At 40.7% G+C, this 59,440-nt stretch overlaps 2 protein-coding genes across 6 annotated transcripts; both read left to right on the top strand.

Moving 5' to 3' along the window:
* Positions 1–3,742: 3,742 nt before the first annotated feature.
* LOC117530915 (zinc finger protein 319) lies at positions 3,743–8,245 on the top strand. The gene is made up of 2 exons (XM_034193879.1): positions 3,743–3,919; positions 5,482–8,245. Exon 2 carries the CDS (start codon positions 5,645–5,647, stop codon positions 7,409–7,411), a length of 1,767 nt encoding a protein of 588 aa, XP_034049770.1. The 5' UTR covers positions 3,743–3,919; positions 5,482–5,644; the 3' UTR covers positions 7,412–8,245.
* A 7,213-nt stretch (positions 8,246–15,458) lies between these two features.
* LOC117530897 (casein kinase II subunit alpha'-like) lies at positions 15,459–58,958 on the top strand. 5 transcript variants are annotated; one of them, XR_004566478.1, is made up of 14 exons: positions 15,461–15,687; positions 21,325–21,701; positions 23,616–23,727; positions 32,522–32,623; positions 32,767–32,817; positions 32,965–33,024; positions 38,747–38,830; positions 51,432–51,542; positions 52,052–52,153; positions 52,357–52,457; positions 53,877–54,025; positions 56,221–56,311; positions 57,476–57,517; positions 58,230–58,958. XR_004566478.1 is itself a non-coding variant. In XM_034193866.1 (13 exons), exons 2-12 carry the CDS (start codon positions 21,595–21,597, stop codon positions 56,292–56,294), a joined length of 1,053 nt encoding a protein of 350 aa, XP_034049757.1. In that variant the 5' UTR covers positions 15,461–15,687; positions 21,325–21,594; the 3' UTR covers positions 56,295–56,311; positions 58,230–58,958. The 5 variants fall into 5 exon arrangements, 2 of the variants coding, with proteins under 2 accessions (XP_034049757.1, XP_034049747.1); XR_004566470.1 differs by having other exon boundaries at positions 57,473–57,517; XR_004566479.1 differs by lacking the exon at positions 32,767–32,817 and having other exon boundaries at positions 15,459–15,687; positions 57,473–57,517.
* Positions 58,959–59,440: the final 482 nt, after the last annotated feature.

The following is a 59,440-nucleotide window of genomic DNA, read 5'->3' as shown; positions in this document are numbered from 1 at the left end:
TGGGAGTGATCTGGGGTCTTTTGGGGTGCTGGGGGAGGTAACAGGGTTTGTCGGTTGTTTTATTTGCCCCCGGGGTAGTTTAATGAAGTCCGCCGGGGGTTGGATTTTTGTGTTTCTTATGTTTCCTTCCAGGTTCCACCTCCAGGGTTGATGGGACGGTCTTCTGGGGGGGAATTGGCTTGTGGGGCCGGCTAGCCAAGTGTGGCCGGGTCTGGGGTTCCTGGGTTGTGGGGAGGGTGCCTCCTGGGGTTGATTGTACGGTCCTCTGGGGGGCGCTGTTGCTCCATGTGTACCTGTGGACCTCTGTGGGATTCCGGCTTTGGCTGTTTCTCCTGGAACTGGCGGTAAAGGTCTTCTGGGGGGATGTTGGGCTCTGCAAGTCGTTCTGGGGGGGTTGTTTGTTATTTTTCTTTGTGAATTTGTGTTTGTATTGTGTTGTTGGGGCTGCATTTGGGAGTTTTTCTTTTCTTCCCGGGGTTGGATGGGACGGTCCCCTGGGGAGGTTTTGGGTGGGTTTTGTGTTTTTCTTGTATGTTGGGTTGTATATGGGACTTTTTGGGGGTTTTGCTGATGCCAGCCGGCCTTCCAGCCGCGGTGCCCTGTCCTGCTGTCTGCTGTGGACCTTGGGAGCGTTACACCGTCTGCTTGCTGTTATGGACCCCGGAGGGAGGTGCTGTTCTCGGGCCTGGTTTGTTCGGTCGCCGGGAGGCTTCCCGTTGATGGGGGGGTACTGTTGTGTGTTGGGGGGTTTGGCTGGATGTTTTTGTGTTGTTTTCTTTTCTTTGCTCTCCAGGTGGTATGCAAACTGGTTTTTGTCTGTGGAGAAGGTGCTGGCAGAAGAGTCCTTCACCCTCATCAGTATGATTTGCAGCACCTGTGGATGATGCTCACGTGCAAACTTAAAGACTTTCAGCTGAAGCAGATAATGAGATGGCGTTCTGCATTTAAGCCATGAGTGATTCAAGCAGAATTGCCGGGAACTCGACCTTGTGACGTTCGTTTGTGAGACGCTGAGGACCGCGCCTGGGTTTGACACATCGTGCCTGTGAAGGAGGACGGGTGAGGGACACATGCTGTCAGCACACATCAGAGGTGATTGAAGTCTGAATAAGTGTTAATAGTAATTTGGTATTTTGTTACGCAGTATATGTGAATATTGATGAGAGTTGTGCAGCTCGCTTCTCACTGCCGTGGCGTGCGGACTGATGATCCTCCACCTGTTGTGAGAAGCTGCTCATTTACATAAAGCTTAAATTCAGACCTGAATGTGTTGCTGATAGTGTGTGCCTTTGAAGGATATTAGTTGTAGCTGTTGACTTACCTCACCTCTTCTGTCCTTCACAGAGTCAGTTTGTCGTGTCCACCTGGGGGGTGTTTGGCGGTGAATGTGAGTCCAGAAGCGCCAGGCTTCGATCCCTTTGGGCGCTGGAGAGCGCGCCGTCCTTCACTCCGCCAGACAAACGCACTTTATGTTGTACACCGAGTTTTGCACAAGAGGGGGATAATAAAATTGTTTTGTTTTTTGGAACCGCTTTCTGGTTATTTAGCGCTGGGTTCAGTCAGACGTAGGTCCGCTCCTCAACCCGCATCGGCACATAACAGGACCAATAATGTCCCGGCCATCTTTAATTCTCATGTCACTTCTGAATCCCTTATGAAAAGTGCTTGGATCCGGCAAAATCTGAAATCAGCACACTTCAAAAATTCTGTATGCAAATTTATATACTTTCTGCCGGATGTGAACATCTCAGGCAATTTTTGTTACATATCTGCGACACTAAAGGTCCCTGAAGTGTTTATAAAAATCTTGTGAGTACAATAAGTTATTTTTTAATTTCAATTTATTTCATTTATATAGCATCAAATCACAACAAAGTTGCCTCAAGGCGCTTCACACCAGTAAGGTCTAACCTTACCAACCCCCAGAGCAAGCACACTGGTGACAGTGGTAATGCTGCGTTTACACATAACGACGACAAGTCACAAATGCCACAAAGGATACATTCTTGGTTGTTGTTCATGAATGTGATGATTTGAGGCAGAGGCATCAGGTGTCCTCAGGAAATGCTGCAACCTGTTACCACGCGTTACGATTAATGGCATGTGTTGCTGGTGAATTATCAGGAACCATTCTGCACGGTCAAGAATAATGTTCCGCGCTGTTGCGCACTGTTCTTCCCTATTGCACGTAACACCGCATCGTTACGTTCTGTCATGTTATGAATGAGGTGAATTGTTTCCACACACATACACACCCATATTCATCCTACCGTCAGTTGCTGAACAATTCAGATCGCTCCAGGTTGCTCCTCAAAATCTAGATTAATACAAAGCAGAAGAACTTTGTGACTGCATGCTTAGTTGGGCTCTGTGCCATGGAGTGGCGCAGAGAGGAGGAGGAGATGGAGAAAGCCAGATGTGTGGCTCCACACGGCTCTCGTCTCACTCGTTTTCCCAAACATCAGGCACAGCAGCAGCAGGTGGAACACCTGCAGCAGTGCGCTGATGAACACTGGAACGAGACTTTTAGCTGACTTAGCGTCACTGTCCTTCTTCAGTATACTGCAGCAATGAAACTGAATGCAGTGCAGCAGGGTTTAATTGTGTACATGTCAGAGAAGAATGCTGTCACGCTCTATTAAGGATCACCGTTAATCAAAACGGATCAACACACTCAGTTGCGACCTCCACGACATGAGGCAAAATGAGTGTGAAAGATTTTTTTGACAGCCAAAACCATGCTCCACAAAAATCATGAATATCACGCACCAACATGCACTATTAAGAAACCTATTCATATGCATTCAGTCACATTGAGAATGTCAGGAATGTGCCAAGAATGATGCAAATATGACATTTGTAACGCATCCTGCCTATGTGTAAACGCAGCATAAGGAAAAATTCCCTCTGATGATTTGAGGAAGAAACCTCAAGCAGACCAGAGTCAAAGACCAGACCAGACTTCTTAACTGCCTGATTAACACCAAACTTAGTATGTGCGTTTGATATTTTGCCTCCAAGAAACCTATTGTCTTTGGGGTGAAAAGGTCAAAGTTCAAGGTCACTGGAATGCATTTTGTAAAAATATTCTGCCACATTTCTCCATGTAATGTGGAGTTGCGTCAGCAAGGGCATCCGGCGTAAAACCTGTGCCAATTCAACATGCAGATCCATCTTGGATTTGCTGTGGCGACCCCAAAGGAGCAGGGGAGCAGCCGAAGGGACTTACTATTTTGAGAGCATTAACTTATTTCCTAATTGTCTAACTGCTACTAAACCTGTAATGTGTATTAGACATGGTGACCCCCAAGATGCCTGTTGAAAGGTAAAACGGTAAAAAACTAAATCACCTTTTTTGGAAAAACCTTCAACTGAAAAGCGTCACTTGTTAATGGTAAACGTATCAACAGTGGGTTAGTGAAGACTTTATTCCCCCCCTCTAAGGATCCCAGTCTTTTGCTCCCAGATTGAAACATATGGAAACAATAATTAAGATCTGCCGTCCTCTTTGCCCTTTATGATTAAACGTTTTACTTTTAACGCAAAATTAATTTACGGTACAAGTATCTTACAATCTACTACTACTTAAAAACAGAACAGATCCAGGTTTGCTTTTTTTAATCAGGTAGTAGCAGTGATGTGAAATACTCCCCCTGCTGTCACACATAAAAAGTATGTACTGCGCCTTCCTAAATGTTACCTCTGGTGAAGGTTTTTTTTTTTTTTTCCTGTGTGTTCTTGCTGGTTTGTGCTGCTGCACTGTGCTGCAGACTGCGTGGCGGTTTCCGGTGTCCGTCCGTCTGCAGGAGGATGGCGTCCGGCTTTTTCCTTCAGCTTCTCCGCCGTCGCTCCTCCGACTCCCAAATATCTCCGATGTTCTGGATCCGAGACTAAAGACGGCACCAAAAACCCTGTTTTTGTAAGTAGTTAGTTTTAAAGTCGGCGGCTTTTCAGACTCTACCCTAGGTTGCAGGATGCGGATTCTTCCCCGCGGCTCCACAGAGGCCTACTCTGATTTGGGTTCGGCTTGTCACAAAACGGCTCATTACACTCTAGTTTACCGGCTGCCTCGATTTTTACCTTATTAGAATTTTATAATTGCGATCTGGAGAGTCGGATGCTTGTTTTCTTTTATTTAAATAGCTACAGATACGTGCGAACGCTGTCGTATGGGCTAGCTGGTTGTGTTAGCTGCGGCTAGCTGTTAGCGAGTTGCTGCGTTTAACCGACAAATGTTAATTATGTTTGGAAACATCTCCATCAAATAGGTCGCTCGTGTCGCCGAGTCAGAATAACATTGGGTGATAAGCGGAGTGAACAACGCCATTATTAACATAGTTTAACTTCTGACAGTTGTTTAAACATCCATCCTTGATACTAACCAGTTGTGAATATTCGGCTAATGCGCGAGGTGCCAGGAAATAGACCGAACCCAAATCTCTTACCCCTTTGAGCTTAATGCTACCGTGATTGTTGCGTTCTTTTTTTGTTAACATGCACACTTTTTTTTTATTCACGTCAGGTAATTAAGTAGGTTTTCGGTCTCCCACGACTTGTTTTGATTGTCGCCATGTTCTGTAAATCAACAGTAGTTTAACATTAATTAGGACGACACATATAATCTGGTCCATAATATTTTTACTGACACATTATTAATTTTTTTTTTAATTATTAATTTTTTTTTCCTTTGTACATCCTCACACTTAAGCTAGAATGAAACAATCAATATGTGATGGAAGTGGAGAATTTCATACTGCATTAAACATTTAGGAATTACAGCCATTTTTACACACAGTCCCTCCATTTTCAGAGGCCATAAATAAAGGAAATATAAGGATTATTTCTACTAGAAATCGCTACTCTTCTAGGCATTTAGGGGAAGATACATTAACATTGAAGATTCTTGGTGGTTTCCCTCACCAGCTTCTTTCATCCACAGTCACTCAGTTTTGGAGAACTTTGCACTCCAGACAGATTTACCGTACACTGCCATATGGTTTGGCTTTCTTAATGATGGAAATGAAGTTGGAGGCATATTCATAGACTTGGAAGAGATAACGCAAACATCATGTGACTTGTCTTTTCTTTAGGCTGTGAAAATGTTGATTTTTGGCAATGTAAGAATGAAACAGTCTGCTAAACAGTTCATGTGATATTTTTGTTAAACCCACTTGAATTAAAGCTGAAGTCTGTGCACTGTGACCACATCTTGATTGTTTCATTCCAACTATGTTGTGTTGGTGTGCAGAGTCAAAATAACAACAAAAACTGTAAAATAGTCCAACTACTTATGGGCCTGACAAAATCGTGCAAGACTGATGCACAGGTAGGGAGTGTACGTTGTAATAATTTGTTTGTACTGATTAACATTAGAAACTCAGTCACTGTTTATTGCTGCACTTTCATTTAAACTTCAGAGCAATATTATATTTACACTTTGGAGTTAAGACGTTGACTGAAAAATTGTTTTTGCTCCTTCAGGTTTTTTTTGCATCACGTCTAGAGGAAGTTTTTATTCCAGATACATAGCACTGGTTCCCATTCACCAAACCACATCTGCCCCCTTTTTAAAAAAAAAAAAAAAGTGGCACTGAAATTTCTATTTTTTTACTCTGCACTGAATTGCTGTATGTGAAGTGGAAGGATGACTGAAGCATGGCAGCAGCAGCAACAACAACATGCAGTGGCACCTCCCTCTGTTGTGCATACACTACCTCAGGGCACTGATAACACCCTTGGCTGTGCTGTGTATGGAGTCGTGTTGCAGCCAGACTCTTCCCTGCAGCAGCCCCAGCATGGTCAGCAGCACTCTGTGCCAGGCCAGCAGCCCTCCTTGCAGGTAGGGGGCGAAAGAGGGCATAAGTGTGGAGCCTGTGGCCATGATATATCTCATCTGGCTAACCCTCATGAGCACCAGTGCATGGTCAGCCAAGATCGTTCCTTCCAGTGCACTCAGTGCATGAAGATTTTTAGCCAGGCTACAGACCTCCTGGAGCATCAATGTGTGCAGGTGGAGCAGAAGCCATTTGTGTGTGGTGTCTGCAAGATGGGCTTTTCACTGCTCACCTCATTGGCCCAGCATCACAATTCACATGGAAATGGGAACAACCCAATGAAGTGCTCCATCTGTGAGAAAACCTACCGACCCGATTCTGGAAATGTTACCCCGACCTCGTCGGCTGCCAACCCTCAGCAGCCCTCCACCGGTGAGACGTCCGGTGGTGGTGCGACAATCAGTGCCTCGTCTCCCCCCACGTTTGAAGCCTCTGCACCTGACAGGCCATATAAGTGCTCAGTGTGCCACAAGGCCTTCCGACATTTGTCAGAGCTGACCCGCCACGAAAGGGTGCATACTGGTGAAAAGCCATACAAATGTGACACCTGCGACAAAAGCTTCAGCCAGTCTTCACACCTGGCGCACCATCAGCGCACGCACAGCTCTGAGCGGCCGTACAAGTGCGCCGTGTGCGAGAAGAGCTTTAAGCACCGCTCTCACCTCGTGCGTCACATGTATGCCCATTCGGGCGAGCACCTGTTCAAGTGCAATTTGTGCGAGATGCACTTTAAGGAGTCGTCCGAACTCCTGCACCACCAATGCCAGCCAGAAGGTGAGAGGCCCTTCCGCTGCGGCTCTTGCGGAAAGAGCTTCAAGCGTCCGTCTGACCTGCGGCAGCACGAGCGCACTCACTCAGAAGAGCGGCCCTTCCAGTGCGAGGAATGCCAGATGAGCTTCAAACAGCAGTATGCTCTTGTGCGCCACCGGCGCACTCACAAAAATCCCGCTGACCGACCCTTCAAGTGTAACCTCTGTGATAAGGGTTTTCTTCAGCCGTCCCACCTGCTGTACCACCAGCAGGTCCATGGCATGGAGAGTCTGTTTAAGTGCGCATCCTGCCAGAAGTCTTTCAGCCAATCCGGGGAACTGCTAAGGCACAAATGTGGCGGCGAAGTGGAGAAGCCCTACAAATGCGACGTGTGCGGCAAAGGGTACAAAAAAAATTCAACACTGCAGCGTCACCAAAATTCTCACTGTACAGAGAAGCCACTGAAGTGCTCCCTCTGTGACAGGCGCTTTGTGTCCTCCTCAGAGTTTGTGCAGCATCGCTGTGACCCAACACGTGAGAAGCCCCTGAAATGTCCCGACTGTGAAAAGCGCTTCCGGTACTCGTCTGAGCTGCAGCGCCATCGCCGCGTTCACACTGGCGAGAAGCCTTTCAAGTGTGCCAACTGTGAAAAAAGCTTCAAGCAGCGTGAGCACTTGGCTAAGCACCAGAGTGTGCACTCGCGGGAAACGCAGTTCAAGTGCGTGTGGTGTGGTGAGCGTTTCGTTGACCTCACGGCCCTGCAGGAGCACACTGTTCAGCACACCGCTGAAGGCGAGAACTTCCCTGCAACGTCTTGCATCCCGTGAACAGCAACTCTTCGGCCACAGTCAGCAAACACAACGGTTACCCACAAAGCAATGTGTGCCAGCCTCCGCTATTTTATCTGTAAGCTGTAACATATTTACATTTCATAAAGATTTTATTGACAGTGATATAAAGTCTGAGCGCATCCTAAGCTTTTAGCAAACAGAAAAATGGATGAAACCAGCTGGGAGGATTGGTGACATCACGGCCATATTCTTCTTTATTTGGAGCTCTTGGAAGAAACTTGGAAGAGAATAAGGTCAACTTAAAAAGTTGTAATTTGCTCTTTGATTTTATTTTCATCCCCACCCTTGCATCGTGTCTGCATTTTTCTGTTTCTTCTGTTCAAGACTTTCCAATTGTCAAATTACGTCTCCTCTTAAAATCCATGTGCCTTTTACCAATCGCTCATTTGGTGTGTTGTCAATTTTATATTGCGTATGTAAACTGAAATCCTTCCACTCCTATCCAGCGGTTGGCTTGTGCAGCAGTAACTTCTTGCTTTCTAGATCTAGGTAGTTTCATCTGTTTGTGCATGAGTATTTATCACAGTTTAATATCACTGTTGTATAATAGGTTTATTTAGTAAAATGCATTAAGAAGACAAAAAAAAGTGGATTTGTGAAAATTGTATAGCCTGTGTCCTATGAAAATGTGTTGTTGCATCTTTGTAAACAGATGACATCGAGGTAGCCATCCCCTACCCGCCGTGTCACACAAACACTTGACATGTGCAATAGAACGTGCACAGTGTAATATTTGACTACTGAATCATGGCATAGTCTACTCTGTCATAATATAGATTGTGTGTATACGTGTAAGTATGTAAACATAAACAACATATAGTGCTTATGTTACCTGCTTTTTTTTTTTTTTTTTTTTTTTTTTTTTTTTTGTATTCACTTAAAGGGCTTGCTGTGTATTGCAAGCACTGTTGGATCCAATTCCAACTGAGTTATCCACAAAATTAACAAGTCTTCAAAGCTTATTAATGCTCACTTGGCCACAAATACTAGCTGCATTAGTTGCTGTGTGATTAAATCTTTTTTTTTTATTATTACTTTGATCAATTGGCCTTGCATTATCCTCAGGATGATAAACTGTTCTGCAGGATATTGAAATTGCTTCATAGCGGCAACGTGTTGCATTATACTAGGGAAGAAGTAAAAATCTGTACTTCACTTTACTGTGTGGATATGTATATACTGTACAATCTTGGCAGTATATTTATTTTTATTTTTTTTTTAAGTCAAGAAAAAGGGAATAGCTGAAGTTCTCAGTTGTCCGCTTTCGATCCAGGTGGTTGTTTAAAGCCCCCCAGTGGGAGAAGTGAATAAAGCAAGTTTATGGAAGCATTAATTATCAATACAGACTACATCATGTTCATACTGTATACTATTGAAATAAACCACCCATTTAAAAAGAAAAAAGTGTACTTTTTCCTGTTATAAACAACTTAATGCCACAGTGTTGCCAAAACATCTGTGCCATTGACCTTTTACACTTGAATTTTGTAATGACATAAAAATAAAACTTCTAAAACGATGCTCTTCAAACCCTTAGTGAAGATGAATCTACAACATGACAATAATATTAGAAAAGTCAAAATGCTATGCAGAGTTTTACACACCCATCACATCCACCCAATCACAGAATGCGTCTTGGACTTAGAAATACAACAGTGTGGTTCTGTCAATCTGTGTCAGGTAGGCAGTTCTTAAGAACTACAGGCTTCTGTGGCTGCGATTGGCAAAATTGTCTACCGTGAAACTTTGTGGTATCACCACTCAGAGCTATAGTGGAGTGGAACAGAGATGGATTTTCATACAATTAAATGCATCATATCTCAGATTGAGCCTCTTAGGTGTGCCTTCTGGCAAACTTGCTCAAATTTTGCATCTCCTTATATAATTTTTGGGCCAAGCAGTTTTCCAGTCCCCATTAAAGGGGGCTAAACAACTCTTACAATCCAGTGTCGGTGTACCATACCCTACACAAAAATGGACATCCCAGTTTGAGTGTGCGAGGGGACAATCGCTAAAAGTTTTGGTTGAAAGAAAGTGAAGCCATGATATGAGGCTGGATTGTAAATTGATCATTCTCCTGACGTGGTGTCTACTATGAGGATGTCTATTTGTTCTGCGCCATTACAAGGCTTGGGTGGTGCAGCAAGTTGAACTTTGCACAATTCCTCCAGTCCACAGAAGCAAATAACTCCTTCAGAGTTGTTATGGGTGTCTTGGTGGTTTTCCTCACGTCTCCTTGTATAGTGGAGCAGATAAATATGACTTTTGGCCAGAATAATTCACTTGGTCATACAAGCATCAGATTTGACATGAATGTTCTTCATAAATCAGTGTTTGAGAAAAAAGTGCGGGCCACTTGGAAATCCAATATGGTGGCCAGGTAGGGGTCAGTGAAGAATTACACAGGGGTCAAAATTTAAAAATGCTCCAATCATTGAAAAGTATAACATTATTTGTCTGATCATAAATATTACAAAAAGGTATAGTTTGGACTATCTATGATTGAATGTTATGGAGTTAAGAGATAACAGCAAGAATGGTGACAAAGATCAGTTTCAGTTTGTACAGGAGTCAAAAGTTAAAGTTGCTCCAATTTTTGTAAAATGTGATTGCAAATTATTGGTTAATAGGAGTTTAAAAAGGAATAGTTCGCACCATGTGTCATGCTTAGTTGTCACGTTACAGGGTAACATACGTCATATGCCATAGAATGCAATGGACATCAACATTGTTTGACATTTACGAGTACTTTGCAAACCAAGCATTCAACACAGTCAAAACTATTCCATTTATTAATCCTATTAGTTCAACCAATATTTTGCGCCACTTTCTACCAAAATTGGAGCAACTTTAACTTTTGACTCCTGTGCAAACTGGAACTGACCTTAACATTCTTGCTGTTTTTACCCCATAACTCCATAACATTCAGTCATAGATAGTCCAAACTATACTTTTTTGGAATCTTTGTGATCAGACACATAATTTGGTATAGCTTTCAATATGATTGGAGCATTTTTAAATTTTGACCCTGTGTCATTCTTCATTGACCCCTACCTGGCTGTCATAATGGATTTTCACGTGGCCAGCACTTTTTTCTGAAACACTGATTTATGAAGAACGTTCATGCCAAATCTGGTGCTTGTATCGTCATGTGAAGGATTGTTTTAGTTATCTGCTGCACTATATAGTCACTCAATTTCTCTGAACTCTGCTTCACACAGATGTACCACACAGTACCTTTATTGTATTACTTAAAGATTGATATAAATGAAGTCCAAAACACATTCAGAGTTTTCACATGTCCATCCCCTGACTTGTCCACAGAAAACTGGCTGTAAAAGTGATAATTTAGCCCTTATAATTAAAGGTGGCCATATTTGTGTTTTTGTTTGTGTCCTGTTGTGAGTTTAAAGGGCATCATTTTAGGAATTTTAATATAGAGAAACCAAAATTATTTAAAATTTTTATGTCATTACAAAATTCAAAAGTGTAAAAAGCTCAAAGGTGTGCAAACTTTTTTGGCCGCACTATATATGGGTTAATAAAGATAAATATTTGCTGGTTACATAATATACACTGTATTTATACAACACTTTTCCATTTGATGCAGACGCCCTTTATTTGCTGAGCAAACTGAACGTGTCTGATGGGAAATTAAAACGGATCCTGCTTGTTTAATGCAGTGTATTTATTGACAGCCTCACATTACGTCAGTGTAATCCTCCCAACAAGCTCACTGCCACAAACTGAGTGCTTGGATTTTATTGCATCCTTAAAATGGTAATGTTCAGGTTACAATAAGATTGGGCTTGTCTTGTTTTTAAAGTTGAAATTGCTTGTTTGTCTCACAGCACCTGGCAACACGACTAAACAGTTGTAAAGGGTTCTGTGAGGGGGGCATTTATTATTTCCATCATTTTCAAGGTTGTACAAAAAGCTACTTTCAAGACCCCCTCCAATATTGTTTATTTCAACAGGGATGAGTCAGCGCTTTCACTAAACAATGTTTTTATTCAGTAAATATCTAGTCGGTTGAGTCTTAATGACTTTTATTCTGCTGGTCTTATTCAAAAAATATCTGGACAATAAACCTCTGTGGGAGAAGCCACTTTTTTTTTTTTTTTTTTTTTTTACAATACAATTGAGTCAGTATCTATCTTCAACTGAGTATGTTGCACTATGGTGAACATAACTGGAATATGAGGCATATAGACTTTAAACATTTGAAAAATTAATATTGCAACATGAACATTTAGCTTGACAAGTAATACTTTAAAACAATGGTGAATGTTCTGTTGCAAAGGTTAAAATGTAAAGGTTGGACATAAAAAGTAGTAGTAGAGAATTAATGAGCAAATCTTCATTTTTTTTTTACACTTTTTAAAAGTGTGTACATTGTGACTGACCCCCTCCCTTTTGTTTTGTAGTATATTAATGTATAGAAATGTACTAGTAAATTCTCATCTGATCAGTATTGTTCAGCATGTTGAGTTGGCGCAGGTTTTACAGCGGAGCTCCTTTCAGACACAACTCCCCATTACAAGGAGAACAGTGAGGCTTTGTCTGAACCAAGAATTACCTGTGCTAGAAACAAGCGCACCATGCTGCCAATGCATAGAAACATACTACATCACATAAGTAGTTATTTTCTGATTGTTTAACAGCAAACATACTTTAAAACTCAACACAAAACCACAATCCTGCAGGAAAGCTTTTTTAGACTTTAAATGCAAATTTTCTATGATATATATATATATATATATATATATATATATATATATATATATATATAAATTATTAAACCACTGACTGGGTTTTAAACCTATGGTACATGCCCAACCAAGTCTCACGGCAATTCGTGTTGGCATTACGAAAAGTACATTAATCTATAGGTTTGTGACAGGTGCACGAAAATGGTCTGCTTTTCCAGATGGGATGATTTAATTTCAAGACGGGGGGGGGGGGGGGGTACACATGCTATGGTTATGGTTAAAGTTAGGAGAAGGGGAAGATCATGAATAGCAAAATGAAAAACACGTTTCACCAAAATCGTGTTCTTTATGTGGCGGGGACACGAAAAAAAAATGTGAGACCGGGATCACATGCCTTATTCTCAGCCACCAGAACACCCATAGTACATGCATTTAGTTGTGACGCAGTAATTCACACTGCATCTACTACTACAACTACAACTACTACCACATTTAAAGTTGTATGCAAAAGTTTGGGCACCCCTGATGATTTCCATGATTTTCCTTTATAAATCATTGGTTGTTTGGATCAGCAACTTCAGTTAAATATATCATATAGCACAAACACAGATATTTCAGAAGTGAAATGAAGTTTATAGGATTTACAGAAAGTGTGCAATAATTCTTTAAACAAAATTAGGCAGGTGCATAAATTTGGGCACCCCAACATTAAAAAATACATCAATAGTAGATCCTTCTTTTGCACAACAGCCTCTAAACGCTTCCTATAGCTTCTCGTTGAAAGATCCAGCCCCGGCGCAACTTCAACTTTGTCACTCATTCATGAACATTGCTCTCAAGAATCTGCTGATATTGACTGGAGTCCATGTGACCCTCAACTTTAACAGCTATACGATACAGCTGTATGCAAAAGTTTGGGCACCCCTGATAATTTTCATGATTTTCCTTTATAAATCATTGGTTGTCATGTGGTCAGATGAGAGTGAAATAGAATTTTTTTGGTATCAACTGCACTCGCCATGTTTGGAGGATGAGAACAACTCCAAGAACACCGTCCCAACCATGAAGGATGGGAGTGGAAACATCATTTTTGGGGGGGTGCTTTTCTGCAAAGGGGACAGGACGACGGCACCGTATTGAAGGGACGATGGATTGGGTCATGCATCACAAGATTTTAGCAAACAACCTCCTTCCCTCAGTAAGAGCATTGAAGATGGGCCGTGGCTGGGTCTTTTTTCAAGGTCCTGGAATGACCTAGCCAGTCTCCAGATCTGAACTCAATTAAAAATCTGTGGAGGGAGCTGAAACTTCAAACCTGAAAGATCTGGAGAAGATCTGTATGGAGGAGTGGACCACTGTAACTGCAAACAAAGGTTTCTGTACCAAATATTAAAGTCTGTTTTTGTATTGTATCAAATACTTATTTAATGCAATAAAATGCAATTTAATTATTTAAAAATCATACAATAAGAGACAGAATCTAACAGTTGAAGTGTACCTACGATAGAAAGGACAGACCTCTACATTCTTTGTAGGGGGAAAACTTTCAAAATTGACAGTGGATCACATACTTTACCTCACTATATATATATATGATTTCTTAGATTTTTATTTTTAATAAATTTGCAAAAATCTAAAAGAAATCTTTTTCACATTGTCATTATAAGATACGGTGTGTAGAGTTTTGATGGAAAAAATGAGTTTTATCCATTTTTGAATAAGACTATAACATTCATGCATTCATCTTCTACCGCTTAGTCCAATTAAGGGTCACGGGGGGCTGGAGCCTATCCCAGCAGTCATAGAGCGCAAGGCGGGGTACACCCAGGACAGGATGCCAGTCTGTCGCAGGGCCACAAACAGACAAACAAGCACAGACACACCCACACACACACACCTAAGGACAATTTAAAGAGTCTAATCCACCTAACCGGCATGTCTTTGGATGTGGGAGGAAACCGGAGCACCCGGAGGAAATCCACGCACACACGGAGAACATGCAAACTCCACACAGAAAGGCAATGGGTACTGAACCCATGGCCTTCTCGCTGTGAGGCAACAGTGCTAACCACTAAGTCACCGTGCTGCCCTAAGACTACAACATAACGTCTGGAAACCATAAAACGCTGTGAATACTTTCCAGATGCACTGTATATAACTTATTAAGACTATACTTGTATGGACATTGTACACACTGAGTATTGCTTGTGTTACTTTAAAAAGAGTATATGCTGACATATTTTCATGTTGGGTTTTGTTTTATTGTTTTGACAATAATTGGCTATTTCACTGTATTCATCTTAAATTTTTCTTCCATTGCAAGTGAGCGTTCAAGACAAACCACTTATTTATTCGATCATTTATTGAAGGGATCATATTGTGCATGTCCCTGACATACATACGTCCATACCTGAATGACTGGTAACCGGACAATTCATAGACAAAAAAGAAAAAAAAAAGCCACTCAGAGACACAATGTGCAAAATTCATAGACAAAAAAGAAAAAAAAGGCCACTCAGAGACACAATGTGCAAAATTCATAGACACCAAAACTATAAAATTAAAATTATTTACTGAACAAATGTGTCAAAGGAAGTGTGAAGATGTCAACTCATACTTCTGAAAGATCACACCTGTGTTAAAGAAGTGTCATATATAAAATAGCTGCACCAGTCATAAAAAAATCAGTATGGAACTGGAACTAACACCATGGAATATCCCATAAGCCAGTCCGCAGTCATCACCAGTTATACATACCACAGAACAAATATGTACAATATGTACCTCCTCATCCACATCCTGCACCAAGAAGTCGCTGATGTCATCTTTGCCTCCAGATTCTTATGAGAGGGACATCTTGGCAGAGTGCAACACAAGGCCTACAGGCATCTTCATGAAAAGATCATTTTACTGATGTCATGCTGTTGGACCAGAACATCAGTAAAATGAGTAATAAAGGGCTGTGTTTTGGTTTTGGTTATCTGTTACATATTAAATAATTAATGGTTCTTCATATGCCTGTGAATGGTCTCTTTTTTGTGTCTATGAATGCTTTTTTGTGTGTCTATTAATGGTCCATGTCTATGAATGGTCTGTAAACCGGATGTGCAAGGCTACTTACACAATCACAGACATGTTCTAATTAGTTAATTAGTCATGGTCAGTCGGCCTTATTAGGAAAAAAAATGGTTAATTTACAGACATGGATATTTGTTTTTTTCCTCCATTGAACTTCTATACCACACCCAAGTCAATAGGTGGCGATAGCGTACCAATGCGTTTGTTTGCTCACAGCCATTAAATCCAATGAGGAACACACAGGTAGTAGCTCTCGAACTAGACGCAACATCACAAGTGTTAACTAGCGTCGTTAGAACAGATATACCGCCACCTACTTGAGAATATCAATTTATAGATGTTACCAAAATTAACAATAATTCAGCCAGTACCTGGCCAAATCATATTTCTGTAAGAAAAGCCGCGTTCTCCTGTCGTTCATGTTGGATGGACTTCCTCTGAGCTCAACATTTCCACGACGAGGTTAGTGTTAGCAAACAGGCTAGCACAAAACTGTCAGCACGGAGAAATTGAACAGTCTACAAACCTTTTGTATGCCAGTATTTCGCTTTTAATTTATGACGCACATTCTGTGGGGTTTGTGTGTCTTTAAGGAAGCTGTTAGCCATGGGAAAGGAAAACTAGCTGTAGCTCAGCAAACTAATCGTAAATTAGCCACAGTAGAACCAGGAGGAGCTGCAACTGCAGTTATTTTTCATCAGTGTTAAAACTAAATTTTGTTCTTAAATGTGTCGGTCAACAAAAAATTATGTGTTTCCTGGATATGGTGATGAATTGGTGAACCAGCTGTTTTGATTGTTCTCCCACCGGATCTGCTCCTTCCTACAGAGTTATTTAATAGAAGTACAGACCGTTGCCCAGTTCCGGATCACCTTTTTTAAAGTCCCGTTATACGGAGCCATAATGCAACTGAATATCCTTTATTGGGTATTGTTGTATTGGGCATTTGGATGTTATAAGTCTGGATGGTGTCGCCCTTCTACTTAAAGTGTGAAGCCACATTATGTATGGTCCAAATATTTGCCGGAAATGGATCATTTTGCCCGGTTCTGGATCACGACACTCTGTGTCACTTTGGGGACATTCCTGGCATCTGGCCGGAGCCCTTCTAATGCAGAATGATACACACTGTGACAGAGAATGTGTTTTGAACACAAAATGATATAAATTATACTTACTAAATGATGAGAATTTACTTAGTTTTGAAAGGCACTGTTATACGTTTTTACGAGCAAAAAATGAAGTGTGGAGGTGAGATTTCTCCCGAATTAAAAAGTAAAAGCCCCCACATTCATGTCCATTAGTGATGTTGATGACCCCCAAAGTCCACATGGCTCACAAGTACAGACACGAGGCTGCTGCTTCAGTGAGTCACAACCGGCAAATTTTCGCGTCAGAGATAAATGCGTGCAGCAATTAAACAGCAAGACATAACACAGTGACATTTTCTACCCAGGTAAGTAAGTATTTTCCCACTCTAGAACCAAAAACACCGAATGGCTAACACACCTTTGCTACGTTTTAGAGATCGTTACTTTCAAACTTGCAAGAATGAGTCAGTGAGAAAAACCGTGCACACCACAGATACCAGGGATGTTTTGATTCCTCTGTTGATCACAAGGATGGCTGGATCCAGTTGAGCTTGTGGTTGTTTGTAGACAAAACATCAATCTTTCCATTGGTACCAAGTATCAGCGTATTCACGGTGATTACGAGAAACGGCTGCGCAAATACTACAGCAGTGATCCGGAACTGGCAATGATCCGGAACTGGGCAAGTGACTGTATCTGGGTGTGTCGACAGTTATTCACTTTGTTGACAGTGTGCCATAAAATGATGAAAAATGCCCACTTTTAAACGATTTTTTGGAAAACAAAGTGCTCACAAACTCACTCATCTTCAACTGCTTACTGCAATTAAGGGTCACGGGCGTGGGGGGGGAGCCTATCCCAGCAGTCATAGGGCATGATGTGGGGTACACCCTGGGCAGGATGTCAGTCTTGCAGGGCCACATATAGACAAACACATTCACACCCGCATGCACACCCAGGGGCGTAGCACCAAATTCTGGGCCCTAGGTACTAGCCATATTGAAGGACCCCCCCCAACTGTTATGTTCTTTTTTTTTATTAACGCAAACACCAAATTTCTAATGCGTAGTCATACCAGGTCTAAATCATGTATACCTTAGATCACACCTGGGAGTCAGAACCCTTTTTAAAGTTGGGGGAGCAATATTGAGTTGGGGGGTCTGGGGGACCAAATTGCACCATTTTCTAGAAAAATTTGGTGCATTCCTGTGCATTTTAACAGATGGGAATGCACCAAATTGCACCATTCCCATCTGTTAAAATGCACAGGAATGCACCAAATTGCACCATTTTTCTAGGAAATGGTGCAATTTGGTCCCCCAGACCCCCCCCCCCCCCCAACTCAATATTGCTAGCTTTCAAGCTCACCTGTCTTTTCAAAGAATTTGGTTAGCAGCTGCTTTCCCTCATTTAATTTTCTTTCCCTGTCCTTTTTTCTCTTCGTGTTTTGTTTTATTTTGCAAATACATACATCACCGACACACCACAAAGAGATTTCCATCAGGTTTAGATGCTTACAGCAAATATCTCAACCACTGACAACATATTACAGCAAGAGTCCACAAAAGTATTTTAAAGGCCTGACGAAAGTGTAATATGTTATATTTAATAAGATATTTTCATGAAAAAAGACACAAATGTGCAGTTTACTGCATTTTATTTTTTTCTTGTGTAAAAACGCAACTTAGATGTGGTTTGACCGAAAGAAATTGTCATTAAACTTAATAAAACAGGGATGAAGTGGAGGTTTAAGAGTCACTCGGTGTTCACAGGAAACAGTTATTTCTATATTTATTTATGTTCATTGTTAGTTGGTTTAATCTTTTCTGTTTTGTTTTATCAGATTCTTTTTGCCTGTTTCTCTAAAACTGTGATGTGGCATTATTAGTATTATTATTAATTATTAGTTATTATTACTATTATTGTTGTTTATTGATATATGAATAAAATATTACAATTTGTAATACATTTGACTCTTTTACGACAACAAGCGCTGAGGCATGAATTATTATACAGAAAACAAATGTGCTGACAGCTGCAACAGCTTAATCCCTTAACGCCCATCATCGCATATATACTACAATCTCTGACTCAAATATGCAACTTACCAAATTGACCTGTATGCCCGTTGTCGCAAATTTGCAACATACCATCATTATTATTATAACATTATAACATAAAGTCATTGCCAGAATACCCAATATTACTATCTAGTTTTTGTGCAAAAGTGAAATTAATAATCTCAACATTATTTACCATCTACTTAAAGGCAAAAACACACACAAAACATTTTTTATATACAGCTATATAAATTCGGGGGTTAAGGCTAACTTTAACATTGAAAACGCCATAGACAACTTAAATCAATAAATAAATAAATACAAAGAAGCAGCTTGGATTGACAGTTTTTTCCTTAATCCATGGGAGAGCTCTTTTAGTGACAAGCTTTTACAATGGATTGATTTTAATGTGCTTGTATTCTGCTCTGTGCAAGTGTAATATCAAGTATCTGATCGGTACTCTGTATCTTCAAATACTGATTGGGACACCCCTAGTGTCTCCCTCCCTACGCACCGCGGCGAGTGGTGTGTGTGTTCCTCAAGCTAGGGTCCCCTACCAGAGGTCTGTTAATTTGAGTGTTCTGTGCAGTAGTTGAGCTGTTGTTAGGATCGCTCGTTCGCTCTCTCTCTCTCTGTGTGTGTGTGTGTGTGAGATAAATATGAATGAAAACTTTTCATTTGTGCTGTGCAACACTTTTGTCTCTCTGTATCCCTTTTTTATTATTATTTACATGTTATGATCCTATTTTGGTGACAAAGTATTTTTGGTAAAAGAAGTGAAATTTTCTTTCTTTTTTTTTTTTTTTGAGGCATTAAAGGATTAAAAAATAATTTCACGCCCATATTTCAAGTGGATACTGCTCATGTGTAAAAACATTTTCCTGGCGTACTGATGGTGAGGGGCTGACTGAGTGAGGAATCACACGTAGTACAGAGCTTTGAAAATTTGAGGTAAAAATGGTGTGTTTTAAAATTACCCAAGGCAAAATTAGTTTCTTGTATTTTTCCTGAAGGGTGAAAGAGTAAGTTGAAATTGGAAAGAAAACACATTTCCAAGGTATTGATTGATTGATTTGATTTTTATTAAAGTGTCATGCACCACTGGTGCTCAGTCCGCATGGACTTATAAGACACTCCATCTAAAAAACAAGATAACCATATACATGTCACAAGTTCCACAATTTCAAGATAGTGGGGAAAATAAGTATTTGACTCCCTGTCAGTTTTGCAGGTTTCCCCACCTACAAAGAATGTAGAGGTCTGTAATTTTTATCGTAGGTACACTTCAACTGTGAGAGACAGAAATTCCAGAAAATCACATTGTATGATTTTTAAATAATTAATTTGCATTTTGTTGCATAAAATAAGTATTTGATTCCCTAGAAAAAAACAGAGCTTAACAATTGGTACAGAAACATTTGTCTGCCGTTACAGAGGTCAGACATTTCCAGTCAGACTTTGACCAAGTTTTCACACACTGCAACAAGGATTTTGGTCCACTCCTCCATACAGATCTTCTCCAGATCTTTCAGGTTTGGAGTTTCAGCTCCCTCCAAAGATTTTCTATTGAGTTCAGGTCTGGAGACTGGCCAGGCCACTCCAGGACCTTGAAATGCTTCTTACGGAGCCCCTCCTTAGTTGCCCTGGCTGTGTGTTTGGGGTCATTGTCATGCTGGAAGACCCAGCCATGACCCATCTTCAATGCTCTTACTGAGGGAAGGAGGTTGTTTGCCAAAATCTCACAGTACATGGCCCCATCCATCCTCCCTTCAATACGGTGCAGTCGTTCTGTCCCCTTTGCAGAAGAGCACCCCTAGAGCATGATGATTCCACCCCATGCTTTACGGTTGGGATGGTTTTCTTGGGGTTGTTCTCATCCTCTAAACATGGTAAGTGTAGTTGATTCCAGAAAGCTCTATTTTGGTCTCATCTGGCCACATGACCTTCTCCCATGCATCCTCTGGATCATCCAGATGGTTACTGGTGAACTTCAAACATGCCTGGACATGTGCTGGTTTGAGCAGGGGGACCTTGCTGCCATGCAGGATTTTAAACCATGACAGCATCATGTGTTACTAATGTAATCTTTGACTGTGGTCCCAGCTCTCTTCAGGTCATTGACCAGGTCTTCCTGTGTAGTTCTGAGCTTTCTCAGAATCATCCTTACCCCACAAAGTGAGATCTTGCATGGAATCCAAGACCGAGGGAGATTGACAGTTATCTTGTGTTTCTTACACTTTCTAATAAATAATCATAACTGTTGTCTTCTACCAAGCTGCTTGCCTGTTGTCCTGTGGTCCATCCCAGCCTTGTGCAGGTCTACAGTTTTGTCCCTGGTGTCCTTAGACAGCTCTTTGGTCTTGGCAATGATGGACAGGTTGGAGTGTGATTGATTGAGTGTGTGAACAGGTGTCTTTTATACAGGTAACAAGTTCAAACAGGTGCAATTAATACAGGTAAAGAGTGCAGAATAAGAGGGCTTCTTATAGAAAAATTAACAGGTCTGTGTGAGCCAGAATTCTTGCTGGTTGGTAGGGGATGAAATACTTATTTTATGCAATAAAATGCAAATTAATTATTTAAAAATCATACAATGTGATTTTTCAGAATTTTTTATTTATTTATTTATTTTTTTAGATTCTGTCTCTCACAGTTGAAGTGTACCTATGATAAAAATTACAGACCTCTCCATTCTTTGTAGGTGGGAAAACCTGCAAAACTGACAGGCGGTCAGACACTTATTTTCCCCACTGTACAACAGGGTACAACACATGTTGCCTCCTTTCCCAGGCTTTACAGACAAAAACAGCAAAAGCAAATGTTTCTTTTTCAAAAATCCAACTCAAGGTTTTCTCCTCTGCTATAGGTATATTTAACCTTCTTTAAATATAACAATACTTTTTGGAGTTGTATGCTAATCTTCTTCTCTCTCTTTGCTCTTTCTGAAGCTGGCAGGCCTTCATCCCATCCTGTGTAACATCCTACTCAGGGGGTTCCCACACACTGTCATTGTAGCGCTGTCCGTCTGCACAGCAGCTGCGGCAGTCCAGCCTGACCCTTTTCAACTGAAGGCACAAGCAGCTAAAACCAATGGTAAGCACAGCACAGGGCTTCTAGAGTCACATTTTGTGGACAGTCGGTGTTCTGCCTTCCAATACCAGGCCAAGAATTACTTGGCGGAATTTGCTGCTCCTCGACACGGAGCTGCAAAGCTGGTGATGCCTGGATCCACTCCGGCCAGCAGCAAGGCTCGGGTGTACACCGATGTCAACACGCAGAAGAACAGAGAGTATTGGGACTATGATGCACATGTGCCAAACTGGAGGTACAGTCCACTGAGGCATGTTACATCTCAGACATTTTAAATGTGGTACCAGCTTCAGATTCAGGCAGATTGAGGCGCATGTTATAACTTTGCCCTTGCAGATCATGCTATCATACAACATAACAAATGCATGTAAGAACGGAAGGAAACACTAGCTCTATGATTCGATACACATCACTGTACATTATTCTATCCATCTCCAGACTGATTATAATAAATAATAATAATTTTTTTGATACAGCATTTTAGCAACAACAAAATGCATCACATACCAAACCCCACTATCACAAGTTAATAATTTAAACTAAATTCCATAAAAAAATATTAAGACACTAAATAATAAATATTTCCCACCATCAACAATTGTAGGCAGCAGAAAAGGTGTCTTTTTTTTTTTTTTTTTGGTATGTCAGTAGAGCCATACTGGCTAGTCTCAGCTGGCAGTTTGTTCCACAGCCATGGTGCACGAAATGCAAACAAATGACCGCCTGCTGATTTCTTTCTAACCTTTGGAACAGATAGCAGATCAGCCTCCTGTGATCTCTAGGCATTCACCAGCACATGGCCGAATGGGCCATATAGGGCGGCACACACCCATGCAAAATCTCATGTCAACAAAACTTTAAAATCTGCCTCATATGATCAGGCAGCCAATGGAGAGATGTCAGCACTGGGGGTCATATGATCAAACTTTGCGTTTGAGTCATAACTCGAGCATCTGTTTTTAAGTAGAAAACCTGAAAACAAGGCATTACAAAAATAAATTTTGGACAACACAAAGTATGGATCAATACCTCTGCATCAGCCAAAGACAAAAATCACCTAATGAAATAGTAAATTGCTCAAACAGATTTCTCAGTTTTGGTGGCTCAATGAACATTTGAGTTGAGAAGAAGAAAATTAGTTAACATCCACCTCATCATAGAAACTAGACAGGCCTCAATTTTGCTCGTAGCAATATTAGCCCTATCTCCAGCAACCACAGGCATGGTGGAAAGTAAATAGTAAATGTTTAAACATTAAAGAAACAAATTATTCTGAAGTATAAATTGTAGTCCTTGAATGTCTGTTCCCTATTTGCGTATTTATTATGAATCATTTATACTTCTTCAAGAGGCCATTCATTCTTTCATGGAGCAGTTGACATTTAATGTTATCATGACACTTGATTATAAAAACAAACAAGGAGTAACCCTGTTGTGTCTGATGATTTGCAGATGTTAATGCTGGATTTTACGGTTGCACATTGAGTTTTGCCCACAAATCATCAGACGCAAGGGGTTTATTCCCATTGTAATCCAATTCTGTCGTTTGCATGGTTTATTTTTCTGCAAGTAATTCGTTCGGTGAAGCTTACCGCAACAACAGCATCTTCATGCCAAACTGGAAATTCTGTGAGCAGACCCACAAATTTCTCCACGTTGTCAACTGCATTGAGTAATTCTGTATCAGAATCCACATCAATACTTTCGTATGATAGACTAAATTCATCCATTTCTGCATCGTCGTCGCTGCACTAGTTTCTCTCGCTCTCAGCTGACAACGCCATTATTGACACCTGCATAGCAATGCGGTCAGGGCACGGAGAAATACATCAAATGTGACAGGGTCCAATATTTTGCCACTGTCAACGTGATATTTTATGGTCTGAAATCCCACACGATTAACCAATCACATTTGTGGAACAGATATCATTGTATTAGAATACAGTTTGATACAGCCTTCAAGATACGATTATCATGATATATGAACCATCATTTTACCTGTATGGTTGAAATATTTTAAATCCAATAGTGTTAAATTTTCCAGTCAAAGTTATCTTTTTGCTGTTGTTTTGATCATTTTTGTTAGTGATTGTTGATTGTGCATGTCTTTGTTGTATTGTTGGAAAATATTGAAATACTTTCTCTCCAGCAATCAAGACAACTATCAGCTTGTGCGTAAACTGGGTAGAGGAAAGTACAGTGAAGTATTTGAAGCCATAAGCATCACCAATAATGAGAAAGTGGTGGTGAAAATCCTCAAGGTGAGCCCTTTATTTTCCTCTGTGAAATCTGATTAATAATTTTGTGTATTCATGATCCTGAATGCTTTTATTGGTTCATAATAGAAGGAGACACTATAGCTTAGACTTGAGGCAGAACACTTTGGGCACATCAGCATTTATTTGCTGTGCTCTGATTTTTGATTGGTGACGGCTACACATTTGACTGTATGTACATGTTTATTTATCCAGGATTGTTTCATAATGGGTGATGCTTACAGCCCTGTCAGTAGCTGTCAGGAAATGGCAAATTCGCAGTCGAACCTTTCGTTTGTGAGCTATTCTTGGTCTGGTTTTATACTTGTCTTCTACATTTGTTGTATTTTTGTAGATCTGCCAACTATTGTGCATTTAAAAAAAACATGGTTCAGCATGTCTTCTGTTTGCAACAGGAATGACAGATTGGTCTTAATGAGTATCTGTGTGCTTATGGACTCGAGACAGTTTCAGAAATGCTGGGAGATGGGTGTCTGTATCTGAGCCAAAAGACAGAGTGAAAGGAGGGTGGTGGTGGTGGTGGGGGGTGGATTAGAAGCCCTTGCTGGAGCAGTATTTTGTATTGACTGGTTGCTTGTGCTTGTCTGTGTCATCCAGTTCAGTTGTGATCAGTACAGGAGGCTACAGACAGACATCTATTTATATTTCAGGGATGTTTCTGGGTAAAAATGCCAGTGTGTCAAAGGCCCACTCATCATACAAACAATGAGCCTTTTCCAGCAGTTTCTGGTCAGACAATGGGTGCACAGCCAGTCTCAAAACCTGTTGTAAATAGTGAATGACATGTAGGCAGGGGTGGTGGCCAAGTGGTTAATGCGCTTGGTTTCAGTTCAGAATCCTCCGGGTTCAAATCCCACCCTTGCCACATTTCTCCATGTAATGTGGACTTGCATCAGGAAGGGCATCCGGCATAAAACCTGTGCCAATTCAACATGCAGATTCACTTTGGATTTCCTGTGGCGACCCCAAGTACAAACAAGGGAGCAGCCGAAGGGACTTACTTTTTACTGTTTTAACAATGGTACATTTTCTGTTTTCAGGTGAATATGTGTGTTGTACAGTTACCCTTTGAATAAGAAGAAATAAAAACAAATATATATTCGTCATAATTACTTCATTTTAAATTTTCTAATGTTTATAAATCAGTCAAAAACCAGCTTGTTTTCAAAGTCAAAATGGTTTAAATTGCACTACTTTATTCTTAAATATCGAATTGAATTCATTGAATTGAATTTATTGTCATTGCACAAGAAGCACAATGAAATGCAAAAACAGCAGCCCTCGAAGACAGTGCCAAGACTGAAGTGCAGTAAATGCATAAAGTAGATAAAAAGAATTCGAAAAAGACTAATAAAAGCATATTGCACATTAAGTTACTCTGCAGTGTTCAGGGCAGCAACAGCTCTAGGATAAAAACTGTTCTTTAGTCAAGTTTGTTTTGCTCTTTATTGCCCTGAAACGCCTCCCTGAAGGTAAGAGGTGGTGACCGGGATGTGAGGGGTCCCTGATGATACTGTGGGCTCTCCGAAGGCAGCGGATCTTGTAGATCTCTTCCAGAGATGGAAGAGAGCAGCCAGTCGGTCTCTGGGCAGTGTTTATAACCCTCTGGAGCTGCTTCCTCTCTGCTGCAGTACAGCTGGAGAACCACAGTGAAATATCACAAATAGTAAATGAAAGACTCACAATACTCCATTGTGACAGTCATTCTACTACTTTGAAAAAAGGCATCACACTGTGTTTAATTTGTGATTTATGGTTAGAGTTACAGGACGTGGACAAGGATGGGAATGAGTGAATGAATTATGTCGTTTGGCAAAATGCAGATTCTAAAATGTGTTTTCGTTATCCATTCTTGACATTTTTAAAATGCGTGTGTACAGTATTTATTTTGATTCCGTGTATTTATCATCAGTGTTTCTTGCTATTAGAGCTTTTAAATCATAGATTGCTGTTACCGATTGAGTTGCAGTTTTTTTTGTGTACTCTTCTGTTGCAATTAAAAAATTTGAGAAATTATAATTGTTTGTAAAGTTGTATGGCCTCTTTTTTTATTATTATTATTTGTCATAAAAAGAATTTTCTTTGATGCCACTATAATTTTATTTTTTTTTTTTAGCATTTAAATAAGGGATTCATAATGATATTGGCAATATGATCTAAACGTCTACCGTTTTGAAACAATTTAGAATTCAAGTGATCAGACGCCGTGACCTACATTTGATTGTGACATCAGATCACGCAGGCGCTTCCCCAGATCTGCACAAGCATGCAGGGAAGGAAGCAGCATGATGTCAGCTGGCTGCCCGCTCAAACAAAATAAACCCACATGGCCGAAAACACTCTAAAACAGCTTATTTCTGTATAAATTTGTTTCTCATATTTTGTAGAAGTTAGCAAGAAATAAAGACGTCTAAATCAAAAAATGCTGTTTTTGAAACCAGATAACACCTCTGAAGTGATTCAGAACACATTTTTCAGATGTCAGTGTGCACACCCTGGGCACGCACCTCAAGCAAGTGGGTCAGGTTGCAAGTAATCTCAAAATGTCATACATGTGCACTCGCGCTTCCTCCTGTAGTCTATCTAGTGTTAGAAGGAAAAGACTACAATGGTTAAAAAAAAAAATTCTTGCATGGACCTGATTTAAGGTAATTGTTGTGCTGAATCCAAATCTGAGCTCAGCTTTCCTTTATCAAATCACTTTTTTTTTTTTTTTTGCAATCTGCATGTTCTGTATTGATCAATTACGTAAAAGTTGCTCATTCACTCACGAGGTTGACGCCAATAATCATGCGCAAAAGCCGCTTCAGAAGCATAGTTTTTAAACCAGGTTCACGAGAGCCTTAATATCATTTATGGTGGTGAAGAGGTGCGCGAGACTGCAGATTTTGCTTCAATGCTGGATATGAGAAGTAGCCATGAAATTAGAAAAATAGCTGTTTCCAGACAAAGTAGTAAGGTTAAGAAATGTTATCATTTTTAAACATGTTTTTGACTGTAACAGCATCAGTTTCTTAATAGGAGTGTTTGTTATTGTGTGACAGGTTCAGCAGTTCACAGTTTAGTGAAGACTTTGCCCTGATTCTTCTTCACGCAAAGGTAATTAACATGTCTACGACTTCCAAGCGAAGAAAGTATCTAAATTCTGGGTCGTTTAGTGAAGCTTAGGGCTAGTGGCCGGCGATCACCTTAGTATTTCTTCTGTTTTTCTTGTTGCTTAATGCTGACAAATTATACTGTATTTGTTGTCTTTCCGATGCCGGATTGTTTTTTTCCCCCTCTGTGTTTGAAGTGCGGCTCCATCCAGAGATGGGTGTGGTGTCTGTTTCTGCAACCCTCCCATACTGTGCACTGGCAAAATTTCCTCTATATTCATTTTGTAAATTTTTTTTGTAAATTGTCTGTAGCATGGCCCAAGCAGAGAGTCACACCTTTGAGTCTGGTCTGCTTGAGGTTTCTTCCTCAGATCATTAGAGTTTTTCTTATCATTGTCGCTTGGTTTTTCATTTATCTTTGATGTCTTTTTTGTAGAATGCAATGGGCCCCAAACCTGGGGTCTAAAGTTGCACCCTAGGCTCTATAGTTATCCTAACCAGATCTGGCATTGTATCCGAGGGCTCTCTTCAAGATGGTGATCGTTCCCTTAATCGCAGACAACTGCACCTCATGTGCACTTGGGTGACCGGTGATTGCCTCAAGGTATTTCTTCAGGTTCTTCTTCATCAGGCCTGTTGCTCCCACCACAACTGGGATGATATCGATGTCTTTCAATGACCATGTCGCCTGTGTGCTTGCTCTGGGGGTTGGTAAGGTTAGACCTTACTTAGTGCAGCAGATAAGTGAATATTTACTGAGGGATCCTTCAAATGGTGATGCAAGCACCACATTTGGCACACATACTCCTTAGACATTACTCTTAAAAATACCGGGTACCCACATGAACTTTCAATAGGCGGCCAAGAAGGGGTCAGTTGAAGTATTACACAGGGGTCAAAATTTAAAAATGCTCCAATCATACTGAAAGGTATTCCATATTATTTGTCTGATCATAAAGATTCCAAAAAGTATAGTATGGACTATCTGTAAATTAATGTTCTGGAGTTATGGGGTAAAAACAGTGACAGTGGTCAATTTCAATTTGTACAGGGGTCAAAAGTTAAAGTTGCTCCAGTTTTGGTAAAAAAAAGTGATGCAAATTATTAGTTGGGTGAATACGGTTTTTAAAAGGAATAGTTTGCATCATGTATCATGCTTAGTTATCATGTTACAGGGTAGCATATGTCACATGTCATAGAATCCAATGGATGCTGATATTGTTTAACCTTTACTTTGCAAACCAAGCATGCAACACAGTCAAAACTATTCCATTTATTAATCCTATTAGCTCAACCAGTAATTTGCACCACTTTTTACCAAAATTGGAGCAACTTTAACTTTTAACCCCTGTACAAACTGAAATTGACCTTTCTCAGTGTTCTTGCTGTTTTTACCCCATAACTCCAGACCATTCATTCACAGATAGTCCAAACTATACCTTTTTGGAATCTTTATGATCAGACAAATAATATGGAATACCTTTCAATATGATTGAAGCATTTTTAAATTTTGACCCCGTGTAATACTTCAACTGACCCCTTCTTGGCCGCCTATTGAAAGTTCACGTGGGTACCCGGCGTTTTTAAGAGTAATGTCTAAGGAGTATGTGTGCCAAATTTGGTGCTTGCATCACCATTTGAAGCATTTTTTTCAGTTATCCGCTGCACTAACTTGTGTGAAGCGCCGTGAGGCAGCTTTGTTGTGATTTGGCGCTATATAAATGAAATAAATTGAAACTGAATCGAAAAAGTGTATAAAAACAAACAAACAAACTGGACACTATACCAGAAGTCACCAACCCTGGTCCCGGAGAGCACTTGCCCTGCATGTTTTCCACATCTACCTGCTCAAGTCACACTTGATTATTTTAAAGCTGATGTTTTTAAACTTTGTTGTGATTTGGCGCTATATAAATGAAAATAAATAAAAACAAATCAATAAAATAATGACCCAGATATATTCTGTTTTATCTGTGGTTGCTTCACTTTACCACCTCAAAGATGTAACATCTGCCTTAACTTTTATCAAAAGAGTGCACCTTGCTTATTTTGGAGTACCACTTGGTGACCCGGACAAAAATTGGGCGCCTCACTGAGTTCGCACAACTTGTCGAAAATCTGAGATGCTGGTCTTAAGGAAAGAATGCTAAGCTCAGATTTGTGGTGTGTCAATGGTTTGGAGAGAACTGAAAAACCACTTACATGACTGCTACTTCTGCATTGTAAATGTCAAGGGATTTAAGAAAAACAAACACCACTTGCAATACCCCAGTGTACCAACCTGTACGACGGGTTCCCCACAGTGATGAAAAACCAGTACCCATTTTCACCAAGCTCCCAGACACTGATGAAGACAAGTTTACTTCTGCCTCTTCATCCACTTATGATGATGAAGAAGAGGAGGATATAGAGTTTCTCTGTATAGCCAGTCCTACTACTGATGATTTTAAAGAGACAGTGTTACCTTTTTGTGTATGCTTTACATGCTTTTGGTGTAAAGCTGCATATTGAATTCTGTGAGCAAGACATAAAACTAGTAAGAAAAAAATTAGCTTTTCAGCGATGCCTTAGCTGTGATGAGCATAATGCTCCAGATTGTATTTTTTCAATATGTTTTACTTATTTAGTATTTTTATACTGTGGTCAATAATGCTCAAACATAAAAGTAGTTTTAGAAATGCGTTCTTAAGGGAGTAGCTGCCTTTCATTGCAAGCATTATTCCATATATGGGTGCTTAAACGCAACATAGGTTGTTTTTTTTTCTTTTTCAAATAAATTTTCATCTCTCAAAAACATGTGATTTGCAAAAACGAACACGAGACTTGGATTCAGCGCCCTCAAATTACCCAAAATCCTTTGGGAAAAACTCCACGCAAGAAAATGGTGTTGACCAGTACTATATTCACTATGGAGTTCCTGACAGGTAATTTTGCAACATGTTACAAAAATATACTTGGATTACAATGCTTGGATTTCTGTAGAAACTAAATTTTGTCAATTTGTGAAATTTGAAAGTGTGTGTGTGTGTGTATGTATGTATGTATGTGTGTGTATATATATATATATATATATATATATATACACACAGGCATGCACATAACTGTACTCATGGTGCTTGTGCGTGCTAAAATAAATGTTGTGCAGCAGAAAACACAAGGGAAGTGCTTCATAAGAGGAAAGAAATGACAGATTGTAGGAAAAGTGTTTCCCTCTGCTATGCATCAATGATGTTTAGCACGCACGAGCACGATGAGTACCAGTTATGTGCACATGTCTCTGTGTGTATATATACGAGGTCTATTAGAAAAGTATCCAACCTTATTATTTTTTTCAAAAACCATATGGATTTGAATCACGTGTGATTACATCAGACATGCTTGAACCCTCGTGGGCATGCGAGAGTTTTTTCACGCCTGTCGGTTACGTCATTCGCCTGTGGGCAGTCTTTGAGTGAGGAGTCGCCCACCCTCTCGTCGATTTTTTTCATTGTTTAGGAATGGCTCAGAGACTGCTGCTTTGTTTGATCAAAATTTTTTCAAAACTGTAAGGCACAACTGAGTTGACACCATTCGATAAATTCAGCTGGTTTTCGGTAAAAATTTAACGGCTGATGAGAGATTTTGGTCTGGTAGTGTCGCCGTAAGGACGGCCCACGGCGCCTGACGGCGATCTGCGCTTCGAGGCGGCAGTGTCTCGCCGTTTCAAGTTGAAAACTTCCACATTTCAGGCTCTGTTGACCCAGTAAGTCGTCAGAGAACAGAGAACTTTCAGAAGAAGTCGGCATGAGGAGTTTATTCGGACATTCCATTGTTAACGGACATTTTGTAATGAAAGAACGTGCGGGCAGAGTCGCATGTCGGGCCGGACCCGACCGCGGGGGGTCGCGACAGGAAAAACACCTCCGTTGGAAACCTTAACGGACAAGTTGGAACATGCCCAAGCTGTTAAACAATTTCTCAGTTACTCACTTGTTGAAAGCCATCAAAAGCCGCCTGAATTTTACAAATGGTTTTCAACACGGAGGTGTTTTTCCTGTCGCGGCGCACACAGATTCACAGAGTCGTCACGGAAACGACTCGGTGAATTTGCACGCATGTCTTTCATTACAAAATGTCCTTAAACAGTGGAATGTCCGCATAAACTCCTCATGCCGGCCTCTTCTGAATCTTCTCTGTTCTCTCACGACATCCTGGGTGAATTAAGCCTTAAATTAGGATGTTTTCAGCTTGAAACAGGCCGACGACGGCGCCTGGAAGCGCTGCAGGACGTCCCGCTCCGTGGGAAGTCCTTACAGTGACAGAAACACCCCATAATCTCTCATCAGCCGTTAAACTTTTCACCGAAAACCAGCTGAATTTCTCAAATAGTGTCCACTCGGATATTCCTCACAGGTCGAGAAAACATTTTGATAAAGCAATGCGCGCCGTCTCGAGCAACGTGTGAAACAAAGGAATTCAGCCGAGAGGGCGGGACCACATCTCACTCAAGGCCTGCCCACAGGGAAATGACGTCACCGACACGCGTGAAAAAACTCATGCATGCGCACGAGGGTTCAAGCATGATTGATGTAATCGCATGTCAGTCAAATCCATATAGTTGTTTTTTTTTTTTTTTTTTTTTTTTTTTTTATAAAACTGCCGGTTAGTTTTATAAGATACCTTGTGTGTATATATATATATAAAAATATAATTTCTAGTGGTTAAAGTGTTGGGCTTGAGACCAGAGGATCCTCGGTTCATATCCCAGCCTGACCGAAAAATCACTAAGGGCCCTTGTGCAAGGTCCTTAATCCTGTAGTTGCTCCAGGTGTGTAGTGAGTACCATGTATGGCAGCACCCTCACATCGAGGTGAATGTGAGGCATTGATGTGTAATGCGCTTTGAGTGGCTGATGCAGATGGAAAAGCACTATATAAATGCAGTCCATTTATTTACTTATATAGACACACTAGCTGAGTTACCTGTTCTATGCAGGGATAATGGAGAAGAATTTTGGCCACATCACTCTATATTTCATGTCACTTTAGTTAAAGTGTAGTAAGTTGCATTGCATTGTGTGTAGTCATTGATTTTCATAGAGCAATTTGTGACATTCATGAGACTCAAGTGAATGATGATTTTTAAAAAGCTGATAGCATGTCATATCACTGCAATGCTCTGGCATACTGTACCCATCTCCTTCTTTCTTCAGGCAGAGTAAATCATCTTGATGTCTCAGACAATTTTCTATGTGTCACGTTAAAATTGGCATTTAGTTGCACTGCACTGTGAGCACCTGTCCGCTCTCAGTCAAGCAACAATGCCCGTGCTTGGTGTATCTCAGCTCTCGTACACAAAGAATTATAGACAACCTGCATTTGTATGCACTCTCTGGCTGATATTCCTTAAAATACTTATTTGTTAGTACTCAGTTTGGTCTCCAGAGATTTCTCTGGCATGAAAAATTAAATTTATTAGCAGAGACCATGAATTTAGTGTGTGCAGCAGGCTGGGGGCATGGCATCATGATTCAAAACCACCATTGTGATGGATGATGGAATCATCCAATTGCCCAACTGTTCCCCTGACCCTATTATTTATGTATATTGCTGCAATATGACAGCTGGCTCATGTCATTCAGAGTATGTAGAATTTTTAATATTGCAACAGAATTTTGTTTTTCTTTTTTGTTGTTGTTTTAACAGCCCGTCAAGAAGAAGAAAATCAAACGGGAAATTAAAATTCTTGAAAATCTACGCCATGGGCCCAACATCATTTGCCTGGTTGATACAGTCAAGGACCCAGTGGTACGTTGGAAACTTGTGTTCATGCTGCTGCATGTTTGCATTGGTAATCCAGCCATGCTTATAACTGTGTGTTTCCATTCAGTGGTAATTCTCTCACCCATGTGCTGTTCTCTCCCAAATTATGCCTTGTCTTCTCTTTGCAGTCCAGAACACCAGCACTTGTCTTTGAATGCATCAATAACACAGATTTTAAGGTACTTGTGTATGGCTGCAATCATGCATGCAAAGCTACTTAGCAGGACTACATCATGCATATGCATTGATACTCAGTATGTAAAAGCCCTCATCTTACTGCTGACATGCGAACATTTAAAATTTGGCACATCTTCACTCTTTTCCAGGAGCTTTATCAGAAGCTGACAGACTTTGACATTCGTTACTACATGTATGAGCTTCTTAAGGTAAAACCATCTTCTTTACCTTTTGCTCACTGTTTACATTATGTATTTTGCCTCTGGTCAGCGTGGTGACCACATGGTCAGTGCACTTGCTTCCAAAACAGAAGGGACTTGGTTCAAGACTGCCAATACCCATTCTCCATCTCATGTGTTGTGACATCAGCTAGGGCATTTGACATAAAATGTAGTCAGAATGCAGATCCATATCAGATCTACTACTGCTGAGCATAAAGAGAAAAGCTGGAAGAATTTACTTACAGTTTGCTTGTCAAGGTGATACTATTTGTGTGTATGTTGGCGTATAATGCACATATCTGGTGGATTTAATGAAAATGTAATGAACTAGTTTTTGTGACAGTTGGTGGAAAGGTTGGGTCTGGTGTTGAGTCAGGTAAGATGTGATGGATTCAAGCCCACAGATTCACTTGATCACTTGGAGTCTGTGGGTTTGTTTGTCTTGATTATAGACTTATATGTGTTCTTTCATATTATATAGTTGATGTGACTTATTTGTGTTTTGGCACTGTCATTTATACACTGTTCTTTGTTTTTATTATATTGATTCTTTTAAATTTTATTTTTAACTTTAATCTGCATGCCTTTGGAAGTGGAAGGAACCCAGCGCACCCGGAGGGAACCCACGGAACACAGGGAGAACATGCAAACTCCACACAGAAAGGACCAGATGGGAAGTGATCCCAGGACTTTCTTGCTGTGAGGCAACAGTCAGTGCCAACCACTAAGCCAGTGTGCTGCCATGAGCAACATGCCATATAACATAATCCTATACATGTTTATTTATGTGTAAGCTTTTGTTGGCTACTCCTGTTTTGCTTGGCGTTAGCACAGCAAATCTGAAATAAATCCGCATGTAGATTTGTCACAGATTTATGCCAGATAGCTTTCCTGAGGCATGTCCTGATAAACATTTTTAATGGTGTGTAGGCACCTTTGAACTGAGCACATTCTATTTGTTGTTATTTAATGTAGTAATAAGAATTAACTAATTTGGACACCATTAATAAATGATGACTGAACACATTAGTTCATGCTTCATTATGCGTTAGTTAATGCTCATGACTGCATCATAATGTGCCCCCCCCCCCCCAAAAAAGTCAATAAGCCAGTTCAGCATCTCAGTCCAAGCGATGCATGCTGGGCTGCGTCAGAGTTCGCAGCTACCCAAAACATACTATGAACGGTGACAACAATGTAAATATTGAGGATTTTGAGCTCTGAATAGTTGTTTTGAAAGAATTTAGCAAAAAAAAAAAAAAAACAGGAGCTAAAAAATAGTTCGGAAGTGGAAGAAAGAACTTGTGACCCATAGTACCAACTAAAGAAGACCAACAGGAGGCCGCTAAGAAAGACTATAAGTCTTTACTGATGGTTTAAATTGACGGTTATCAGTTGACGATTACCCATCCGTTACAACTGTTAGAAGTTTGGGAAAATGAGACATTGCAACAAGCAAAAGGTCCCCCAGCTTGCAGATATTAACGAGTATCTCCCATGGAAAGACGAGCAAAACCTGCTGGACAGGTCTCAGTATGTATAAAAAAACAACTACTTGTCCATTTAGAGGAAGATGAAGAAGAATGGCCTTTATTGGTCATTGTACATACAATGAAATCTGTCCTCTGCATTTATCCCATCCCAGTTACAATTAGGCACAAGCCAACCACTAGTAGCATTTCTAGGTTATTTTTTATATAAAGTCTATATTCTGTGTACACATGTTGTGTATAAACATTATATTGGTAAGCAGTGATCTGTACTTCAGATGTGTGCAGTACAACCGTAATATAGACATGATCAAATATTTGGCTGGGTTTATTCAGATATATAATGCATAAAAGTAAAAATAATAATTAGGACTTATTAATGTACTCCACTCAGCGCGTCCTTCGGTATCTTAAAAGTTGCAGCTCATATGCGATGTGCGGTTTCCACTCCTGTGCTGAACATATTTGCTTTTTCCACTTGTCCATCCCACGCAGATCATCCACAGAACAATGTGGATCTGGCATGCTGTTTTAACACTACTTAAAGCTTAGGGACCTCGTAGTACCATATCACCCCAATAGAGCGCTTCGCTCTCAGACTGCAGGCTTTCTTGTAGTTCCTAGGGTTTGTAAGAGTAGAATGGGAGGCAGAGCCTTCAGCTTTCAGGCTCCTCTCCTGTGGAACCAGCTCCCAATTCAGATCAGGGAGACAGACACCCTCTCTACTTTTAAGATTAGGCTTAAAACTTTCCTTTTTGCTAAAGCTTATAGTTAGGGCTGGATCAGGTGACCCTAAACCATCCCTTAGTTATGCTGCTATAGACGTAGACTGCTGGGGGGTTCCCATGATGCACTGTTTCTTTCTCTTTTTGCTCTGTATGCACCACTCTGCATTTAATCATTAGTGATCGATCTCTGCTCCCCTCCACAGCATGTCTTTTTCCTGGTTCTCTCCCTCAGCCCCAACCAGTCCCAGCAGAAGACTGCCCCTCCCTGAGCCTGGTTCTGCTGGAGGTTTCTTCCTGTTAAAAGGGAGTTTTTCCTTCCCACTGTAGCCAAGTGCTTGCTCACAGGGGGTCGTTTTGACCGTTGGGGTTTTACATAATTATTGTATGGCCTTGCCTTACAATATAAAGCGCCTTGGGGCAACTGTTTGTTGTGATTTGGCGCTATATAAAAAAATTGATTGATTGATTGATTGATTAAGGGGCTTAAGGGCTTAGTTAGAACTTAAGTTAGAACTTAAGAACTTAAGAGCTTAAAAGTAGTTATACCTGAACAGGAAACATAGAGGAGGTGATAGCCTGTCAGAAAAAGCAAAACCACTGTAAGAACTGTCTATTCACGGTTATTATTCACTGTTTCCCCCAATAGAATTATAGATGTTCACTGCACATCAGGCTAATGAGATCCTCTACCAGGGCAGATTTTTTTTATTTTTTATTTTATTTTTTGGTAATGCCAATGAAAAATAACAAATGAAATAATGAAAAATAATGCCAAATATCCATTAATCAGCAAACATTTTGGTTTAGCCTCAGCACTCTGATCAGCTCTGTAGCAGTAACGTTGTTGAAATCAGACACAGCTCAGTATTTTTTCCACAGATGTAGCACTGCATATGATTCAAATCACCTGTTAATTATTTTTCTTACAGATGCAAATCACTTTAAAGTCAGTTTCACATGAAGATGTAAGATGTATCTTGAGGATATTGTTATAAATTGTTATAAATCAGTATAAATCATTTCTTCCAAGTCTTTAATTGTGCGGGCCCTGGATACAACTGTTAAAAGTAAAGAAAGCCAGAGTGCATCTGAAAAATGTCCAGCAGATTCACAGCCATTTTGATCCATAATCCTTATGCAACTTTTGGAGCAGACTTTTAGCTTCCTGAGGTTTACGCCTCCTACGGCCAGTTAGTCCACTGCATGCTTACTTCATGATTTACACCATGTATACACATCAGTCTGGGTTGCTTTTTGTCTTCAAACAATTTTACTTTGGCTTTCAAGTCAAATTCTTGTATTATGCGACCAACAAATGTTTCTTTGCCTCTTTGTAACCCACGGTATATTCAGGGAAAGAAAAACATCAGATGCATCTAAATAAGATTAAATAATCACAAAGCAGTAATAATTATTTAAATGCATACCCTGAAAAATGCATCGCTGAGTTTACTTCCGCTGTGGTCGCACACAGAGCCGTGCAGAATTGTTGTTCTGCTGTCTACACTGTTATTTGTCTGTTCACAGCAAAAGGTCCACCGTCCTTAAACACCCACACAAACAACACAAACGGCTGGGAGCTGGTCCACGTCACGGCTCTCCTGTTAACGTCCAACAGCAATTGCCATTATCACTCACCGTCACTTTCTCGCCGGCTCTCCATGGTCACACTTATAAACATGGATGTGGCTTCCTAAGTCAGGCTCATCGGCTCCCCATGTAGCACAGTTTAGCTTAGCATGGCATGATGTGACTTGGCACAAACACGGCTGGGAGAGAGGCAACATGCTTTGTTAGAGTTCTGCTGGCCACAAGAATGTTAAGGATGGAATCCTTAGTTAGATCTTTTTTTTTTTAGTCTATTTCCACACTCTGCCAGTTTAATTTCATTTAAAAAAAAAATTAAAAACAGCTCAAAATCTTAAACGAGTGGTGTTGCTGCATTCTGCCAAAACACACCTGTTCACCATTTCGACATATTCATTGGGCAACCCCACGAAAAACACCTAATGCCAAGTGTAAAAGAACTGGACTTTTCCTGTTCACTACAATGCATCAAAAAGCCAAAGTGGGGGGTGATTCCAAACATGACATCACAGAAATCAACATTTATTTACTTCTGAAGGGACTGTGTAAGTTCATGTACATCACCATACAGCAGGGGTGGGCAACTTGTTCCAGAAAGGGCCAAGAGGGTGCAGGTTTTCTTTACCGCCACTGACTCCACCAGGTGATTTCACTGATTAACTGATTCCAGCTGCTCAAAGTGATATTAATCAGTGAAATGACCTGTGGAATCACTGGCAGTAAAGAAAACCTGCACCCTCTTGGCCATTTCTGGAACAAGTTGCCCACCCCTGCCATACAGTGACATAAACAAGCCAGATTATAACTATCAGCCAACTTCCATCTGTTGCTCCTAGTAGATGTTCCACAGCATGTTTTTGGGTGGGTGGGTGGGTGGGGGATTAATGGGTGATTGTGAGGCACCAGTATACCGCTCTTTGACCATGAAAGCACAATATACAGTGATCCGGAAAGTGCTCGCAACACTTCACTTTTTCCACTTTTTTTTTTTTTTTTAATGTTACAGCCTTATGTAACAGCCTTATGTCTCGAAGGTCTACAGACAATTCTTTTGACTTCATGCTTGGTCAGCTGTGCAACCTTGTATGTAGACAGGTGTGTGCCTTTCCAATTCATGTCCAGTCAACTAAATTTAACACAGGTGGAGTCCACTTTGGCTGTAGAAACATCTCAAGGATGATCCATGGAAACAGGATGCACCTGAGCTTGTTTTTATAAAATAAATTTGCAAAAATAATAATAAAAAAATGTGGTAATTAGGAGCGCTGTGAATACTTTCCAGGTGCTCCGTAAATGCAGCTCATTTACCGTTTATTGTATGTTGGCATATTTTGTTTTTGGACTGTTGGTTTAACAAATTTTCTCTACTTTTTTCACATTTTACAGCTCATCCGGTTTTGTCCCATTCTGCTTTTAATGACCACTTACTGTGCATGTGGTAGTGAAGCCAAATTAACATTTTACATGTTCTCACTTGTACATTTTGTTTTTCCAAATATAGAAAGTAGTTTATTGTAGTTGTAAATAATGGTGTGTTTGTACTCAATCACTCACTGTTTTTATGACTCTATTTGGACTTGTCAGAGAACAGTCAAAAGTAACAGAACATCCTTAATAGGGCTATATTTTCCAAAATTGCAAAAGTATCTGCTCCACTTTGGTCTAAATATAATTTTCTCTCTCCCTTATTTAACAGACGTCCATAAATAAAATATTTTTTGTGGCAAATGAAAGGTTTTGCTGCAGAAAGCAAAATAATGTCTTCCTACATACAAGCTCATTACCAATCACAACTTATTCTTGAGTTGCTACTCTACAAAAACAAGGAATTAAAAAAAAAAGTCAGGTTTTTTTTTTTGAAGCACATGGTTTGGTACTGAGTTGAACATGTTTGTCATGTTTTAGGCTCTGGACTACTGCCACAGCATGGGGATTATGCACAGAGACGTGAAGCCACATAACGTGATGATCGACCACCAGCAGAGAAAGGTAGTTTCGGCAACTGTCATAAATAAATTTCGTGCCACTTACGTGAACATTGCGCAACCTGTTTACAAACAGGTTAGGCCAGTTAGGCCACGGAAGACTCCACTGAATTTTGGAGGTGATCCAGATCGGCGGACATCAGAAATCTCTGATTGCCCTTGTTTTAAGCAGGATGCATTGATATGACGACTTGCGTGGCAGTGCGGGGATCAAATTCATACAAGTGTCAAGGTGGCTTAACACTGTTTGTGTGCTGCATTTTGCACTGTCTTGTTTATATTTGTGTTGTTGGGCAGATACAGACTGGTTTATTTCATTTTTTATACATTTTTATATTCTTTGTTTTTAATCTGTCCTGTTTTATATGGATATTTATGGATTTTGAGTCTGATAAGAGCTTGAATCATCCTAAATAGCAAACTTTCGGGTGGGGTGGTGGTGGGGGGAGCGCTCCACGTCTGCAGTTTTTGTTCCCACTTAGGAAAAACAATAGGGAGATGGTGATGTTTAAAGCTCCCAGAATTGTGCATAGGTACCCACTGGTCATGAAAAATGACCCAGGGTTAGAGTTAGGAGGGTTAAGCCCAGTTTACACATAGACGGTAAGAGCTCCTGGAAGCGTCCTGGAAGAGTTTTTGGCCGTCTTAAGGATCAAACGCCGTTGGCAACGCCGGCACTAGGGGGCGTGGCTTAGTTCTGGCTTTACCGGGAATCGTTGAAAAAATTACTCATGTCGAATAATTCCGGGAGCGCTCCCAGAGACTTCGCGTGACAACAGAGACAACGTGAACAACAGTGTTTGATACTTTTTAATCGCTGTGTCATCCTGCCACTTCCTGTAGTGCCGCAGTTTACGCCGCCGTAATTGGCAGCTGGCGTTGTATCCCTAACAAACGGCGTGTAAAACGGCGATAAAGCCCACATCGGCATCCTCAAAGGCATTTTAACCAGCGACAGAGGCAGACAAAATGGCGGCGCTAGCGGACAGTACGTCGTTCTAAACGCCACCTCCCGGTTAACGGCGTTCCAAACGACCGATAGGCAGTGGTCAATATAAAAACGCTAGCGCGTTGCATGCAGGCCTCTCACTCGCGGCCAGCTCCAGATATTTTTGCGAAGAAGTTCCAGTATGCCTCCTAAAAGAAAATTGGCAGCGGCAAGGACTTAGCAAAAGGTCTGATTCAGAAGCAGAGGAGAGCCCTGTAGTGGAGACGAGCAACACGTTGAGGAGGGGAAAAGGAAAGGAGAATAAAAGGCTGAGAGATGAGCTCCCTCCCCCTGAAGTGACAGCTGCTTCAGCCTATTATACTCTGGGGGCGGTGCCTATATGCAAAAGTTCCTGGAGTAACGCAGGATTTGCCTGGATAAATCCAGCGGTACACAGGGCATTATCAGCGGCAGCAGAACACCGCCGTTCTCACGCGCGTCTTAACCTGCGATTGTAAAGGATAGAACTGGGTATTAACCCCCGTTGCCTGATGTGTGCCGGATGCTACGGTGTCAAAACGCCGCTTTATTCGGCGGATTTAGCGGCGTTTTATCCGCGCATTTGCGGCTAGTACGGCGCTCAAAACGCCGGCAAAATGCTACGCCCCTTTCCACCGCGAAAACAGCCGGAACTACCGCGAACTTCGGCCTATGTACTGTCTGCCGACAAAACCGTCTGTGTAACCTGGGCTTTAGGGTTACACTGTTGACTCTTTAAAGAGAAGCTCAAGACCCATTTGTACAGGTTTGCTTTTAATTGTTATGTCACTGTTTTAATTTCTGTATTTCTATTTTTATTTTATTGTCATTGTAAGGCACTTTGGGGTTTTATCTTGAAAGGTGCTATGTAAATAACCTTAATTATTAAGGTGCATTTTCAGGTTGCTTCTATTTCTAGTTTTCATTGCCACTGTTTCCAAGCACAGCTGATATACCAGATCATTCACGTTGAGTTCTCCTCGCTCATTCAACTTCAGACAGACATATTCCCACACCAGAGCTGTAGAATTCGGCTTTGAAACCAAGTCCATGTACTCTTCAAAACTTTCTGGATATAATTGTGCAGTCAATTCAGCTGACTGTTGACTGCACAATTATATTCCGTGTGTGTATATGGGTGGAATGCCTCATACACAGAGTGAGCTGATGAGTGTGATGTTGTGTAATGTGTGTTCTGCAAAGCAGAAGTTCTCTTGTTGCATCATCTAAGTCTGTGATGTGCTTGACTCCTTGTTTACTAAAAGACACCATGAAATTGAAAAGAAATTTGAAATGTAGATCATCAAAATATTCACCTGCAGAAAGAAGTGTAATGACATTCACTTTCATCAGACCAAAAAGAACAGGGAGGAAGATGTGCAGCCATTCTTACTCCAGCCAGACTGACAGCAGCAGCTTTGAACATGTCCAGACATGCAGTACCCCATTCACTGCATTGACCGTGGAAACCTCAGGGAATCCCCTTGGCAGATCTATGTGCAAGCATTCTGGGGTGTGCCATGAATCATATGAATGCAGTGTGTGCACACAATTAAAATGAAATTGTCATTTCAGCACTAGAAATACATTTGCGAGTGCACAAATCAGCCATAATTGGATGTTGGAGAAACGAAACGCTTAGCGTGCAGACAGATCATCAGTGTAGAGTACCTCACCAGGTTGTTTCAGCTCTTTACCTCTAATACGACCTACATGGTGAGGGCGGGCCAGCAGTGTCTCGTCAGACACCACCTCTGTCTGCCTTAAACTTCTGCCAAATCCAGATGGATGATTTGACGGCTGATATTATCGCGAAACTTATGATTTTCTTCTTTATCTTGTTGCTGATCCCTAGCTTGTAGAGAAAACTCAAGGACCTTCTAACAAAACCGCGACAACCCAGTTCAGTCGTGAAAAGATGCGTATGCCACCCATTGCTACGACACTCTTCTACCAGCTCAACATACCAAGACTTTTTAAATTCTTGGGCACACTCTATGTTCTCTTCCCAGGGAACTGTCAACTCTCCCAACACCATTATCTTCTTCTCTTCTGACCAGACAAGCAGGTCCGGATGCTGATTTGTCATCGCTACACTTGCAGGGAAAACCAATTGGTCACCAATATCAACCTCACACTTCCAGTCATTTGCACAGGACAAGATTCCTTTCCAAGTGATCTTCAAACTCGCAGGACGTAACCTAAAGCCTTCCCTCACAAATGGAACATCAACTCTGGCATCTGTAATTTCAGTGATAGAGTTAACTTTACCAATCCCTTCTCTAAGGCCACCTGCAATTGCTCCCAGAACCTGATTATGCCTCCAAGTATACCGTCCGGAATTCAACGCTCTCTTACAACCAGATAGCACATGCCTCAGTGAGCCAACTTTCCCACAAAAACACTTATCATTCAATGACTTGTGCCACTTCCTTAGGTTGTGAGGTGAAGGCAGCACATCATACATCGAACTAATCAGAAACCTCAGGGTCAACTCTTCCATTCCCCAAATCTCTTTGCAGGATAGCTTCCTAGGTTCAATATCTTCCCATGATGTCCATTGTCCCTGCTGCATCATACCTGCTGCTCGTGCTAACCTCTTCTGATCTTCGTTCGAATGGATTTCTTCAGCAACCAGACTCCTCTTTTTGGCATCCGTAGCAGAAGTGAAGAACTGCATAGGGTTCACACCAAACCCAGCACGCCCAGTTTGAACAACACCAACTATGTCGTTGTGCTTCAGTCTCGATTCCATCTCGTCCACTTAACTCGATGCAGACCACTTGACACCTGTTCTAACAAATGGTGCAGTGTTCCTAACAACGGGGTCCTTAGAACTAGCTCTATTAAAAAGCCCTCTGTAAAGCTAGGACATCTTACTACTCATCACTAATTGAAGAAAATAAGAACAACCCCAGGTTTCTTTTCAGCACTGTAGCCAGGCTGACAGAGTCAGAGCTCTGTTGAGCCGAGAATTCCTTTAACTTTAACTAGTAATGACTTCATGACTTTCTTTGCTAATAAAATTTTAACTATTAGAGAAAAAATGACTCATAACCATCCCAAAGACATATCGTTCTCTTTGGCTGCTTTCAGTGATGCTGGTATTTGGTTAGACTCTTTCTCTCCGATTGTTCTGAGTTATTTTCATTAATTACTTCCTCCAAACCATCAACATGTCTATTAGACCCCATTCCTACCAGGCTGCTCAAGGAAGCCCTACCATTAATTAATGCTTTGATCTTAAATATGATCAATCTGTTTTTATTAGTTGGCTATGTACCACAGGCTTTTAAGGTGGCAGTAATTAAACCATTACTTAAAAAGCCATCACTTGACCCAGCTATCTTAGCTAATTATAGGCCAATCTCCAACCTTCCTTTTCTCTCAAAAAATCTTGAAAGGGTAGTTGTAAAACAGCTAACTGATCATCTGCAGAGGAATGGTCTATTTGAAGAGTTTCAGTCAGGGTTTAGAATTCATCATAGTACAGAAACAGCATTAAGTGAAGTTTACAAATGATCTTCTTATGGCCTCAGACAGTGGACTCATCCCTGTGCTTGTTCTGTTAGACCTCAGTGCTGCTTTTGATACTGTTGACCACAAAATTTTATTACAGAGATTAGAGCATGCCATAGGTATTAAAGGCACTGCGCTGCGGTGGTTTGAATCATATTTATCTAATAGATTACAATTTGTTCATGTAAATGGGGAATCTTCTTCACAGACGAAGGTTAATTATGGAGTTCCACAAGGTTCTGTGCTAGGACCAATTTTATTCACTTTATACATGCTTCCCTTAGGCAGTATTATTAGACAGCATTGCTTAAATTTTCATTGTTATGCAGATGATACCCAGCTTTATCTGTCCATGAAGCCAGAGGACACACACCAATTAGCTAAACTGCAGGATTGTCTTACAGAGACAAAGACATGGATGACCTCTAATTTCCTGCTTTTAAACTCAGATAAAACTGAAGTTATTGTACTTGGCCCCACAAATCATAGAAACATGGTGTCTAACCAGATCCTTACTCTGGATGGCATTACCCTGACCTCTAGTAATACTGTGAGAAATCTTGGAGTCATTTTTGATCAGGATATGTCATTCAATGCACATATTAAACAAATATGTAGGACTGCTTTTTTGCATTTGCGCAATATCTCTAAAATTAGAAAGGTCTTGTTTCAGAGTGATGCTGAAAAACTAATTCATGCATTTATTTCCTCTAGGCTGGATTATTGTAATTCATTATTATCAGGTTGTCCTAAAAGTTCCCTGAAAAGCCTTCAGTTAATTCAAAATGCTGCAGCTAGAGTACTGACAGGAACTAGAAGGAGAGAGCATATCTCACCCATATTGGCCTCTCTTCATTGGCTTCCTGTTAATTCTAGAATAGAATTTAAAATTCTTCTTCTTACTTATAAGGTTTTGAATAATCAGGTCCCATCTTATCTTAGGGACCTCATAGTACCATATCACCCCAATAGAGCGCTTCGCTCTCAGACTGCGGGCTTACTTGTAGTTCCTAGGGTTTGTAAGAGTAGAATGGGAGGCAGAGCCTTCAGCTTTCAGGCTCCTCTCCTCTGGAACAAGCTCCCAATTCGGATCAGGGAGACAGACACCCTCTCTACTTTTAAGATTAGGCTTAAAACTTTCCTTTTTGCTAAAGCTTATAGTTAGGGCTAGATCAGGTGACCCTGAACCATCCCTTAGTTATGCTGCTATAGACTTAGACTGCTTGGGGGTTCCCATGATGCACTGAGTGTTTCTTTCTCTTTTTGCTCTGTATGCACCACTCTGCATTTAATCATTAGTGATTGATCTCTGCTCTCTTCCTCAGCATGTGTTTTTCCTGATTCTCTCCCCTGAGCCTGGTTCTGCTGGAGGTTTCTTCCTGCTAAAAGGGAGTTTTTCCTTCCCACTGTCGCCAAATGCTTGTTCACAGGGGGTCGTTTTGACAGTTGGGGTTTTTCCGTAATTATTGTATGGCTTTGCCTTACAATATAAAGCGCCTTGGGGCAACTGTTTGTTGTGATTTGGCGCTATATAAATAAAATTGATTTGATTTGATTTAGAATCACGTAGGGTCATCAACAACCGACTCTTTCCCACTTTGAATTCTTTGAAACGGCAAGGATAGTTTGGCTTTGTGACCATGGAAACTAATGTTGTCAAACAGTTGGGCACACCAAGCCATTTCCTTATCTGTACTGAGATCCGTCCTTCCATTCTTTCAACATATGTAAAACCGATCTCATAGACCATCAGCGGCCACAGTAACCTGGGCATTAATCCAAACTTGAAACACCATAACTTCAACCGACCTGGTAACTGACATCGATCGATACGCTCTAGACCATCTTTCAATAGTTTCTGAACCTCATGCATCCTCTCGCTGTCATTCAGGCTTTTTGTGTACCACCTTCCTAGGCTGTTCACAGGTTCCTCTTCGACCGTCGGAATTGGTTCGTCGTTCAGATAAAACCACACTTTAGCAACTTCCCCTTTTTTAACGTCAAACTGCGAGACTTCTTGGCTTTAAACTTCATACGACACCATCTGATCAAAACTGCCAGTCTTTCCAGGGTACACTCAGCATCAAGAACCTTCAGATGCAGCAAGGTCAAGTCATCCATGAATGCTCGAATTGGTGGAAGTTCTTGTCCAGGAGCCAACTCCACACCACGACCTTCACCTCTTGCACCTCGAACAACTAGCTCCATTGCCAATACAAACAACACCGGGGATATTGTGCATCCCATCGGTATACCAACTTCCAGAGGCTGGAAGCCCATTGTGTACGAAGCAGTACTGAACTGCATCCTGAAGTGCTCATAATATGACTCCACATATCGTGTCAACTTCTCCGGCACATGGAAGAAATCCATCGCGAGCGTTATGAACTTGTGTGGTACAGATCCATATGCATTTACAAGGTCCAGCCAAATCACAGCCAGGTCAGATTTAGACTTCTTGGCTTCTTGAATTGTATTCCATATCATCGCCGAGTGCTCAACACATCCAGGAAATCCGGACACTCCAGCCTTCTGCACAGAGGTATCAATGTAACCATTCGCCAGTAAAAATTCTGTTAGGCTAGACGCTAAAACACCAAGCAGAATTTTACCATCAACATTCAGAAGTGATATCGGACGAAAATTGCCAATTCCTTTGGCATTCTCACACTTCGGAATATAAATACCTTCTGCTTTGTTCCAGGTTTCCGGAACAATATCCCGTTGCCAAGCTTGTCGCAGCAGTAACCATAACCACTTCCTCAACTTATTACAATTCTTGAAAACTTTGTAGGATACACCATTTGGTCCTGGTGCTGATGCAGCCTGTGCCTTCTTCAAAAAAGCTTCAACTTCAGACAGTTTCGGCAAAGAAACGTCGAACTCGACAGATGGCTCCGTAGGTCTAACCAAACCTGCCAGATGCGGAATAGGCTCCTTTCGACTTGTATCAGAATAGGCTCCTTTCGCCTTGTATCAGAGTATGTGGTCTTAAGGTGTTCTTCTAATTAACCAGGAAGGAGTTTCATAAAGAAGGGCATATTTATAACACATAAAGTAGATATCAATACCTTCAAAATGGAATCAGTTTGAAGAGTTTTATTTACTGTCCACATGAGCTTTTTCTTCTAATAAAATTCGACCACAAAATGTTTTTTTATGAGATTACAGAGGTTTCTCCCACAATAACTGTTTACCACAGATATGCCAAATTTACATATTTCATAGCCAGTATAGGTGGCATTAAGGAGCCAAGAAATGGAAAGGCTTCTTTGGGTGTAATGGTATGAGTCAGTGTCTCAAACATGGATGCTTGCAATAGTCAATGTAATATTTAACAGTATTTGAGCATACATAAACTTCACAGTTTAGTGTCAATGTCTGTTTGACTATAGTCCAGGTCTGGGTGTTCATGACAACTGCCAGAGAAAATTTCAGGCCTCTAAGTCCATTATTTGCTGAGATAATCTACCTTGAACATGGCTCCAGAAATGATGGTCATAATTTTTGCCTAAAAAAACGGCAGACCCCATGCACACTAAATTGGCCATATCTCAGAAACTACTTGGCCTACGGGCCTCAAACTTCAGATTTGTTGTTCTGAAATATTCGTTGAATTGACATGGAATGACCCTTTTACATATATCAAATGATGTATCTATTATCACCACAGGCCTAGTGTGAATAGGAATAATAGAGCAATAAGTCATTTTGTCAGCAGATTTTGAAATAATGGTCTATGCTTCATCATATTTTGCTGAAATGTTGGCCCATTCTTCCTGACAGATCTTGTGTAAATCTGTTGAGACTGTGGACCTCCTTGGTGTAACCACATCCAATTTATTCCACAAATGTGTGAGATTCAGGTTAGGGCCATTGGCATGGCCATTCCAATACTTTGTCAGCCACTGTGTCACAGCTTTGGTGATATGTTTGGGATTGTGTTTGGGGGATAATGACATAAATGATAAGAAAATAGTACAGTTGATTACACTTACCTGTTGCCACATTTGACCAGATATCCAAAAAGAATTTGTAGGAGGTCGAGATTGATATTTCTCATTGTTTTCAAGCTTTGATGGGAGCAGTCCCAATAACAAAAGAATCTGTGTGCCTTTAAAGGACCCAACTTCCATATTTGCAAGAAAGTGTCAAGTAAATATGAGTGTGTACTGACAATGCGGCCTGCGGCATCTGTGTTTTTTCAAACACTGATGCATTTATGAAAAGCAGTATCACATCATTTGTTTTATGGTCAGTTTAATTTTTCTTCCTCTTACACTTTCAACTGTGCCTAAGGTTCTAAAATGATTCTGGAATCTCACACCATTCCAACTCATTATAGAAACTTTGCACAATTTATTACCACCCTTGAAAAATGTCACATACCTATTGTATAAATACTACTCAATCTAGAGCCTGTGGATCCCCGCGGGCAACACGCTACTTTATTTATATAGCGCTAAATCGCACCATAAGGCACGTCAAGCGCTTCACATGGATAAGGTCTAACCTTACCAACAGCAATATAACCCCAACCAAAATAGAAAGTATGTTACAAAGTTCTTTGTCAGTTGCACAATTCACAGTGTAACTCAACATTCAGATTTTTGTGATATTCTTTGTTTGCTTTAAACATAGACAAATTTACAGCCAGGTCCATAAGTAATTGGACACACATATGGACAGTTTTTGTTTCTTTGCATCTGTACACTCCCACAATAGAGTTGAAATAAAACAATCAAGATGTTCTTATAGTTAGTCTGATAGTTAGCTTTAATTCAACAGGGCTAACAAAAGTATTAAATTACCAATTGAGGAATTATAGCCATTTTTATTCATAGTGCTTCAATTTTTTGAGCCCAGAAGTAATTTGTCAAATTAAATATAAGGATATTTTTAATTTAAATCGTTACATTTACAGCTAGTTAGACCAGTTGGGATGATACATGAACATTTCCAAGTCACTGACGATGTCTGGGACTTTATTTAAATCAATCCATAAGATATTTTAGCTGTGTGGTTCGTAGGCAGTTCTCAAATACTGAGTGACTGTGCAAGAAGGAGGGGAGTGAGGGAAGCCAGCAAAACACTTGAACAATCCTGAAGGCCTATACCGTGCCTTCTGGATATTGAAACATGGATTTGGCAACTCAGAGCCACTGATGGTATGCCCCCCCCCCCCCCCCCAAATCCACTTCATGCTACCCTCTGATGGAAGGCAACTGCAAAGTTACTTACATGGCATCTGGAAGAGTTCTGATTTTTCTGTCAGCCTTTGGGACGTGTTTTATGGCAGCCAAAGTGCCAAGGTTTGAAGTCAACGCCTCAGTTTTCTGTTATTTCTTCACAGTTCAAGTCTGTCTTGACACACTGTTATGTTTGTGGCTGTGCCTGTCAGTATGTCAAAAAGCGTCTGTGTTACTTGATTACTCAGTTCTTTTCTGAACTGCCTTACTATAATCCATACAAGCGAGAAGTATTTTCTTGCAGTAAAACATTATATGATTAATGAGAAAACACCCATCATAATACTGATTTCAACACCATTTTCGAAAAGGGGTGGGCAAGGTGCAGGGTGTTGCCTTTGTAATATGAATATCTTGTCATACTACTGTCCACCCAGGAGAGGGCAGCTTTGGACCAATGTTATGCTGTGTTGGCATTAATATCAAATTTGCTAATTGAGCACAATCTTTGTGTTCTTAGTTGAATATATTGTAGCACTGCTTTAGTAAGAACAACAGTATACGAGGTCTATTAGAAAAGTATCCAACCTTATTATTTTTTTCAAAAACCATATGGATTTGAATCACGTGTGACTACATCAGACATGCTTGAACCCTCGTGGGCATGCGAGAGTTTTTTTTCACGCCTCTCGGTTACGTCATTCACCTGTGGGCAGTCTTTGAGTGAGGAGTCGCCCACCCTCTCGTTGTTTTTTTCATTGTTTAGGAATGGCTCTGAGACTGCTGCTTTGTTTGATCAAAATTTTTTCAAAACTGTAAGGCACAACTGAGTGGACACCATTCGATAAATTCAGCTGGTTTTCGGTAAAAATTTTGACGGCTGATGAGAGATTTTGGTCTGGTAGTGTCGCCGTAAGGACGGCCCACGGTGCCTGACGGCGATCTGCGCTTCGAGGCGGCAGCGTCTCGCCGTTTCAAGTTGAAAACTTCCACATTTCAGGCTCTGTTGACCCAGGAAGTCGTCAGAGAACAGAGAACTTTCAGAAGAAGTCGGCATGAGGAGTTTATTCGGACATTCCATTGTTAACGGACATTTTGTAATGAAAGAACGTGTGGGCAGAGTCGCATGTCGGGCCAGACCTGACCGCGGGGGGTCGCGACAGGAAAAACACCTCCGTTGGAAACCTTAACGGGCAAGTTGGAACATGCCCAAGCTGTTAAACAATTTCTCAGTTACTCACTTGTTGAAAGCCATCAAAAGCCGCCTGAATTTTACAAATGGTTTTCAACACAGAGGTGTTTCTCCTGTCGCGGCGCACACAGATTCGCCGAGTTGTCACGGAAACGACTCGGCGAATTTGCGCGCACGTCTTTCATTACAAAATGTCCTTAAACAGTGGAATGTCCACATAAAGTCCTCATGCCGGCCTATTCTGAATCTTCTCTGTTTTCTCACGACGTCCTGGGTGAATTAAGCCTTAAATTAGGATGTTTTCAGGTCGAAACAGGCCGACGACGGCGCCTGGAAGCGCTGCGCGACGTCCCGCTCCGTGGGAAGTCTTTACACCGACAGAAACACCCCATAATCTCTCATCAGCCGTTAAACTTTTCACCGAAATGACCCCGTTCATCCTTCCCTTAACATGGATCAGTCACCCTGTCCCCATTGCAGAAAAACAGCCCCAAAGCATGATGTTTCCACCCCCATGCTTCACAGTAGATATGGTGTTCTTGGGATGCAACTCGGCATTCTTCGTCCTCCAAACACGACGAGTTGAGTTTTTACCAAAATGTTCTATTTTGGTTTCATCTGACCACATGATATTCTCCCAATCCTTTTCTGGATCATCCATATGCTCTCTGGCAGACTTCAGATAGGCCTGGACATGTTCTGGCTTAAGCAGGGGGACAAGCCTGGCACTGCAGGATTTGAGTCCCTCTCTGCGTAGTGTGTAGCCTTTGTTACTTTTGTCCCAGCTCTCTGCAGGTCCTTCATCAAGTCCCTCCGTGTAGTTCTGGGATTTTTGCTCACCGTTCTCATGATCATTTTGACCCCACGGGATGATATCTTGCATGGAGCCCTAGATCGAGGGAGATTATCAGTGGTCTTGTATGTCTTCCATTTTCTTAAAATTGCTCCCACAGTTGATTTATTCACACCAACCTGCTTGACTATTGTAGATTCACTCTTCCCAGCCTGGTGCAGGTCTACAATTTTCTTCCTGGTGTCCTTTGACAGCTCTTTGGTCTTGGCCATGGTTGAGTTTGGACTCTGACTGTTTGAGACGGTGGACACATGTCTTTTATACAGATGAGTTCCAACAGGTGCCATTAATATAGGTAACAGGTGGAGGACAGAAGAGCTTCTTAAAGAAGTTACAGGTCTGTGAGAGCCAGAAATCTTGCTTGTTTGTGGGTGACCCAATATTTATTTTCCACAATAATTTACAAATAAATTCTTTAAAAATCCTACAAAGTGATTTTCTGGATTTTTTATTTATTTTTTTTTTTTTTGTCGTCTCATAGTTGAAGTGTACCTATGTTGAAATTACAGACCTCTCTCGTTTCTGAGTAGGAAAACTTGCACAATCAGAGGCTGACAAAAAAAACTTTTTTGCCCCACTGTACATTTTGTACAAAGAGATGATAAATAACCAAATAAACAATTTATTCAAAGCTTTTTTCTTGGTGCTGGCACACATTATTTGTCTTTGTTGTACCATGAGAGACATGCACATCTGCACCAAAAGAATGAGCCACATTTAACTATGTCTGAGAAGAAATCAAAGTCCTGTCTTTGGCAAATGGAAGACCTTAGAAAATATAAACTTTTTGAAGGAATATACAACCAACCGTGGCTTTGTCTGACACACGAGTATAAAGTTGGTTAATGAGTGTTTTTGTGTTTTTTTTTTCCTCCTGTGACACAGCTACGTCTTATTGATTGGGGATTGGCAGAATTTTATCATCCCTCTCAGGAATACAATGTCAGGGTGGCGTCTCGCTATTTCAAAGGCCCTGAGCTGCTAGTGGACTATCAGGTACCTGCTTTCATTTTTCACTTGGCTCAAAAGAGCAATTTATTTGAGACTTTTTCATAATAAAAAACAGAATTTAAGCTATGTGCAATAAGATGCAATGACAGGGGGAAAAGTATTAAACACACTTACTGAAATGTATTTAATACTTCGTACAAAAGCCTTTGTTGGTCATGAAGCTTCAAGATGCCTCCTATGTGAAGAAACTAGCTGCACGCATTGCTCAGGTGTGATTTTGGCGCATTCTTGCACACACAGTCTTCACATCTTGAAGGTTCTGTGGACCTCTTCTATGATCTATGAACTCGGATCTTTAGTTCTTTCAATCTATTTTCTGTTGGATTCAAGTCAGGTGATTGGTTGGGCCATTCTAGCAGCTTTATCCTCTGAGACCATTTGGTGATGTGTTAAATACTTATTTTACTCACTGTGTGAGTGATAACTTGCAGACTGAATTTGCATAAGTGCAGTCTGTCGTTTGTCATTTTCTGTTTTGTTTTGTTTTTATCCAGATGTATGACTATAGTTTGGATATGTGGAGTCTAGGTTGCATGTTGGCAAGCATGATCTTTCTGAAGGAACCTTTTTTTCATGGCCAGGACAACTACGACCAGGTAACATGCAATTCAGAGATCATGAATTTTAAGATTCATATCGCCTCAAACTATAGATCATACGATGGGAATATATATTTTTTACAGATTTGCCACATATCTAACAATGTTGATATTGTTATAATAATAATAATAATGATGATGATAATAATACTACAGCGCTGTATGCAGGTATTTTCTGAAATGTTTTTTTCTCATCACAGCTGGTCCGTATCGCTAAAGTGCTGGGCACTGATGAGCTCTTTGGCTACCTGCACAAATATCACATAGAACTGGACACTCGCTTCAAAGACCTGCTGGGACAGTAAGTAAGGGGCAGGTATAGGATCAATGGAGTCAGTTAATCAATGAGTGAGCAGGTCAGGTCTGTAAAAAGTCTGTATTCTGTAACAATGATCGTATATTTAGCTTAGAAGTTTGGGGGTTGTGATGGATGGATAGATAGATGCGAGGATCGGTGATTGTGAGCCATTATGTCATCTTTTAAAAGTTGCTTCTGAAGCCTTGTTGGTAATTACAAAGTCCTGGAGGCCACTAAGGCCAGTGTTACTTGTAAATAGAGGGAAAGTCTTGTAATTTAGTCTATTGCACAATTGCGTTCTGCTGTCTTACGATAGCAATGCACCAACCAACGTCTCACCAAGTCAAATGACATTTTAAGACCAACACACGGGCACACAGATGAACACAGGTGCAGCTGTGCGGATGCTGAGTGTGAAAATGACAAAAGCAATGGTTGGACATGAGCAATGACAGGTACACTGTGTCGAGAGCTGCTTTGTGTGCTGGGTGGAGGATTGGGTTTTTACTATTTAATATCTCCAGAAACGGCCATGAGACTTGAGGATACAGTGAGTGACAGGCCTTCCCAGCAGTGTGCAAACCTTTCAATTTTGATCCCCCCCCCCAGCGTGCATACCTCTGGAAATGTTCAAATGTTTTGTTAATACTACTTTTGTACCATGTTTAAGGGCTGTAACATCCACAGAACCATAGATGTGCCAGTTATGATAAATCAGGTTTGAAATTATGTATTACAGTGATAATGGGAATATCCAGAGGTCTGTGTATGGTAAACGTCTCTGAAGACTTCTCTGAGAGGCACCATGATGTCATTGCAGTGCTATTTCAGTCAAACAAGAGGAGAGGACTCTTTTCTTTTTTGTTCTTGTCACTCAAAATCTGTTCCAATAGAGACAAAAAAAACCAAACAAAAAAAACAACCCTTATCTATTATAGAAGAGTGGACAGATGCTTGGTTCTGGCTGTGGGTGAGTAAATTTTATCGCCATACATGATAAACTAGTCCTCGTTAGGTGTCTATTGTTGCCATACAAACGTGTCACATGGTGCACTTTTACCCCCACTGAGGATGCTGAAACGGGGGGGGGGGGGGAATATTATGGACACGGGGCCTTGTGTGATTTTTATTTGCCCAACAGCATATTTTTAATTCCGTTGACGTTAAAGATCCTTAAAATGTGACACAAAATCAAAAGTCCAGTAATTAATATCTGGCCTGTGATAAAAGTGACTCAGTTTTAAGAGATGTTTATGGTTGTTTGATGCGATTTCTACATACAGAAACATCTGTGTGCTCATGTCCTACTGATGTATAATGTCACATTCTGATCAGAGATTCGCGCTGCCATCATACTTCAGATTTATAATAACTGAGACTGACTTGCTGCCAGTCACACTAAATGTTTTTTTGTGTATCCAGGCAAACACGAAAGCGTTGGGAGCAGTTCATCCAGACTGAAAACCAGCATCTGGTGAGTCCAGAGGCTCTGGACCTGCTCGACAAACTACTGCGTTATGACCACCAGCAGAGGCTGACGGCGGCTGAGGCCATGCAGCACCCATACTTCTGTTAGTACCAGTTGTCACAGTGCCTGCTTCCCCATGACACCTGTGCTATATTTGTACAAACAGTGATGAAAACAGGCTAACAGCTTCTAATCTTGACACACAGATGGTGTAAAAGGCAAACTAAAGGTCTTGTTTTACAGTTGCAGACCCAAGTTTCAATGTTCAGACTGTTTTCCCCAGCTGAATCTATTCCATTTGACCAAACGGTGTCTGTTAAGTCATGTTATACATACATGATGTTTATTTTTAATCATTGTCAGATGTATGTCAGCAGTTGTTGTACAGTTGTTGTGTTTATGTACATGGCTTTTTAAACGCCATGGAAGATTCCAGAAATTGATGGAACTACCATACTTGCAAAGGTTTCTGAATGTTTAATTTGTATAATTAGGGATTAATTGGTGAACCTCTAGCTTGTTTGTAAATAGTCTTCTTGAGGAATCTGCCTTCTTGCATATTGAAGAAGAAAAAAAAGAATTAAGACAAGTCATCCAGAGCAAATTTTTGGATGTGTAAAGTTTTCCTATCTCAGAAAGATTCTTAGTCTACGATAATATAAGAAGGTTAAGACCATAAAGGTTTTCCATGATTCAGAAAGGCAGCCAAATTAACAATTTTTTGTTTGTTTTCCTTTGTTGACTGTTGTTGTTGTTGTATTGTTTTTCCTGTAAAAGTCCACCAGAACGTTAGGGTTACAACTCAGGAACTGATAGACTTGAAGGTATCAGATATAAATGACACCACCTTTAAAAGAGCGCTCCATTTTGACTATAAATATTGGGTTAATGGCTTCCTGTCTTCTGACATAGTGATGGAGCACTCTATTAAAATTAGATGGTCACATTTCTGTCTGATGCAATCAACTCTATCAGTTCTGTTGGACCTTTACAACAAAAGTTTAATTCCTGGCTGTTAATGAGCCTCCTTCCTCAATGATGCCAAGTGTGTCTAGTCCCAAGCTTCTTATTGCTGTTGTCCTTTTGGCTGCTCCTATTTTGTTTGGGATCGCCACAGCAGAGCAGATAGAGCCAGCTTGGCATTGGTATATGGCACAAGTTTCACACCAGATGCCCTTCCTGACACAGCTCCAATTTTACCTGGAGAAAACTCCCAAACGTCTTATATTTATGTATTATAGATTGTACAGTGGCTGTTGATTCCATGAGTCTTATCAACATGCCACAGTGAATAAGGAAATCAGTGGCATTGCCATGTTGTCCACACTTATTCTGCTTACGTGATGGCCGATCCATATTTGGATTAAGAGCAGAGGTGGAGGAGACCCCGCATGAATGTGCTGTAAAGAAGTTTTTTTTTTTTTGTGTCTGTCCCCCCAAGTTGAACATTTTAACATGGGCTCCTATGGGAATCTGCTCGCTTTTAGAATCGGCATCAAGCTACCAGTCAAGGAACTGCAACTTTTTCTTCTTCTGGGTGGCTTCATTTTGAACATCTGATGCTGCTTACTGCTTGTCTATGTCCCGGCACATGCTCCTGATTCAGGTCAAAATCTTGCTTTAGGACAATTGACATCCAGCTTAATGTCGCACGCTGCCACCTTCTGCTCCAGAGTGTAAATCCCAAGTACCACTTTCACATCAGTATACAGGAGCAGCTTGTCACACGTGTAGACTACACCATCTTGTGGCCATGTCTTTTCATATGTTAGTCACTTCGGAGCAGAAGTGGAAACAAAGTCACCATCAAGTCATGAATCAGGAAGTCTCAAGTCATAATGATCACCAGTTGTTTGCAAGCTGACTTGAGACTTGACTTGAGATTTGCAGATTGACTTGACAGTGACTTTGTCCCACCTCTGCTTCAGAGTGTAAGTCACAGGACCAGCCAAAAGAAAATAAGTGTGACTAAAAGTCCAGAAAATACGGCACCTCTCTTTGATTAGGGAAGTCGGGAGAGTATTTCATGCGCTTCCTTCAGTTAAAACAGCTTCCAACTAAAATGTTTATAAAGTTTTTGTTGAGTAAGGCAGATTTAAATAAGTAGTCTCTCCATGTATCACTGCACTAAAGTTTATTTTGGGACTCTGAATCTGCACAGATCCAAATGGTTACATGTTGCTCTTAGATCTTAGTTATCAGGATAAGAACGTCTGGCTCCTTCACTTGACTTTTCCGATGAGTTTGTCTTGTGTTCTTGCACGTGAAGGTGTAGTGACTCTTGTGTTTGCCCCTCAGATCCTGTGGTGAAGGAACAGGCAAACACCATTGCAGGTGGCATGAAGGCAATAAGCAGCTCCATTGCAACATGATGATAACCAGAGGACAGGTAACACCGTGCACACTTACAGACGAAGGTTTAGCAGCAGTAATGATGAATGAAAAACACCTGCTTCACCAAAATTAAACTAGGAGTAGAACATTTAGCATGGAAAATGAGCTGTCTCTACTAAGAACACTCGTTTTTTTGTTTATGTCTGAACAGTCAGAACTAAAAGCAGCATATTTCCATCATATCTGTGTTAAAATAAAATTGTTTAGACACCCCCTCCTGTCCCCAGGTCCAGGTTAAAGGGGTAAGTTCACTTCTTTACATCCCTACTCAACAGTGGCCTTAAAGTGGTCTACTCCCCTTTGACAACTGCTTTGTTTATGAGAAGTCCTTAAAAACAAAACAAAAAAAAATCCACTATTCACACAACGTCCGAAGAATTGTGGCCAGTTCCATAAGTATTTGGACAGTGAAGGTTTTTGTAATGTTGCCTCTGTACAGCACTCATGGTGGAGTGGAACCGAATCGAGTCTTCCATATTTCTTCTGACAGACTAGCTCAAATTTTGAATCTTCTTATTAAGAAAATCTGTGTTCTATTCAGGCGTGCAGCTGTGGTTGGTGATGCAACAGACAAAAGTTTCACTGTGCACAGTTTCTCCATTCACTGCCGCACAAGTCTGTATCGCCTTCAGAATGGACCTGGTTGCTTTCCATCACTTGTTTCCATACTTCTTGCTAACCCCTTGAATGAATGCTGAAGGTCTACTCAGCAAGTAGATCATGATTGTTTAATTTGGAGCACAGGCAAATTACAAAGTTTCTCACATGGGGGGTTGGGGGGTGGTTGTGCTGTGCAATTTGCATAGTAAACAATGGATGAAAGCAATAGCAATATCAGCAACATGTGAACAACATAAGGCTATCAGGTGGAAGTGACACTTATCTTGAACCAAAGATGCTAACAAGTTGTACAAAGTCTTTGTTCCCTCAAACTTGGAAAAATCAACAACAAAGATGGGCGTCAAATCTTACACAAAAGTTTACAGTACAAGAAGTACCACTCGTGGGTCGGTTGTCCCTGTGTAAGAATTTTACATTCCCACCAGAGGTAGATGTTGTAATTAATAACTGTAATGTGTAGTTTTCAGGTTTGTTAAAAAAGACATGGTTTGAGGTACTGTAAGTGGATATTGATGCGTATGTATTTCCTTTCCAGCAGTTTGTGGGAAAAAGCATTTCTGTCATGATGCAATTGTCAAAGGTAAGTGGAGCACTGGGATTAGATGATACTTTAATATGACTAAGGTTAAAAAAAAACTTGATCTTTAAACTAAGTTATAATTAACTGGGTCATCCCCAAAATTTAACAATCATTGTTATAAAGGTTTAAATGTCTGTTGCCTGTATTTTGAGTAGCTGCATCTCTGCACACTTCCATTCCTTGGTGTTTTTAAGCTAACTGTTACTTGGCGTTTAATTTATATCATAGTATCACATGGAGATTAAAAAAACACATTTTATCCATCCATCCGTTTTTGTTGTTATTTTTATGCCCGCTTGCTCCAATTTAAGGTCACGGGGTTGCTGGAGCCTATCCCGGCAGTCATAGGGTGTGAGGCGGGGTACACCCTGAACAGGATGCCAGTCTGTGCCAGAGCAAAACACATTTTATTTCAGTTTGATCTCATAAAACATATACACTCACCTTGTGATCAGTTGTGCACTCGGTTTGAAGTTTTAAAAGTTCAAATCTTGGATGTCATAAGCGCGTTTTGGGTGTAGATAAGACATGAGAGTGAGCAGATATGTGGCTGTTACCAGGCCAACAAAACTCTGTAGTGAGAAACATCTGAACTTCTGGGATGAATGCTGGTTGAATATTTTTTTTTAAACTCAATATTTATACAGTGGTAAATTGTAGTACTTGTGTAACTGTGTGTGCTCTGAATTCCTTTTTTTCTTTGTTCATGCAGGAAGAATCTTTACCTCAACTTGTGACATTTTTGTGGTGGAACCTTCTGCCTCCACACCAACAGCCATACTGAAACAGGATGTCTGTTATGCAGCACACACAAACACATTTGATTTCCCGACAAAGTTCTGGCTAAATGGCCCACCTGGTCCCAGTCCCCCCCCCCCCAAACAAAATCTTTTTTGCCCTTTTTTTTTAAAAGCAGACTGAACATTGTTGAATCAGCTTCATGACCACGTTGTGCTGTCCAGATGTCTGCAGGCTGTTCTGACGCCTTACTGACCTGAGATCAGTTCCTGAGTAACAGCACCGAATGGCACGGAGGCTCTTTTTTCCTACTGTGTATAGAACAAAAGCTATATTGAAAGAATAAACATTTTTATTTAAAGATGTGTATTTGATTTATTTCCTCACAAACTGAGGTGATGAAGTGGAAATCATCTACTTTCTATGATAGTAGTATATAACCAGGAGACTATAACAGGAATATTGAGTGAAGATGATGTTTTGAGTTGATGTCCTCTAAGCGAGATGTCTGCAATGCAAATGACCTTTGAGGTGCTCAGGTCTCTGTAACCTTCAACAGGCGATGAACATTCTGATTTTGTTTTAAAATGTTGTAAAGTAATATAAAAGCTGCTATTTTAGTGTTTGTACAAAGCACTTTTGACTTGCACTTTTACTCAGGAAGTGCTCTATAAATAAAGAACAGTATCATTTCAACCCTCAAGGTTATTTGTTTGTTTTTTGGGTTCCTTAACTACTTTTCTATGAGAAATGCATGAAGCTTCTTTCAACCTTGATTTTTGTGTAGACACACAGTCAGGCCTCTGGTAGGCAAGGTAACCGTAAACTGCTTGTGCACTAAAATATTTACAAAGAAACATGCAGGGAAGACTAATCAGAGATCGAGGCAATTGAATTTCAATCCAAGACTACTTTTTTTTTTTTTTTTTTTTTTTTGGCTTTGGACTTCAGCAAGGGCGGTTGCATCTCCTCCTCTCTATCTCTGCTCCAACCTTCAAAAGTCCCAACTTCACCAGACTGTGAATTCTTCAAACTATATTTGGAATAACCATGGAATTGATCAGCTGGTCTCAACGCTATTGACGCCTTTTTTTTTTTCAACAAGGAAATCAGGCCTGGGGGACCCCGCGTGCTCAGATGGAACCAATCCTGCGGACTATGTTCTCAACGCCTGGTTGAAGTGGT

Source organism: Thalassophryne amazonica, chromosome 2 (genome assembly GCF_902500255.1).
Source record: "Thalassophryne amazonica chromosome 2, fThaAma1.1, whole genome shotgun sequence".
Classification (NCBI taxonomy): domain Eukaryota; kingdom Metazoa; phylum Chordata; class Actinopteri; order Batrachoidiformes; family Batrachoididae; genus Thalassophryne; species Thalassophryne amazonica.
Note: the sequence above shows the minus strand (reverse complement) of the source record. Positions and strands in the feature narration are given on the sequence as shown.

Coding starts and splice junctions, on each gene's coding strand:
- LOC117530915 (XM_034193879.1), top strand. CDS start 5,645: ATGACTGAAGCATGGCAGCAGCAGCAACAACAACATGCAGTGGCACCT.
- LOC117530897 (XM_034193866.1), top strand. CDS start 21,595: ATGCCTGGATCCACTCCGGCCAGCAGCAAGGCTCGGGTGTACACCGAT. Junction 23,728..32,521: donor TGGTGGTGAAAATCCTCAAG/GTGAGCCCTTTA, acceptor TTGTTTTAACAG/CCCGTCAAGAAGAAGAAAAT. Junction 33,025..38,746: donor ACATGTATGAGCTTCTTAAG/GTAAAACCATCT, acceptor GTCATGTTTTAG/GCTCTGGACTACTGCCACAG.